The 72,089-nt window shown below is 42.3% G+C and overlaps 1 protein-coding gene and 1 pseudogene across 2 annotated transcripts; both read right to left on the bottom strand.

Annotated features, from left to right (window-relative positions):
• Window positions 1-24,078: 24,078 nt before the first annotated feature.
• EOMES (eomesodermin) lies at window positions 24,079-29,128 on the bottom strand. 2 transcript variants are annotated; one of them, XM_054594974.1, is made up of 6 exons: window positions 28,251-29,128; window positions 27,096-27,250; window positions 26,309-26,430; window positions 25,712-25,870; window positions 25,565-25,626; window positions 24,079-24,840 (listed from the first exon to the last, which is right to left on the bottom strand). In XM_054594974.1, the coding sequence occupies exons 1-6, from the start codon at window positions 29,126-29,128 to the stop codon at window positions 24,102-24,104; spliced, it is 2,115 nt and encodes a 704-aa protein (XP_054450949.1). In that variant the 3' UTR covers window positions 24,079-24,101. The 2 variants fall into 2 exon arrangements, with proteins under 2 accessions (XP_054450949.1, XP_054450950.1); XM_054594975.1 differs by having other exon boundaries at window positions 24,079-24,783.
• Window positions 29,129-67,461: 38,333 nt separating this feature from the next.
• Window positions 67,462-68,179, bottom strand: LOC129088036 (chloride intracellular channel protein 1-like; annotated as a pseudogene).
• Window positions 68,180-72,089: the final 3,910 nt, after the last annotated feature.

The raw sequence follows: 72,089 nt of genomic DNA, 5'->3' as shown, positions 1-72,089 counted from the left end.
TATCTTTGGAGACCAGACAGTGAAAGAGAGCCTTTTACAGGGCAAAATATCAACCAAAGCTCATTAGAACTGGCAAGGCTCGTTAAAGAGAGTTTCAGACAGGGCAGTGAGTCATGGAAGGCAGCTCAAGTGTGGTCCAGAGTAGCATGTCCTCCCTGAGGCTGCAACTGCCAACGAGATGGTGGGTGAGCTGGCTGTCAGTGTCTTCAAAGGCCCCTGGAGCAAAGCCAAGGTGTTCCAGCCAGGTGTGCGCAGAAAGTGTTGTTCTGATCCATGGCCAGAACATAATGTAGGCCTCAAAGATAACCGCGACTAGCAAGTTAACCAATGTAAACAGTGGGTGAGTACAGTCATCTCCCCAGATAATCAAGGGCTGTACCACTAATATCTATTCTAGTTTAATTCTACTAATTAGCAAAACATAAAAGAAATAGAGGAAAAGGTCTAGAAGACAGACTACCTGAGCCTACATCCAAACTATGTCAACTATGACTTTTATAGTCTTGGGATCCTTCCTTGTTCTGGGCCTTCATTTCCTCATCTGTAAAATCAGGATTTCACAGGAGTCTTGTGAGGATTAAATAGATAATAGGTGCAAAGAATTTAGCATAATGCTTCTTAGTCGACAGAAACTATTATCATTAGAGTAATAAGTCATATCTATGTAAGAGCAAAACTAAGGCAGAAAAGTAAAATCAATATACAAGGGATGTGTGTGTAGGGGTGTGGATAGTGATGGTGATAGTATATTAGCTCTAATTAGGCATATACAGTTACCTTGGACATTTTATTAAGATCTGAGCTTCCTAGAATCTAAGGGGAAAAAGGAGTCATTAAGGCCAAGTTATTCTTTTTTACTTTAGTAAATACAAAAGTGATATGTAATTCATCCTCAGTAAACTTGTGTGCATGCAGGGGTAACACTAATGCTTCCTCTGCCCCACGTTGCTTCTCTCCTTTCCCATCTCCTCAGAAAATTAGTTTCATTTACCTAATTGAGGAGTGTCACCACCTGAAGCTCTGCGTCTAGGGGACCCGACCTAAGACACCTCTGTAGCAAGGAGCCTGTGTTTCACTCTATGCCCACCTCACCAGGACTGGTTAAGCCTGAATAATTGTTTTGCCACAATTTTTTGAGGTCCCTTATGAATGAAGATTAGATGGGTTTTTGTAGAAACACTTAGCACCACTGTTTAGAATAATGCCAATAAATCATAATTTGAGGTCTAGAGAAGAGATCTGAATTTTCAATTTTTATTTTCTCAGGCTACATTGCATTGGTTTCATGTGTATCTTCAGTAAATTCCCTGACAGCACAGACACTCTCATATATTTTCCTTCCATCTTATTGTGTGTGTTTACACAAAGAGTAGCTTGACGATCTGAATTGTAAGTACTGCAATTATATGGTAGATTTGGGGGCAGAAGCAAAACATTTTAAAGACTGGTTGTCGTGGGAGATATTTCTAGTTCCTTTCTCTGCCCTCAGTTTGTAACGATCACCTGGACCACTGTGGGTCCTGTGATGTCTCCTTACTCCTGCAAGTCTCTTGTTTGGGGAATAACAAAGGTCTAAGTAGCTAAGTGAGAGATGAAATTAAGAGGCACTTTCAAATGAAGATAATTATGTAACACTACCATTACACTCAGAAGAAAGGGAGTTACTAGCCTTTCAAAGGTAATTGATTTTTTAGCATTTGCATGATCAAAGACATATTGGGGGGGGATTTTGCCCACTGGCCTAAAAGAGAAATTTTATGATGCCAAATGAGTATGTGACTCCATATTCATCACATCTTTATTCTTCAAGTCTTTATTGAAGGTTCTCACACATTGCTAGCATGAATAGAAATTGGTAGAATCTTATGGAGAATAATTTGGAAAAGACTATTAAAATTACACAATTTGATATGCATAATGACCCCAGAAATTCCAGTTCTAAGAGTGTATTCTGTAGGTCACTTAACATACGCACACATGTATTCTATGTAAGATTGGCTATAATAGGAAACAATAGGAAATGACCTAAATGTTCATCAGTAAGAAACTGATTAAATATATCTATTCACACAAATTTAGTACAGCTGCAAAAAAGATGAAAAAGTTTTGAATGAACTAATACAGACAAATTTTTAAGACAAATTTTAAAAAATCAAGGTACAGAACAGTATGCAGAGCCAGCTACAATTCCTAGGGGGAAAAAGGAACAAAGAATGTATACTTATTTGCATGTACATGGATCAAAAATCTCTGGAAATAAGAAACTACCCCTGGCTGGTGTGTCTCAGTGATTGAGTGTCAGCCTGTGAACCAAAAGGTCACTTGTTCGATTCTTCATCAAAGCACATACCTGGGTTGCGGGGCCAGGTCCCAGTTGGGGGCGTGCAAGAGGCAATCAAACGATGTTCCTCTCCTTCTCTTTCTCCCCCCTCCCCTCTCTCTAAAAATAAATAAATAAAATATTAAGAAATATATATATATGGAAACTAATAACAGCCATTTCCTTATTTCAGTGTATGGATAGAATTGGGCAGATGGGCTCTGTGGTGGAATAGAGGTTTTTCTCAGCAATACTTTTTATACATTTCATTTTTGAACCACGTTTAAATGTATTTCCATCTAAAGACAAATACTTAAGTTAAAATAATCTTTAGAAAATGCTTATCACGTATAGAGAGCTTTGGTCAACACACAGCTCTGCTTCCTAGGAGTCTTTAACCCAGCTAATGAGATAAAAGGCCACCAGTAAGCATAACACAGTGGTAAAAATGCCATCTCACCAATACATCATGCTTCGTCACATCTAACACACTGTTAATTTCAAGTCATAGGGTGACACAATATGCCACAAGGAAAAGAAAGAATGTGGAAAATTAAACTATGGCACAACGCTTCCTTCTTATTTGGAATTTTCATTTTATACTTAATGAGAGGTCTCTCTTAGATACTCATTTATACCTTGATTTTAAAAAAATCATATATCACTTTTATATGATAGATGGTATGAAACAAGAAAAATGAAAGTGAGATAAAGAGTTCTTTAAAACTTTTTATTACAGTCTGACTCTTTTGAACCTTTTTCACATACTGCTATCAAAAGCATTAGTGATGCAGCATTTTTTGAAGAGTGTTTCACGAATATTTTCAGAATTTCCTTTCAAGATGGTGAAAACTTATCGGCAAATTACGGTGCCCACACTCCAGCAAACACGACTTCGTCATGACTGCTACGTGGCCCCTCTGACTGTAACATGAATCCGAATTCCAGCACATTCAAATGTGAAAAAAATGTGTTTCTTATAATAGCTTCAACATGGGAGACGAGCAGTCTTAAGACAACAGAGATCTCTGGGGTCTGTAGAAGACTTTAGATGAGGCAGATTAGGCCAGACTTCCAAGAGTGAGAGGGATTTTCAAAACACAAATGAACAAGATGAATGAGTCATGTAAGACAAATAACCTAGCAAGAAAGCAGGAGTTGTATTTGGTGGACAGAAAGAAGATCATTTGGCTTGGAGGGACAGGCTGGTGACAGGAAGAATGGGGGTGAGTATAGACAGGGCAGATGGGGACCGCCCTGTAGTCTCCTGAATGGTAGGCAGGCGAAGGGACTCAGACCCTGTCATCTGGGTGAATGAGGAGGCAGTGTACGCTGAACATGGGACACGAGCATTTGGGGAAGCCATCAAATCCGGTAACGGGGAAGCACTCTTTGGGAGCAGATGATACCAGCCAGGAATAAGTCTGGAACAGACAAACAAACATAGTATCAAAATAAAATAGAAAAAACCAGAAAAACAGAAAATCTTGGGCCATAGAAATGTAGTGCCTGGAGGACTATTAAAAATCTAGTTCATGTTTTCCGTTTTACAGATAGAGAAAGAGAACTTCAGAGAGCGTATGCTATAGCTTGCAGGTAACACAGCCGGGAGTAAACACTCATGTCATGACTTCCTGAGCGGAGCTCTTCCCAGCAGAGCATCCTAGTCAACAGGAGAGGAAATCGTCTGAAGGAGGCGCCAAGGCAGTCAATAAAGTCAAATGACAGAGAACGATGGAGAAGAGTAACCCTAAGGAGGCCACTGACTGGGTGTTGCAGATCTTTGATGACCTCCAATTGCCTGCTTTAGGGAGTGGTCTGGGCAAAAAGGAGATTGTGGACAATGAAGGAAAGGAGGTGTGTTTGCAATGAGAGGCACCAGCAGGAAAAAGCTTACTATTTTTAAACATTTCCTTCAGAAGGGCTCAGTAGCCTTCACAAAGGCCTCTAGATTCAATATTAATTATTTCCTTCAAAATAATGAGACACTATCTGTTGAGAAAGATAAAAAAAAATCATTGACAGGTGGCAGTCACACAGGTTTTCAAATCTTGCCTTTTTTTAACTTTTCTTTCTGTAAAGAAAACCACTGTTTTCTACAAATAGAAATGGACTAAAAAAGACATTAACCAGTGAGTCTTACCTATGGGTTTCCATGCTGCATCTCTATGGAACTTGACTCTCTGCATAGGTAAGTACCAGATACTGTTTCCTCATACATCTGCAATACTATAAAGTATATTAGGTGCTTGAAGTGGATTTTTCTTAGGTGAACAAGAAATCACACCTACCGCAGGAATGTTATCTTGCTGACTTGGCCACTACAAGCAGCACAGTGACATCTTAATATCTTGGGGTAACGATTTTATCTTAAGAACAACCTCAGTAGCAGTTGAGGAAATTTGAATTAAAGTAATGAGATGGCATTTAACATTGGCAAATAGGTATTTGACTGGCAAAAATGTACTGGCAAAAAATGGATAATACTAATATTATCCAAAGAGTTGGGACTCTGACAGTGATGTATTACAGGTACTTCATCTGGCAGTTAACTAGTGTCTATTACAACTGCAACTGCACACGCCCTGGGATTCAGCAGTTCTACCTCTCACTATCTACCTGCAGAATAATTTACACACAAACACAAGGAGGCCTGATCAAGGACATTTGCAATGGCTTTGACTGTAATAGTAAAAAATCAAAAACAACCTCTATATCTGTAAATTGGGGACAAGCTAGATATAGATGATATAAATACAGGGGCCAGCACAAATAATGCCCCTTTTTATTACACAATCATAAGTATGTAATTCTGTAATGTAACAATAGTACATTCAAGCATACCATATGACATTTGAGGTGAAATGTTCAAATTAAAACTATAAATTATTACACCTATATTATTACCCGACCAACCATGCACAAGCAGGTGTTACTTCTGCTGGACCCTGTATATTCACAGACCTATAAGATATATTACTAAGTTTTTGAAAGCAAGTTGTAGATACATATGTTTAGTATAATGCCACTTATGTAAATAGTACTCTAAAGTTTCTATGCCTGTATGTGTGTGTGCATGTCTACATACATATGGGAGGACACACTCCAAAACTGATAGCAGAGTTTACCTGGGAAGAGCTGGGGTCAAGCACCAGGGTTGGGAGTTAGTGGTAGGGGAGGAAGGAGATAAATTTTAGGTTTATCTATAATGGTTGATTTTTTAAAAAATGAGTATATATAGCGTATGAAATTTAAATTTCTTATTTGGAAAAGAATAGCTTATTAAATACTGGCATAATCCCTGATTCATTTAGGAAATTACAAATTTGGTAGCTTTATGAAAAAGGTATGGTCTTGGATTACAATGAACATGAATAACTTCTTTTTTGCCCTGGCTGGTGTGGCTCAGTGGATTGAGTGCCTGCCTGTGACCTGAAAGGTCACCAGTTTGATTCCCAGTCAGGGCACATGCCTGGGTTGTGGGTCAGGTCCCCAGTTGGGGGTACAAGAGAAGCAACCGATCAATGTTTCTCTCACACATCGATGTTTCTCTCCCTCTCTTTCTCTCTCTCTTTCCCTCTGTCTAAAATAAACAAACAAACAAACAAACAAATAAATAAATAAATTAAAATAAACTCTTCCTGCCTTTCAAAAAAAGCATTTAAAAAAACACTTTTTCTACATTTGTATGTACATGACACTATCTCTGTCACTGGGTCTGGTTGAAATGATAAAGACTTTTAAAATAATTTTATTTTTAAAATAAAAATGGAAAAATAAAAATAAATGCAAAACAAACATATTTTCTTTCAACCCTGACATATTTTTGAGTCTATGTAAGATACATATTACTTCAAGTAAAGGCTTGAGTATGAATGTCTAGAGGAACAAATTGTCTTATAGTTTAAAACAATGAACTAGTGCATTTGCATAGTTTTCAGGACCCTAATGATACAGATGCTGGCTGAGCATAGCTTTGGGCATCTTTCATCAATGCCAAGCCTTCAGAATGAAAAAGAACATGGCTTGTGGCCCAATACATCTTCCACGTCCCAATTTGCAAGCACAATTCAGCTCATTTGAGCTTCTGTCTTGATCCTGAGTGTTGCTCTATTAAGAAATAATAGAGAAACAATATTGTTTCTTGGTTGGAGAAAGCTATAACTTTGATTGCTGTTATCCATAGGGACAAAAATATCCTGAAATATATTTAAATTCCCAATTCCTATTGGATTGGGTGGACCTCTCCGGAGGTTCATTCTGAAAGACAGCATTTTCTCTCTGGGATGAGTCATGAATGCCAAAGTATTATTCTATCTCAATAATTTGGTCAAATAAGCATTTGACCAAAATAGCTATGAGGAAATAGTGCAGTTCTAATTTCATGAATGAGAATTTTCTAGTGATCATTTCCCTGAGGGCTTAAATTAATCAACTAAAAGATTGCTTATCAATAAAAAGTAGAATAGACTGCTGAGATTTAGAGTCAAATTTAGAGAGTACATTGTGTTCAGGAATCTCTGATATTCATATAAAAGAATTCAGAAACTCGGGAAAGGAGTTGATATGAACCATCGCCAACAGATTGCTAATGGATGAGTTGACAGAGGACATTTGTTGCTTTTGTCTGCCCAGGCTCCCTTCCTTTTTTTGGTAGCAGGATTCTGATTTCCTTTGGGGAAACACTCATCTCCCGCTCACAGATCATGAGGTTCTAGTTGGACTGTTCCCATCCCCTAGCTCTAGGAATGGCACATGATTCAGATCTGGTCATCAGAGAATTCCATGCCACTGGTGTGGTGAGTGATTCGTAGATGGGCACTTGGCCCAACCAGGCTAATGAGAATTCAGGAATTTTTGCTGGCACTTCTGGGGAAAAGCTGCATATATTGGGTCAGTAGAATGAAATTCCGGAGCTCTAGGTAGCTCTGTCTACACAGAGTGCCTCCCTGATTATAGAGCCAACGCTTAAAAGATCAAGGCTAAGGGATAGTGTGACAGTGTCCGGATGGCCTTTTTAAGAACTGAAATCAGCACTATGCCTGAACTTCTCATCTCGATTTTGTCTGTAACTTGAGTGGAGTTTTGGTCACTGGCAACCAAAGGGATTTTGACTGATAACACCAATAGTGCAGTGTATTTAGTATATTGTTAAGCAAGCCTGTCCAGAGGCTGCCCTTTGTTTCTCTGAGTCCCCATTTTTTTCAAAGTCCAGTTAAAATATCATTTATCCTTACATTCTTCTAGAATCCATCAGAACTTAGTGAATCCTTCCTCATTTGAGTTCCTGAAGCATTGGTTATCAGTTGTCAATTATTATCTCTGCTTGTTTGTTTCTGACACACATATATTCACATATACTCCTTTCCCATATTGAACAATAATCTCAAGATTAGGAACCACATGTAATACACCTGTTTACTCCATTACTTTGCATAGATTAGGATTTTAATACATGTTTATTAGTGATATGTGTAAAGGGCTACAGCATCTATGATCCAATTTTTTTTTGCATCTTTTTTTAAAGATTTTATTTATTTATTTTTAGAGAACGAGAGGGAGAGGGAAAGAGAGGGAGAGAAACATCCACATGTGGTTGCATCTCACATGCCACTGGGGACCTGGCCTGCAACCCAGGCATGTGCCCTACATTGGGAATTGAACCAGCGACCCTTTGGTTCACAGACCAGCGTTCAATCCACTGAGCCACTCCAGCTAGTGCTATGATCTAATTTTGTTATTCCATCTCAGCTACCCCAAGCACATAACTTCCACCAAACACATATATACCATGTACACCTCCCCAATCAAACATGGGCACATCATATACATATATGCCCAATACATGCATGTATATACCATGTGCACATACCCCCAATAAAATGTGTACCCACATACATATACCCAATACATACATACATACATACGGAACCCATTGAGGTGAAGTGAGCTCTTTGTTGTATATTGGCCATGAAGTCCCTATTTGGGAGAGGGCAATTCCAGCAGCAGAGATCCTTAGAATTTATAATGGCTTATGTACCCGCAGAGAACTGCTTGGTTCTTCCATCCCACCCCCACTGAAATGAAAAGGAGGGATAAGGGAGAGAGCCCTGTGGATAAGAAAAGAAAGTTTAAGTGAGTAATACCCAACCAAAACAAGGGGCTGTGTGGTTAGGCAGCTCCAGAGTAAGAGCAATGAAATGAATTTTTGCAGCATCACAAGCACATGTTTGAGCCGACACACAGTTGCACCTGGGCACAGGCCCTGAAATAAGCTGTGTCGGGCTTGCAAGCAACAGGATCTGGGCGGGTAAGAATTTCAATAGCATTGCAAAATATGACTCAGGCCTCGGCTCTCCCCCGCAGGCATTTCTAACTCTCTGACCTTGGTTTCATCATCGCTCTCATGCCGGGGAGCTTGGGAAAGGCCTCCAAGAAGCTAGGCGTATTTTCCTTCCCTTTCCTCCAGCCTCTCCGTGTGAGTGGGGTGAAAAGCTATGTCTACCAAAGAAAAGGTGGGTTTTAACTAGAGTTTTACAGACAACAGTCAACAGGTGGGAATGCTCAGGGTCCAGAAGTCGCTGGGAGGACAGTGTTTTAGTAGATACTATCATTGCAATGAGTATCAAAGGGACCCTTTCTTGTAGAATTTCAGTCATAGAACCGCTAACCTCTACTGAGTGTTTACAATGTGCAAGGGCCACACTAAGCACTTGAACATGTCCCTTCACTCAACCTTTTCCTCACCTGGATTCAGTTGTATCAAAGTTGTAAGAAGTGATTTTACAGATGGGGACACTGAGGCTTACAGAGGGCAAGGAGCTGTTCTTAGGCTGAAACAATTCTAGGACTCTTCTTACGCCATCCTTTCACCCTCTCCATGACATTTACTTTCCACCAAATGACGGTACCCAGAGAAACAGCTTTTCTCTTTTCTTGGCAGGAAACTTTAGGGAAGACATGATGAAATCACAAAAGTCAAAGTGCCTCCTAGTTTCTACGGACCTCAAGTGTCCAGCATGGAAATAAAGGCTTTGAGTGACGTGTGCAGAGCCGCCGCAATTCCTGGCTCCCAGGGCGTGGCCACCTTGGCCTCCCTGTTCTCTGCGTGGACCCTGCTCCGAGTAGCCTTTTTCCACTGGTAACTTTCCTATTAAAACAGATGGGTCTGTGGGGCAGGCCATCAGACAGAATCAGAGCTGAGCTCTGAGTGGCAAGGGACTTGGAAGAAATAGAACCCAAAGAAGGTCACATACATTCAAATGGCAGGGGTGAACCTGAGGTCCATGGACCCAAATAGGCTGCAAACAGTCTTTGCCTGAGCGTAGCGCCAAACAAGGGGGACCCATTCCTTCAACCTAGATTTACAGGCGTTTAGTTCCCAAGGTTTAGGTTTTGCCTTCAGTTTTGTTTTTCTTAAATGATCTCTACTCCCAGTTCTGGAGAATGATGCCTTTCCTTCACCCCAGCTGCCCTTCGAAGCCTGGTGATCCAGTTCAGCTGTAAGCCACTTAGAAAAGGCTGTAGCCACTAGAAGCTCAAGGCTTCTGGTGTCCTCAGAGAGGCAGCTCCTGTAGTCAGAGTCGTCTCTCTCCTCCTCCCTTTCCCTCACCCAGTCCAAGTAGCTCCTAATAGGGCTGACTAGATTGACAATGACACAGAATTGGGCGCTTGCCTCGCCCTGTTGGGGCTAGTCAGGGAACACTGGCTGCTTGTTTGTTCAGCAAACCAGACCACGGATGATTGTCCCACAGCTCTGCCCTGAAACTGGACTACAAGCAGGTCGCACTTGAAAGCACTTGAACACCGTGAAACAATTACAGCAGCACGTTGCCTCATTATTCCCCGGGGCAAGCTTGAGAACTCCAAGCCACCAGAACTCATCCTATTCCCAAGCTTTTGTGAGCGTCTCCCGACGTCCGTGTCTCCTGGTCGTTATACCTAAGTGGCGGCTGGGGATCTCAGAAAGAGTAAAGAAAAAGCAAACAGCTATTCCTGAATCACCATTTCCTTTATTTTTCTGCAGAAATGAGGAAGCGATCACAAGAAATGAGGTGCTCTAGGGCACACATGAGGTGTTTTACGACCTTCTATCTAATCACTTGCCTGCAAAGGAGATAGGACTGTCCACATTTTCATCTGCAACGAAATCAGCTTGTGGTTCTTCCTTCTGGACCGGGCAACCTCATTTTTCCTCTCTGAGCAGGAAGTAGTGACACACATCTGCCCTCTGGTGGTCAATGAGAAGAATTAAGCGTGAGAAAAGAAGTGCCCGCCCAGAGAAATGGGATGAAATGAGAAAGGGGACTTGACTGTAGTTCCCAAAAGTGACCCGCTGATTGAGATTTTGCTAATAGTGCCCAGACTGAATGTGTAGACCATGTCTGCCAAAATTTAACTTACTTGTCGTTCCATAAAATGTAATGGCGTCTCCATGAAGAAGTGACTTCGGAATGGAGAGATCATTGGGTTAGGAATCAGCTGTGCGTGGCGATGAGTCATCTTGTGATTTTAGGTGGCTCAGTGCTCACCTGTCTCATATACCAAACTGGGATAATAGTACCTCTATCACGGGAGTGCGGTGGGAATCAAGGGCATTTTGGAACGCGTTATTTGTGCTACGACTGCACTTCATGGACTCAGACACATGGCGCAGTGTTTAAGCACTTAGATTCAGCGGAAGCCTGACTTGCCTGGGTTGAAATTCAGCTCTGTCATTTACTAGATATGTGACCAGAGGTGTGTTTTCTGACTCTCTCTGTGCCTCGGTTTCCTCCCCTGTTATGAGAGGATAACCTACCTGCCTTCTCGGGTTATTTTGAGCAATAAGTGAATCCATGTTTGCAAAGTGGTTGGAATGTTATCTAACACATTGCAAATATTTGTTAAAAAGTCATCGTATTCTACAGTCAGATGGAAAAGTCTGTATTAAGCACCTATTACATGCACAGCACAGGTGGAAGCACAAAACTGTTTTTAGTCTAGCCAGGGAATAATAGTAAAAATAGCTAAGATTTATTAAGCACTTGCAAATTGCCAGGCTTAGAAGCACTTTCTACATACCTTCATGTTTCCCTGTTTAATATCATTATTAAACAGCAGCTAGATAGAAAAGCACACACTACATGATATATTGATGTGAAACTTTAGAAAGACTAATATGTAATTTAATGTGATAGACACAAATTAATGGATGACTTAGGAAGGGGTTTGGGGATTGGGATTTGACTGCTGAAAGACACAAAGAAAACTTCTCAGGTTATTGAATGTTCTACATCTTGATTGTTGATGTGTATCTGTTAAGACTCATTGAACAACATACTTAAAATGTGTTCATTTCATTTGTGTACATTTTATTTCAATAAAGTTGCTTTAAAAAAGAAACTTGAGAAACATTGATCAATTGAAACGTATGGAATTTAGCTGGCTCTAGGTTAGAACAAACATTGTTAAATATTTAAGATAATTGAATATTAACAAGAAAATTGTAAGCTGTAATGCTTTCATCAGTAAAAATTAAGAAGGGAAAATGAATGAACTAAGTAAGCATAAGACTATAAAAAGAATAATATAAACCCTCAATTAGAACATTTTAATAAAAATAACATTAGAACTAATTAAACAGAGAAAACCCAAAGAGAGATAAGAAAGAAACATTACAGCTGTAAATCTCTGAAAATCCTAGGAAAATACACATTAGAAATGATAAAAATATATTAAATTATATAAAAGCTACAAACACTGGTATATCTGAATACGACATGACTATAAGAGAACACTAAAAGAAATGCATGATTTTTAGTAAAATATTTCTAGAATTAAACCAAAGAGAAGTAGACATTTTGAAGCAATTGTTAAAAGAATAATATGTTAACATGATAGGTGGTAAATAGCCAGTGCCTCCCGCACGCCCTAGGTGCCACTTCCTCCCCTCAGGGACCCCGTGGAACTCCCCTCCCCAGCCACACACACAATCCATTGATCGAAAGGTAATGCCCAACCCAGCGGGGAACCACCGGCTCTATAGCTACTGTCCACCTGACTGGTCAGCGCCTACCGTATTGTATCATACGACCTGCAGGAGCCACCCTCTTTACAACAGTCTCAGCCTAGAGCCTAATTCCATTTTACATATAAACACAAAAATAACATGGTTTTAATAATTACCGAGTTTTTAGAAATGCAGGTACCATTTAAATAAACAGAAGATTCTATTTTGTTTGGATCAAAGCAACTGGGAGTTGTTTTCCATTTCAGCCTCATGGTAGTTGGATCACCAGCCCGTACGCGCATATCAGTCTACATTTTTTTATAGTCATATTCATATTTCCATTCCTAGTCAAATATTTGACTACTCATGTTTTCCAGTAAGGTGTTCCTAAGCACTTTCTTATCACAAATTTTCATAGTATTTTATTATGTATTACTTTTTCAAATGTCTCCTTTATATTCCGATTGATCATATTCCCTTTATAAAATTGTGAATATAGGCAGTTATAGTATCTATGAATTACCTTTCAGAGTAATAAAAGGGTGCTGTGAACTGAATTGTGTTTCCCGGCTCCCCACCCACCTTGTATACTGAGGGCAACCCCTAATGTGATGGTATTTGGAGATAGGGTCTTCATGAGGTCATTAGGGTTAAATGAGGTCATGAGGCTGGTGCCCTCTTCTAAGCAGAGACACCAGAGATACCAGTCAGGCACCAAGAAAAGGGCATGTGAGCACACAGCAAGGTGGTGGCCACTACGAGCCATGAGAAGAGGCCTCAGAGTGAAACCCATCTTGCTGGCACCTTAGTCTTAGATGTCCCAGCCCCCATAACTGTGAGAAAATAAATTTCCTTTGTTTAAGCCACCCAGTCCGTGGTATTTCGTTATGGTAGCACAAGCAGACCCAAACAGGGGGGTGCTATGAAATATTTTTACAAAAGGGGAGCTGGGATTAGGACTAATAGGACTGATTTCACACCAAAGTTCTTCCCCTAAGACACCAATTCAAAAAGAAGTTGTTCACATGTGGAAACCTCTGTACAGCATCCATACTACCTCAGGTGCATCATCTCGCCTTTCCTGTATTGCATCTGGATGACTTGAACTCTTATTGGGAAGCTGAAGAAGAGCTAATCCTCTCCTTGTTCAAATATTGCCAAGTGCGGGCAGGAGACCTAAATTCAGCCAGTTGTAATTTCCCTTCCACAATTTTTAAATCCTGCAAACACTGCTGTATAAGTGGAAGGAAATGTTACATGGTATCTTAGTGCCAAGACTGGCTCTTCATTCTTTGTCAACACCTTTCCAATAAATTCTCCCTGTGGTTTAAGAAGACATTGTTTTAGAGATCCTAACCAAAGTAATAAAAACAGAAAACAGCCCGGGCGGGTATGCCTCAGTGGGTTGAGCTCCAGCCTGAGAACCAAAAGGTCGCTGGTTCGATTCCCAGTCAGGGCACATGCCTGGTTTGTGGGCCAGGTCCCCAGTTGGGGGCATCTGAGAATCTCTCTCACGTTAACGTTTCTCTCCCTCTCTTTCTCCCTCCCTTCCCCTCTGTTTAAGAATGAATTAAAAAAAAGAAAAAAGAAAACAAGAGTTACTTGTAGAAGAAATAAAGACACAAGATATTATGTGTTTTGATGGCATGATGGACTTTATTTTTATCTTTTGATGGCATGATGGACTCTTGAAATCCTAAGAAACTTTATTAAAATTCCAGTATAAACCAGAGAATTTGGTAAGAGCTGAGTATAAGTTATAAAATGAAAAGTCAGCCCTGGATGGTGTGGCTCAGTTGGTTGGGCGTTGTTCTGGAAAGAAAAAGGTTGCTGGCCTGATCCCTGATCAGGGCACATGGCTGACATGCAGGCCAGGTCCCTGGTTGGGGACAGGCAAGAGGAAACCGATTCATGTTTCTCTTGCACATTGATGTTTCTCTCGCTCTCTTTCTCCTTCTCCCCTCTCTCTCAAAATAGATAAATAAAATCTTTTTAAAAAATGAAAAAAATCAATAGCTCTTAAAACATCAGTGATGAATATAAAAATGAAAATCACAAAACCTACTCATTCATAAAAACCCGTGTAGTATATAAGAATAAATTTAGCAACAACAGATTAGGGCATAGAGAAAAGAAGCATAAAATATTAACAGATATAAAATAAGACTCCAGTAAGTGGGCATACCACTCTGGATGTTAAGGGTTAAAATTGTGAAAAGATAAATAAATAAAAATCACAGCCTGTTTTTGTTTTTGTTGTTTTGTTTTGTTTTGTTTTTCTTCTGAGGTGAAGTAAGGAGAACAGTATCCATAGTGTCTGTGCCACTTTAGCCTTTTTTTCTGTTAGTGTTTCATTTTGTAGTTTCTATCGCTCTGCCTTTAAGCGCACTAGTGTTTTCTTATGTGATGCATACTATTCCATTCACCTCATTCAGTATATTTTTCATTTCAGACATTATAGTTTTTAACTCTAGAAGTTCAAGCTGGTCCTTTTAAAATATCGTCTCTATCTTACCACGCTCGAGCTTTTTTTCTAGCTTCTTGAACATATGAAACATAGTTATAATAATTGTTTATAATTATTTTATTCTATCCCATCACCATTTAGCCCCCCACACCTCTTCTACCTCCACCCCCCAACTGCCACCACACTGTTGTCCATATCCATGAGTTTGTTCTTCCTTTCCTTCCTTCCTTCCTTCCTTCCTTCCTTCCTTCCTTCCTTCCTTCCTTCTTTCTTTCTTTTTCTTCTTCTCTTCTTTCTTTCTTTCTTTCTTTCTTTCTTTCTTTCTTTTTCTTTCTTTCTTTCTTTCTTTCTTTCCTTTCTTTCTTTCCTCAATCTCCCTACTCCCTACTCCCCAAGTGCTCTCAGCCTGCTCTCTATCTAGGAGTCTGTCTCTACCCGGCTTGTTAGTTCAATTTGTTTATTCGATTCCACATATGAGGGAAATCATGTGGTATTTACTTTTTTTTGACAATTTGTTATTATGCTTATCTACAAATTCTATCATTTTTATCATTTGGGTTTGGTTTTGATGGGTTTTTTTTTCTTTTTGTTGTGAGTTATCTTTCCCTGCTTCTCTGCGTGTCTGGAATTTTGGATTGGATACCATAAATTTTTTCTTGTTATCTGTTGGTTGTTATTTTTATTACTATAAATGTAGTTGGGCTTTCTTCTGGGATGTAGTTAAATTTCCGTTTTTTGCTTTTAAGCTTTCTGAGGTGCGTCTGGAGCAGCATTTAGTCCAGGGCTACTTTAGTCCACTACTGTGCATAGACAAGACCCTTCTGAGTACTCTTCCCAATACCCCAAGTTTTCTACGCTGGCTAGTAGAAAGGGAACTCACCCCAATGGGTGCAAACACTGGATATTAATCCCACTTAGCCAGCAGTTCTCAGCTGGGGGCAATTTTACCCCACAAAGTACATTTGGTCATGTCTAGAGACATTTTTGGTTTTCACAGCTCTGAGTGAGGGTGGGGTGTTGCTACTGACATCTAGTTGGCAGAAGCCAGGATGCTTTTAAACATCTTACAATGCAGCCTCCAACATAAAGAATTTTGTCGATCCCTAAAGGTCAATAGTGCTGAGGTTCAGAAACGGTGCCTAATCCCTTTGGGTGGCTTCCCTCTGGGCTTTGGGAAGTTTCTTCATAGACATGTGCTGATCAGCACTCAAATAAGAGGGTGTTATTTTGAGAAACCCATATACAGATTAAGAATTAATTGTATTCCTAGAGACTCCTCTGTTTATGTCCTGTCTTTCAGAAAAGCATTTCGTCAACATGGTTAGAATCACCTCTCTCAGTCTAGTCTATTTACACAATTTGTTTTGACAGCTCTGAGCAGAAGGGTCCCTAAAGGAAATATTAGATACCCACCCTATCACTTTATACAAATCGTATTTTGCACTCTGTGATCTCAGCTTAATGATATTCAGCTCTGGAGCACAAATACACCCCCTCCCACATACAAGCATGTATATGCATTTTTGCACACTAATTCAACCCATGTGTTTTTGATGCTTTTCTGTAACAGCTATATAGTTTTTATATGAAGCCTTCTAGTCTAATTAGTTGATTAATTATATCAGCAATCACCTTTTGAGCACAGCAAAAAACTGGAATCATGGAAGAAGTAAAATGTCAAAGAACGTTCTTGGATTTTAGAATTGTAAGATAAAGATAAAACCTGCCTTTCAAGATTAAGAAAACCAGCAAATATGTAGACTGGAAGACATATATTCTGTGGATTCACTACCTCAGGGCTGAGTATAGGTCAAAGTACAAGAACAAACAGATGCCTCTATATGACAGGCTTAGATTTTAGGAAAAAAAGTAAAAAAGAATAATTAATCATTGAACCAATTAGACCTCAAGTCTTGCTCATCCCCTCAAAAACAACAAAACAATAATAAAAACCATGCTTTAGAATTTTAGGTTTTCATGATCGTTTTTTCAGCCCTCTGAAATGTTTATTTAAAGAATAAACTTATACTTTATATTTAAGGTGTGCGGCAGCACCCACGGTACGTTGCAGAACTAAGGGGCTCCTCGGGGCACGGCCCCGTGTAAGCACCGTAAGCACCGCGGCCCTCAGACCTGCCTCTGCCTGGCGGGAGGGGCAGAACTAGGTCAGCCCCCGTGGTGCCTTCCAGCATTCTGATTCAGTGACCGAAGGACTGAGAACTGGTTTGGGGAGTTAGGAAGCGGTCTAATCAACAGAAGGTCATGTTCCCAGGGGCATATTACAAGAAAAATGGTAACACAGTCGGGCTGTTGCAGCAAATATTCTGACTGCCTGGTGCCTGTGGAATAGGCTACCATTTGGTGTCTGGGATGGGGAAGGAGTGGGGAATCAGAGCAATGGCATGTGCCTGTTAAAATCTATCCCTGCTATTAGAATGACCATGATATTCTCCGTCACCAAATCCATCCCAGTTCCAGAAGTTTGGGTTGTGAATTGTGGACAACAATGTGGCAATCCTACAGACTCTCCCTCTTCAAACCTGCCTTTTACGCCAAACTAAGTGGTCAGAAACCACTTTCTTTGTTTGTCAGGGATGAAACTTCCACCTCCCCATAACAGCCATCAAATCATGTGATAGACCTTTTTATCACTTACGGCTTTCATGTGATCCTACTAATCAACTTTCAAAATACATTTTTAAGAAGATTAAGAGATTGATAATTTGCCCTGGGAGTTGGAAAAGCAAATAGAAACAGACTTTATCACTTGGTTATGCACTGGTTTCATATGATTTCTTAGCAATTTGTGTGAAGCAAACTGTTTCAATAAATGCGTATCATCTGCTAAATCTTACCATTTAATGTGCTTTGTGCATTTTTGCACTGGATTTTCTATGGCCCATGTTCCTCAGAGGGCTACAGTTGTTTTCTAGGGATGATATGCGAAAAGCAGAGACCCTGACTTTTTTGTGTACTCAGTTCAATGTCCCATTCAAAGTGTCACTGAGACTCACTGTCTCAAAGAGGTGTCTGCACCCCCATGTTTAGTGCAGCATTATTCACAATAGCCGAAACATGGAAATGACCTAACTGTACATCAGCAAATGAATTAATAAGGGAAAATTGGCATATATATCTATATATCTTACAGAATACTGTGTCAATAAAGCTGAAAAGAAAATGTTAAAAGTGTCATTGAGTTAAACTTTCCCGTGTATATATTGTTGATAATAATAGCTGTACTGAAATTTGCCCTTTGTCAAACCTTTATTGAAATAATGGCTCTAGTTGACAATTATCAGTGGACAATGGCATGATCAAAGGAGAGACAATCCAGGCATGATAAGCCTCCTGACGGAGTTTTGCCAACAGTGTACAAATATTGTTGCCAAAAACATAGAACCTGAATCAGATCTTCATGACGAATTGCAATGTTGTTGGAAATGCAAGAGTCAGAGAATGATGTTATCACTATGGGAATGCAATCAGCAAAATCCAGCACCTGGAGCACTCGACAGAATAAATGCTCAGACTTCTTCAATAAATTGCCAGGAAAAATAAAACAGGGGAGCGTCAGGAAGACGTCTGGATTCAGAGCATTAAGTGACACGTCAACCAGATGTGTGGGACTTGTTTGGGCCCTGATTCAAACAAACCAACCATAACACAAACAAATAAGAAAAACAACAAAAACTTTATGTATATTTTATATAGAGAAATATTTTAAAATATATATCACTGTATGTATTTTTAGAGAATCCTTTTCTTTTAGAGATATGTATAGAAATAGCTGGATTAGATGACAGGAATTTCTGCAATTTGTGGTGGGAAAGAATGGGGTGGGATTATAGGATGAAACAAGAGCAGCCATGAGTTTGATGGTGGTTGTAGCTGGAAGACAGCTACATGGGGGTCCATTGCTCTCTACTTTCCTGTTTGTTTGGAATTTTCTGTCATTATTTTTGAATTAATTAAAAAAAATCTTTCTTTTGCTAATGCAGCACAACTCATGTTATAAAGTTGGTAATTAATGATGCCTACCAACACTTGGAGCTACTCGACAGTTCACAACGCAGTTTATAATCTCCTTTCTTCCTCCTCGATACTACTTGGCAAGGCAGGTGTTCCAATCAATACAACACAGATCAAAGAAACCAAGAGGAATTGCAGCTAGTATGCCCCGGTCTACGACTGGAAGTTTAAGTCTTAAAATTCCAAATCCAGCCTCCTCCCCACACAGAGAAGCTTTAAAAAAGAACAATGGGAGTCGGATCTGGACAGACTTGTCACAGCAGCCTCAGGACCTGCCGAGAGTAGAACGCCTGGGGAGATCCTTACTCGCCGCGGCCACCAGATGGCGAAGGCCGCCCGCCTCCCGGACGAGAACCCCGGCCGCAGCCCAGCCCGGAGACTGCGGAGAGACCCCGAAGACCAAGGGCAAGACGCTGGGCCTTCTTTCCCGCCAACAGTGAAGGGAATCGAACCTAAAATTACAAAAGTTACTGTTCGAGCCTTGTTGCCGCCGCAAGAGCTTGTAGAAGGAGGTTTCCGGATTTTTAAAGAGCAAAGAAGGGGCGCAGGTGTTAAAGTTAGGGGTACACGCCCCGCTGCCGAAAATAAGCGGTGACCCTGCGCTTTGCGGGCGGTCTGGGCCCCAACGAGCCGGGGATGTCCCGGTACCATCGCCAAGGGCCTGCTTGCTCCGCGTCTGGCGCAGCTGCATTCTGCCGCTGGTGAGACCGACGCGCGTCCTCCGCGGCGCGCAGAGGACATTTCGGGCCAATGGAGAAAGGGTGAGAGGGCTGTATGGATGGCCAGAAGTTTACTTTTTTTTTTTTTAAGCCGTAATGAGAAATTCGGTGGTCACCAAGGTCAGAGTCCCTGTCTTGTTGTTTTGTTTTTTTTTAAAGTTTAACTTCAGGCTGCCACGGACCTCTCAACTTAGGAGCGGCGGAGGAACTCCAGCTCGTGCCGTGTTGGCGGGGCAGGAACCCCCGAGAACCCAATCTTCTGGGCTGGGCCCAGGTCTCTGCGAGTCGTAGGAGGGAATCCAACCCTCGACGGAGACAGGTGTAGGTGAACTGATTCCGCGGGTTCGAATCCCCACGGGCTGGACCTGTGGAGCTCGCGGGCTAGAAAGCCTAAACTGGGGTGATGAGGGATTGAAGGGTGGGGGTTCCTCGAATGGGACTCAATAGGACTCACCAACATAGTTTCGTAAACTGCCTTTTGAAAGAACCTCCAGATGTTGCCGAAATCTCCTCAAGGTGAAAGCCAAACTTTTGGAGTCAGTGTGCAGCTGGGTGGAGGGGCATTTCGGCGCCAGCGGGGAAAGAGGAAGGACGCAAGGTCCACGCGAGTGGAAAATGCGTGATTTCAATTTTTGTCTCTACTGGAGTCTCAATTTCGATTAAAATCCAGAGACAGGGAGGAATGTTTTTATTCCGAGCATTTCCATGACACCTGCATAATTCTAAAATAACCTGCATCACCCCTCCCCTCTTCCCACGTTTTTGGCTCAGAAAGGAGGGACTGCAGACGGAAGAGAACCCAGGGAGTCTGCCCCTCCACCCAAGTTTAAAATAAATGCGTGGTGGCTGGAAAGGAAGGACGCCTGGACCGAAAGCTGATTTGGTGCTTCCACGCTCTCCACTGCGGAGCTGGGAGGTGCGTTGCCGCAGATTCTCAGCGGGCTCCAAACTCAGGCCCTGGTGCTCAGACTGAGACTTGGGAGCGTGGAATGCAGCTGTCCCTCCTCCCGATTTATTTTCTGACTGTTCCTGCCTTTCCCAGGGGGAGGCTCCCCGCCCCACACCCAGGATAACTCCCCTACAACCCAGCAATTCTCAGCTGCAGCTCAGAGGAGGGCAGAAATCCCGGCCCCTCGGGGGTGAACTCGTGACGGGGCGGGGTGGGGGTATGGAGGAAGGTCCTGGTCCCGCTCAGAGGACTCCCCAAGGCAGAAAAGACTTCCAGGGGATACAGGCGTGCCGCTTTTTAGCTTGTTTTCCTTTAAAAAAAAAAAACACCAAAAAACCCTAACAACCAAAAATGGCAATATAAAGGACACACGTGGAAAATGGCAAACAGTGTTTCCTACTCAGAGTCGGATCCTTCTGGCATTTCGTTTTCCTCTTCCGTATCGGTTTACTTACTTGTTTTAGTGTATTTTTGTTTGGGGCAGGAACGGGCTTGAAGCGAACCCCGGCAAGTCAGCCAACTCCCAAGCGGGTGTCTGCACGCTGCGCGGGAACGCCGCTGTCGCGGGCGCAAACTCCGGTTCCCTGGCGGAGAATGTAAACAAACCCGACGCCGAGCCCTTGATCTTTATTTAAATAGAGGCTTGTTTATCAGTGTCATCCTAGGAGGATTAATTAGATACATCTCTTCACAATTTGGTGTCTGACACTCCATCTTAGGAATGCCTTATCACAAGGTGTTAATTGGGGCCACTCAGCCACTAACGTTTCTATTAAACACTGTGAGGGACTTTTCACAAGTACCAGGTTCTTTTTACTGTACGGTGCAAAAATATACAGGACTCGAAATAGACTGGGGCCAGAGTCGGCTTTCTCCCGGCCGTGATGAGCAATTTCGGGCTTTCTAGAGGGTAGAACAGGAGAGCACCCTTTTGAAATTCCAGAGCATCTCCCAACACGCTTTGGCTCCTTGGCGATGGGAGGGGAGCGCGCTGAACAGGTTAGGGGGCCTCCTCCCGGAGTGTGACTGTCATCAAGAAGACAAACGTGAATCAGTTACCTAAGTTAACTGTTATTCAGTTAGCTATTTTTCCAAATCTTTGAGACCACTTTCATTTTGGTGATAGATGGATGCGTGTGGTTGAAGTGGTGGCAAAAGTGTAATGCGAAATGCCCTTTGTAATGAGAGCACAATAAATAGCCTCGTTTGTCAAATAAAAATGCATAAACCGAATTCCAAAGCTTTCGCTTCCAGCTCAGGTAAAACTCTGGGAGGCTTTGGCAAAACGTTTTCTGAACCTGCCCGATCGGAGACTTGGCGCTAGAGGCCGAGCTCTCAAGGTCACCGGCTACGCGGGAAGAGCTCGGGCCCCCAAAGGGTAGAGGGAATGGGAACCAAGAGAGGCGAGGTCCAGGCTCCGAGAGGCCTTAATTGGACGCGGAAGGGGAGGAGGTCCCGGCTGATCGCTCGCCTCCCAGCAGCTAATCCTCTTAGCAGCTGCATTTCCGTACCACAGTTAGAAGAATGACCCTCCCGGCCAGACCTTTACCCCGGGAGGGTCAGGAGGGGGCTGGAAAGGTTTGCAAGCTGGGCCTGAAGCCGTCTGCTGATAAACCTGGCGGGACGTCTGGCAGCGGGACAAAGGGTCCTCCGCCCCATCCCTGGTTTAACTCTTCGGCGGGCCCAGGGTTCAGCCGGGGGATGGGGTGGCCTCCGCCCTCTTGGGGGGCATGAGCCAAATAAACGGAGCTAAGCGCGAGGCGAACGTCTCCCGGATCGCTGTTTGCAGTGGCGGGACGCCTGGAATCCTCGCGCCGCAGCCCGTGTGCCGGGGCGAGGTCGGCTGGCCGCAGGGCGCCCGGGCCAGCAGCTACAGAGGCGCGCGGCCTCAGGGCTCCGCGCAGAAGCCGCAGGTGGGAGCAGAAACTGAGCTGTGGGCGGCAGCTCCCCGCCGCTCGGCACGTACCCGGAACTCGTGGGCGCTCAAAGGGCCGCGGGGGTTCCCAGGGAGCCCACAAGGGTCAGGGAGGGGTGGTCCCACGTAAGCCTAGGAAAGAGCCCAATACACTGTGGCCAGGGTCCTCGGCAGCGCTGGGAAGCCAAGGAGATGAAGTTTTCCAGGCTTGAATTTGTCTGATGTAGGCAATCTTGCATCGCGGCAGCCTCCACCCTCCATTCCCAATACCCATTGCCCCGACTTCCCAGTGGGGTGAGGAAATAGCCCCACTCATGTTCGAGGAAAAAAGACAAAAAGCATCCCCAACTCCTCCTCATGACTACAGAGTCCACATAGAGATTCCAGAGCCTTCCATGGCAGGGAGAGGGTTTGGTGGGAGAGCGTTCATGCAGGAGAAGGGGGGAAGAAGCAGCAAAATAAGATCTTCAGGTTAAAACCCATAGTACAGAAGACAGAGCTATGCCTGTTCCCTTAATGAACACATTTATTTTAAAAAATGACTAAGACTGTACATAAAAATCCAAGATCTCTAAAAAGTCTATAGGAGCTGTGGCATCAGGTTTTCGTTTATTCACATTACCGAGTTGGGTGGTAGTGGGGATGGCGGAGGAAGAGGATGAAATAGGAGTTTTCCTTAGACACGGTTCAAGTTAAGTACAGAGTAGCTGAATACATTCTTAACTATCTAAAAAGTAAACAGAATATTCCCAAATATGGTGGGGATGAGGAGACAAACTATCTCCCTGCTCCCGCAGCTGTTGTTAGGTGATCTGCAAATTCTTTACAAAGCCAAAGCACCAATTTCACATCATCTCAGACACCTATGTAGACTATTTGTACAATATATTCCACATTATTCTACAGTGTATCTAACCACACATGACTGTACACTTTAAATTTTCTTTCTCTTTCTTTCTTTCTTTCTTTCTTTCTTTCTTTCTTTCTTTCTTTCTTTCTTTCTTTCTTTTTTGGGGGTGACTCCCTCTTTTGTCCTCTCCTGAGCCTTATGAGCCCCCCAGGCACAGAGCAGAGGCCTAGCGAGTGAGGCGACCCTAAACCAGGGCCAACATGGCTTGTTCCGGAAGCTTGGGGGGACTCCAAGTCAGGTAAAACCAGCACCTTCACAAAAGTTTTTCTTGCCTCCCAGGCCTAACATCTTTTGTCCCTAGCAGAAGGTAAGAACAAAAAGTCCCCTGCGGAAGCTTAAAAACCAGCTCTTCTTTTCCAGAAGCAAAATACCTTACCAATTCAGGGCTTCTATATGCTTATAGATTTAAAAATACTGTAGAAATAAGAACCAAAGCTTTCAACTCATTTGATAGCGCTCAGCACTCACTCCATTTCCATAGCCCCTTTCTTTGAACATTTAGTGTTTCCAATAAATAAATCTAAAACCTTGAATAATCTTCAAATTTTAAAACACTTCAAGTCCTCCATGAACTTTATTTTAGAAAAAAAAATAAAATGCTAGGCTTTTTTTTTTCCCCAGTTACCTGCAGCAATCAAAAAGCTTTGGCACCTTCTTTTAGAGAATTGCACAGAACAGGATGCATCAAGGTGGAAGGCAAACGTCTTTTTGGCAACCTAGGCAAAGAAGACAACAAAAAAACACCACCGAGTCCATCTGCAAAAAGTTAGCTCATTTTTATGAGGTTAAAATAACTCTTTAGGGAGTTGTGTAAAAAGCATAATACCCTCCCATGCCTTTGGAGGTGTCTTTACTGTACTCTTCAGCATTAATGTCCTCACACTTTATGGAGGGAGAATTTTCATTACTAGAGGTGCTGGGGGACGGCCGCCTCCGCTTACAAGCGCTGGTGTACACCCCCGAATCATTGGAATCCAAAGACTTGATGGAAGGGGGTGTCTCTATCCAAGAAGAGCTAATTTCTTCTTTGACTTTCTCCTTGGAGAGTTGGTTTTCAGAGAACACAGGGGGGCTTGTTCTGGAGGTCCATGGGAGTCCAGCTGCCATCTTCCTCTGATAAGAACCTCGACCTCCCCACCCTGCCATGGCAGGGAAGGCTGGGTCAGGGTAATACCCCAGGGCATGGGATGTCTGGAGGGGCAAGGATTTAATACCATATGGGAGCAAGGTGCTGGAAGTATATTCAGACTCATAGGAACCGATGTCTAGTTTGTTGGTCCCAGGTTGCTGGACAGGAGTGACAAGCCACCGCTGGGGAGGGTTGGCCACCTCTTCGTTCTGTTGGGGCGAAAGGAGGCCGTTGGTCTGTGGCACGGTTCTCTCGCCATTATAATATCGGGCTTGAGGTAAAGTGTTGACAAAGGGCTCCGGGAAGAAGGACTGAACTCCGTACCGACCTCCAGGGACAATCTGATGGGATCTAGGAGAATCCGTGGGAGATGGAGTTAACCTGTCATTTTCTGAAGCCGTGTACATGCTACAATATAAAGAGAAACACTTAAAAAAAAAAAAAACCCTAACATCATCCCCAAACAAACCAAATTCCCAGAAATGAAAAAGCCTCGCGTACTGGACTCTGTGCTGGGAGCGCTGGTCTGTCGGTGTGGAGAGATGGAGGTAGCAGATGCCCTGGCCCATTTGAATGGGACTGTTGGCTCATGGGGAAAAATTTCCCACCACATAGGAAATAGTTCCCTCCCATGCATTAAGTATTTAAATATAGAAAATCCACCTTTGCAAGTCTTAGGATTTGGGGGACTCAAGGCAACTCTCCCTGTCAGTGTGGTGGAAGGAATGCTGGCTGTGGTATGAGGAATCCCAGCTTTAAAAGGCATTTGCAGAGCCTTGCTGTTGATGTGAAAATTACATCCTCTTAGTTTCAGGTTTTTCTTATGTTAAAAAAAAAAAGAGGGGGAGTGATCATACTTGCTTCTGAGAGGGTAAAATAGTTGGATTAAATGGGAAGGTATGTAAATGCAGATTATGAAAATTCCAAACCTCCACTTAAATGTTAAAAAGAAGCTCCTCATTTTTAAGCCCTCAACATTTCTTTAGAAACTAAGAAGAACCCTTCTGAGAAAATTCTAAAGCAATATTCATCAAGGCCCCCCCCCCAAAAAAAAAGTAAAAATAAAAGCAGGTAAAAATTGCAAACCCCTTTTCAAAGGTGACATGCAAGTATTAATGAAAGTAGCACTTACGAATCATAGTTGTCCCTGAAGCCTTTTGCAAAGGGGTTATGATCAATCTTTAGCTGGGTTATCTGGATGGGGGAGAAAAATAGTTGTTGAGTGCTTTATCCCACTGAACCTAGCTTTTTCGAGCCTGGGGACATTTGGGAAACTCACATCTGTGTTTTGGTAGGCAGTGACGGCAATGAACTGCGTTTCCGAGAAGGTAAATGTCTGAGTCTTCGAGGGCTCATTCAAGTCCTCCACGCCATCCTCTGTAACTTCAACAATGTGCAGTTGTGGCTGGTACTTGTGTAAAGACTGTAGGACTATCATCTGGAAATGGGACCAGGAATAGAGTGTCTCTCTTAAAGGCTCAACTGAAGTAGATGATTTGAACCAACTGCATATTTTGGTATGGGACTTCTGCTTGCTTCCCACCAAGAGCTATCTTTTTCTATTGCCATTTTTAAGGTCTTATCGTTGCCATTTTTGAAAGTTAGAACATGGTTGAGCATGCGTGTTTCAGAAACACTTTTTCCTCTTGGTTTCCTAAGTCCTCAAAAGATTTCAGCCTTTCTGTTTCTAATAGTCAACTCACTTACTGATGTCAAGTAAGAAAGTGAAAATGAGAAAGGTCAAAAGAAAAAAAAAAAACAGAAATAGGCGAGGAAACAGGTAACACTGCAAATATAAATACAGTGAAGAGTATGGAACTTGTTAAAAGAGAGATCTATAGCCAGAAGACACCCACCCGCTCCTCTGTCACTCTACCTGAGTGTTGTTGTTGTTGGCGCCTTTGTTATTGGTGAGTTTTAACTTCCCAAAGGAAATCTCCTGTCTCATCCAGTGGGAACCAGTATTAGGAGATTCTGGGTGGACATACATTTTGTTGCCTAGGAGAAAATGAAACAAAACACAAAACCCAAGCATAGAGGGCTGTTTACAAATGGTCGGTAGGGGGAGGGATGTCTTGCTACCTATGGTCAAGGTTTACGAGCAGGACTTACAGCACAAGTCTCCCCAGCACTAGCTGCTTAAGAAGGCCAGTGGAGACCAACTAGACACAACTGATAACCCCACCCCACCCCCTGCAGGGCTAACAACTTCCACAGCTTTCCTTGGACAAGGTGCTCATCTTAACACTATCTCAAAATATAAAAATAGAGCCAACCGAAGGTGCCTCTTGTCATTCAAGTAAAGCTGAAAGGACAACATCTGAGAGAAATGATTGCATTTTTATGCGTGGGACTCAACCTTGGGGTGGAGTGGGGGAACTTTTCAAGTGAAGATTAGAACGAACGCCATCCAGAGTTTATGAGAATTCAAGAGAATTCTTTTCTGAAAACGTAGGGAGTGGAGGGCCTGCACTAGGGCTACGGTTAAAGTTCTGTCTCTATATTGCTCAGCAAGAACTCTGACTTAGCAGTTCTCTCCCTTAGTCAAACAATCGAGACAAAGAAACTCATGCTGACACCTCTAGGTTCCAGGTGGGAGGGAAAATGCTTGTGTCGAGGGTTCCCCATCCAGCCCTCCCTGCCCGGGCCTCCTCACTCCTCACCCTGCATGTTATTGTCGGCTTTGCCGCAGGTCACCCACTTGCCCCCCTGGAAGCGCCAGTGGTTGGGGTCCGCCAGCACCACCTCTACGAACACGTTGTAGTGGGCGGCAGGATTGAGTCCGTTTATGTTGAAGCTCAAGAAAGGAAACATGCGCCTGTGCAAGGAAATAGAGCCCGGAGAAGAGACTTAATCACCCCGAGAGCAGGCCCGTACTCGGCCAGATTCGAGGACACCTGGGGTAGGGGCGGAGGACGACAGTGAGCGGTCTACGGAGTGACCAGAATACCGATGAAGTGGCCCTTACTGTGTAAAATATTTTTTAAGTTAGCAATTCCTGACCATCCCTTCTCCAAAATAATATACCCCAAAGTCAGTATTTTCCAAAGTCACGTGCTTCTACGCCATCTCCACACTCTAGGTCTCGACTTTTTAAGATGCTTATTCATTTGTCTTCCATAATGTAAAAAAATCATTAACTTTTATACGCACAAGTATCAGAGAACAACATTAAGTTGTTCTTATTTAAAAATTGGTTATTTTTTTTTTTTTCAATTTTACTGGCAAGGCTAAAAGTCCTTTTGAAAGCCCCTCTCTTTCCTCAGAGGTAACCACTGTTAGCAGTGGGATGTGGATCAGAACTTTCTCAGCCCCCCGAACTCCAGCCAGGTCTGGCTCCAGGGCCTGTCTAACCAGCTACCCGGGTCCAGCCTCCGATGCCGGGGCTCTGGCCCTCACGCCCATCCTCCGGAGGCGTCCCATGGAGACCCTGGCGCCTAAAACTGCGGGAGCTCATCTACAGCGCTCAGGGGGCCAACCCTTGCGCCTCCCCCTACCCCCCGTTTCTCGCGAGCAAGCAGGGAGCAGCGTACTGCCGATCGGGCGATCTAATAAATCCAGCCATGTGGATAAGCCTCAGTTTCCATTTCCGCGCCTCCTCGTCAGTCCAGGTAAGGGTAACCGGAGGGAGGAAGCAGCCGTTAACATTAGCACCCAGCACGAAGCCACTCGTGAACGTAAAGGAAGGGCACCGAATTCTGTGCCTCCTCTTACTACTCGCGGAAAAACACTCTCCAAAGTGCATGCCCGGCCTTCCTCAGGGCCACGCTTTCACGGTCCACCCCTCGCGCCCCGGGTCCCCTCCGCGCTGCGCTCACCTGCCCTGTTTCGTAATGATCATCTCGGTTTGGTGGCGGTGGAATTTGAGCCACAGAGGCCGGTTGCATAGGTAGACGTGGGCACGTAAACTGGAACCAGAAACCTCCAAGCTCCCCCATCCTCCGCACGAACCCGCAGCTGCTGCCCCGGGGTACGGCCCATAGAGCGGAGCCCCCTGACTGTACTGATAGGCTCCCGGGCCGCCTCCCCCGCCGCCGCTGGCCCCCGCGCCGCTGCTCGCGCCGACTCCCGGGCCGAACTGCGCCCTCCCGGGTGGGCATACAGTCGCCGGGAAGCCGCCGGAGGGCAGCATGGAGCCATAGGGGTAGCGCGCCCCGTTGGGAGTCGGGTACACAGATCCGTGGGGCGCCCCGGCTGCAGCCTGGTACGGAAAGAGCGAGCAGGGTGCGGCCAGCTCGGACCCCTGAGGCCCCGGGGGGGACTGGAGATAGTAGCGCTCCGAGCTCAGGCTGTCCATGGAGTAGCGCGCGGTGGCGGCGGCCGCGGCAGTAGCAGCAGCAGTCGCGGCTGATGGCAGTTCTTCTTCCCCGCAGGGGGAGCCCTTGCGGCCGTCCGGGGGCCCTTGCTTGGCCACTGCCGCTGTGCTGGCAAAGGTGTCCCCGGCGTCGGCGTCACTGAGCATGACCGCGGGGGCCCCCGCGCCGGCAGCTGCGGATTCCCCGCTCCCTGCCTCGCACGAGAGGCTGCCCGAGAACTTCTTGGGCGCTTTGTCTAAGTCCAGCCTCTGAGGCGAGGGGGTCGCGCCGGGGAGGTGGCCAGCGGTCCCGCCACCGCCGCCTCGCGCGCTCTCCAGTGGGTAGAAGTGCGCTCCGGGCAGGTTCACAGAGCTCACCAAGAGCTGCTCTCCTAACTGCATGCTTTACAAAGCGCAGACGGCAGTATTTCCTCTCCTCCCCGCGGCCTTATTATAAAGGCAGGATGGGGGAGCCAGCGCCCTCTTCCGAGGGGAAGGTAACTTCCCCTTCCTCCGGTGCCGGGGCTACCCACCTGGCGACAAGCGGGCAGCTATGGCGCACTCGCGCGTACTGAACCCAGCGTCCTTTCCGCAAGGAAAGCGCACAGAGTTTGAAGAGTTTGAAAGGCAGAATGTGGAAATGGATCGAGGAGCACTCTCCTTTTCTCAGCCGTCCTTCTAGCCCCTCTGGACCCCCACCTTCCTCCCACACTCACACCCAGGAAGAGGAGGACTTGGATCTCTGTTCCCATCCACCCACCAGTGCTAGCCTTTCTGCCCTTCTTGACTGCCAAGTTGTCGGTCAAGTTGACCACTTGGAAACTTGCAGGCTGTCATTGGCTGCTTTATATATGTGCTGCCAGGGAGGGGCTTCGCGGCCTCACAGTCCCGGGACCCTCCTATTGGCTGATGGAGGTGACACTAATTCAATTAGACATGTACTAATTGGATCAAGTCGCCTGCGACTTTATTTTCCTTTTCCTTTACTCTGATTTTTTTTTAATTTTTTTTTATTTAAGACTCTGTCCTGCTGTGAGAATCAATTCTGGTGTCTCTTTCCCCAGAGTTTAGGGGAACCGCGTTTGGGCTCTCCGTAGCCCGGTCCACGCTTGGCACAGACATCACCTCCGCGCTCTAAGAGAAAAACGTGGGGGCGGGAGCAGGTTTCAGAGGCCCAGAGGGAGAAAGGCTCTGCAAGTTGGCTTGTGGGGTGGCCTGGTCCCTGAGGTGGGATCTGGGGCGCGTTGGAGAAAGGCCCACGAGAACTCTCTTTCAGGGGCTGTAACTTCAGGCACACTTTCCTCCTGATGGGAGATCACTCCTTGGCCTTCAACACACACGAACCACTTTTACTCGGTCTCATCCTTTTACCCAGTGGGAAGGATCTGTGGGAGGATCCTCGCGCTCGGCTGTTGCGATCCGGGGACCGAATCCTTGAGGACCGAAGCCCTCAGCTTATGAATCAGAAGCTCCGGTGGGGCTGGATCCTAGGGACACCCACATCCCCAGGCCAACGTGCCTGCTTTCAGGAGGCAATCAGTTTTACTCCCCACAATTTAAAACCCATACCGCTCAGTTTCCCTGAATCCCAGATCCTCCCCCCACCCCATCATCAGCTGCGCTTGACACCGCGAAACAAAGGTTCCCCTGCAGCCTCGCGGTTAAGATTCCCTGCGCCTCTCCTCCGCGGCGCGACACAGAAGGTAGAATAATTAGTGAAATAATCAGTTTGATATTGAATGAAGCCCTTTTGCCCCAGCTGCCCGTTTCTCCCCTGCGTTTCCGCAGACAGTAGAGTCAAGAGTGGTGCCGTCATATTTTATTGTTTTATTATTACAGGAGACGGGGCAAGTTTCCTTGCTGATCAGGAGAAGCCTGAATATTCGCTGTTAATAAGCAATTACAGACGCCGCTTGTAATCGCGCCGGGAGCGCATTTTCCGGCTGAGATGTCGGGACTCTGCTTCCCCAACCGAACACGATCACACAGGAAACTGGGCCCACAACAGATGAGGCGGCCACGGGATTTGTTGAGCTTTCGCACGCTGGTGCAGAACGGCTCGAAGTTGTCGCAACTAGGTTCAAACCACAGCGGCACCAACACTGGCACATGTGGGTTAGAGAGAGAAAGACGGTCGATCCTAATGCAACTCAGACGCTTCTCTCCTCTCACCACCGTTTTTCGCGGTGGTGAAAGGAGAGAATGCGCGAAGGTTTCCAGTGTTAAGGCAAAGCCAGGGGGGAGGGAGCAAGGTAAGTGAGTGGGTCGAAGCGAGTGGGCCCCTTGGTGCCTGGCCCGAGCGGCCCCGGGAGCTGACCCCGGGAGAGCTGGTCCCGAGGGCGCTGAGTCCTGCGCTCCTTGCATCGTGTCCCACCAGTTTATTGCGGGTTTGGCGTGGCTCTGCTCTGGTCGCCCACCGTCCACTTCCACTCCTCCGGCTTTTGTTATATTTTGACCCAAGGAAGGCTTGAAGAAATAAACTTTGCAAGTCCTTTGTGCTTTTGTAGACTTCATGATTTTCAAAGTGGAGATTCCGTGAAGGGGATTCGAGAGCAAGCAAAGGAGGGGGCCGAGCGGCTGGAGTGGCTTGGCGACGTAGCTCCGGGCCAGGGGATCCTGGTGACCACTCGTTGGCTCCTCCACATTACCCTGGAGCTTCTGGGTGTTTGCTGAAAAAGTAGGGGTGAGATCCAATCTCACATTATTTGGAGACAGGGTGGTGGTGCGGGGTGGGGGTGGGGGCTTAGATAACAGTTTTGTGTTTTATCGCAGCAGCGAGAAAGTGGGCCTTGGTGTCCCTTCAAATTGCTTTCGAGGCGACCAGGGAAGCGCTGCGCGTGGCAAAGTGCCATCGCAGGCAACAGGCATCGTTCCGACCTACTCTGGCGCAAATAACACGGGCCAGCTGTCCCCCGCGCCGCATCAGAAAGGGCTGATTTTATTCCAGCCCCAGAGCAAGCCCTTGAAATGCGTGGGTCCATTCCGAGTGCTACCTAGTTATTAAATACGTACACGGTATGTATAATCAGGACTAGTGTTGATTCCTGGGGCAAGAAACTGCAGCTTTTCTCTCCCCACCCTGCCAATATAGCTATTATTTCACCCAAACTTTAACCCATTTTACAGATGGAGAAACAAAAGAGAAAGAATCAAAATTCTGGCTCTACAAAACTGTCCTGGGACTCAGGATTTTTAGAACATGAAAAATATATCCATAATTTAGATCACATTTGATAAACATATATTACAAATGCCTTTTTTAAATAGAAAGAAAAAGTGCGGTTTTTAGGTAAAGATGACACTTTTTTCCCCCCTGACTGCATAGAGATAAAGAAATCTCATTTAATGGATCTCCTGTATTAATTAACTAATTGCTTTTTTAAATATTACATATAGAATATACTAGTCTCAATGCCTGAAGAGTTATAGATAAGCAAATCTATGATTTCTTACTTGGAGTGGACTCTCCTTTTGCAGGCTCAATTTTACTTATAACCAGGGAAAGAGACATGAACATTACTTTCACATGTCCCAGCCACCTTTAAAAAATCCAAGGCTCCTTTTCCAGAAATAGGAACAGAAAAGAAATCTAAGGCAGTGGCTTCAGGGAACATGTCAGGCAGCACCCTTCTTAGATTGGGTGGGCAAATAACAGAGCCTTCCAGCCTGTTTGCTGTTTGATTTCAATTACACCCCAAGCTTCATGAAATCCAAATGAGACATTTATTGAAAGGTGCCTGGTTTTATGTGGCTCAACTGACAGTGTATTGGAATACATTGAACAAAAACATCAACATTGGGGAGGAAACGCGGAGACCCCTTGGAACCCCAGACCCAAATGCTGACTGGATTAACTCAAATCTTGCACCTTTCAGCCTGAGATGGGGTTAGCAGGACCCTTTGATGGCTACAGTGAAACCAAGGCCGAGCCTGAGTGTGAGCCCGTTAAGGATCTGCCCTGTTGTCTCAAGCAATAATACCAACTTCATGCCACTGTCTCACCCTGACAACACCAAGTGTTTGCCAGCCTGGCCAGGTGAACCCTTTACCCCTTCCTTCCGTTTAATGGTAATCGCTATGGGCCTTCATCTTTTAAAAGCAAAACTGAGAACCATTTGGCTGTTACAGGACTATTACACATCAAATACATATACACATGTATGGATGAATTACAGTGGTGAGTTATAGATGAGTGCAATGATATATAGTTTACCTCCTCCCCATCCCCCCTACACAACCAAGGGGGCCTATATAAATGTCCCAATAAATTCTATTATTTTCACCCCCACTAAAAATGTGTTATCAAAACACTGTCCGTGTTATTCAAACACTTTGTAAATTCTGAGCAGACTTGCTGCCGGTTCTCCTTTTAACCCTAGGAAAACATTCCAACATTAACCGGTCACCAGCGCTTCGCCTGGACTCTGGGAAAACGTCAATGGGTTTTTTGTGGTGAGTTGGTCCTTTTACTATTTATCTATGGCCTTTTCTTTGTTGACGTTACATTTTATTTCACCATCTCGGTTTCACTCTTTGGCCCTTTGTTCTCCGATGGCCAGATCTGCCACCTCCACTGTGCTTTCCGAGGGGGGAGGGAGCTTTCATCACCGTAAGGTTGTTCATGTTTCACTTTTCTTTTTCTTGAAAAAAAGAAAATGTCCTGTAAGATAAAACATTTTTGACAAGGACAAGTAGTGTTGATTCTGCTGACAACAGCAAGATTCTCCCACCAACACAGTTTCACTTTTATAAGCATTTATATTTCACCGTGACACTAAAATAGACTGATCACTTGCTTTAAAAAAAAATCACCAGGTCCATAATTGTGTGAGGTAAAAGGTTATAATTAAATCCACTGCATTATTTTTCAAAGAAAAATGACCAGTTTCAACTATTATCTTAACTGTCAATTCATCTGTTTAGATTGCTGAATGCAACTGTTCATATTTTAAATATGAGGAGGTGGGGGAATCCTGTAATAAAAGCTAATAAACATACCAAAAGTTGCTTAGTACCAAAAAATGATCTTTTCTTAATATGGAATCAAGAATTTTTTATGAAAGTAGTTTTTAAACTACAAATGAATTCCTGGCTTTATCTGCTGTTTTATGGTTATTCTCATCATCATCATATTGATGAAGTACATAGATTCACATAAATAACAAGAAAAGCCACCTGAAAGTAAGTAACAAAGTAAATTATCTCAGAAGTAAATTGTGGGAATGGTTGGCTAATCGTTGCTGCATTAAAATATGAAAGAATTAGATGCTGCTCCACCTGTCTTGCTCAATTTGTACCTTGAGAGGCCTGCCACTTAAGTGCTCATCTGTTCATTGAAAAAAAGGTTAATCAGTTTGTGAACAAGAACAGATAAAATGACTCAGGGGCAGTGTGAGGTCTCACACTTTATAACCATGAAGACTAAAGTGAAAATGCTTTTTTCCTTTTTCCTAAAAGAAAAAGGAAACATAGATCTTCGTAAATTAATGGAACAGCATCTTGATCATTTCTAGACTTTTTAAGATTTTTAAAATGTTTTTTTTCAACCTTTCCTTACCCAGAGTTCTTACAATATGGCATGCCTGTTCCTGTGCCTGTCAGCGCTGACATTTTTTCCAGGGGAAAAATACCAAACTTAGTGCAGGAATTGCAGTGTTAATGGAAGGGACCACCATGTAGTCAAGGGGAAATGTCATCCTGAACGTGTATCACTAGCACATAACTAACAAAGCTTGCTTTTGGAAATTAATGTTTCACCAGAAGGCACCCTTAGGATACAGGTGCGGCAGGATGTCTACTCAACAGGTGGGCAGAACCCAACTCTGTCGAAGAGCGCTTCAAAGTGACTGGGGGCTGGAATCTCAGATACAGACTCTAAGTGAGAAATGAGGAAAGGGGGAGCCTGGGTTGAGGACTTACTCAGCGGAAAGAATTAAGTCCGTAAGATAACCAAGAAAGAGAAAGAACTGAGAGGGAAGGAAGAAGGAAGGTCAATAGGATAGAGACCAAAGAGATCATTCCTTAAGCTCCCTTCTCAGACCTCAAAGGGAAAAGCAGAAGTTGTAGGCAGACCTGTAGGTATTTGTGGCTCTTTCACTAGCTTTGTGGGTCTGGGCAAGCTCCTTAACTTCCCTGTCCCCAGTGCCCAATGTAACAGCATACAGAATATCAAACAATTAGAACAGCACCTGGCACAGAGGAAGATCTAAAGTCTTTCCTATTACTACCATAACTCTTACATAGAGCTCTTTTTTTTTTTTTTCCTTACTAGGTACTGGGACTAAATGAGGAATCCAGATATTCCTAGTCTGATGTGGAGTCAAAGGCAACAAGAAGCAGAGTTAGGAAGCGGGAGTGAGTCAGTTGGAACATGAGAGGAGAGTTTAGTGTTCCATCAGCTTCTTTCTACTTCTCCAGGAGGGAAGGAAATCCAGTGCCCTCCCCTTGAGCGCGACTGGAAAGGCGCATTTCAAAGGGAGGCGGCTGGGTGCCCCAACCCGGAGCGCCTTCCGCCCTCTCCAGGCAGCCATTAGCATTCTGTTTTTCCCAGGCCTCCCCGCCCTCCCGCCCCCCGCCGGGATTTTGCCTTTCCGGCGGGTTACTAGTCGAAGAAAGAAAATAGGGTATTTAGCTCAGGTCTTGTTCTTCTCCTACTAGGCTGAACGCAGGACGTCGACAAAGTTAAGAGCGTGGTCAGAAGCCTCCCTCAGGGCTCTCGCTCCGGGAGAAGGCATCCTGACCCGGAGTCCCGGAAAGACGCCACCTGGATCCTAAGTGGCGTCTGCAAATTGGCAGGACAAGGGCAGCTCAACGTCAGCCAGAGAGGGCTGTGGTTCAGGGAGGTCTGGAGGAGGCCCCCAAGCCCAGGCCTTCCTGGGCTGTTGAACCGCTCCTCAGGGGCCGGGAAGAGCCTCTTCCTCCCACAGATTAGGAGGGGCGCACAGGAAAGGAGTCTCTATGGGGAGCAAAGAGCAGCTGGGACCATTTCTCCATCCATTTGGGTTTTTTGTTTTTGTTTTTTCTTTCAACAATAGAGTTTATTTTGGAATCCACAGCCAAAGGAGACCCACTAGACTATAGGCCAGACCCTTTGCTTTACCTGTACGACCTTATCCAATCAGCACCCTAAAACGTTAACATCTCATTTCACAGAAGAGTTAAGTGATGCCTGGAGAAGTGAAGGCCCTTGCCCAAGGGCACAGACTAAACCTGGTAGCCTGGGAATTTGAATGCTGGCGGTGTGAGCTTCGGGGCTCTGGGTGGAAGGGTTAAGTATGTGTGAATGGGGCGGGGTGTATGGTTTTCTTTGTGGCAAAGGCTCCCAGGCAGGCGTTGGAATGGAGACCCCGTATGATGGCGTTCGATGCCCATCTGCAACCGCTGTCACTCTACGATGAGTCTCTCTGGAGGACGCAGGACCGCCAAATTTCAGTCCTCAGTTAGAGCTGGTCATTCTTGCTTGGGATAACCATGACGGAGGGAAGGAGACCTCCTTCTACAAACTAGAGCTGGGCCGAGGCCTAGGCACAAAATGTATCTCACCTAAACTCTCATTACCACCTCACAGAGATAGGTACGTTTACCACTCCCATTTTACAGATAAGTAAACCGAGGCTGGCAGACGTAAACTTGCTGGAGGGCATACGATTTGAAAGTAGCGGGTCCCAGCGGGCCCGGGAGCTGGGAAGGCAGCGACCTCTACCTGGAACTTTAGCAGAAAACTGGGGTCTCTCAGCCCTGAGCTTTTATCAAGGGGCGTTGGGCTCTCCACCCACTGCCCGCGGAGTTTCCTTTGCTCTTCTTATCTTCCCGTCCCGTCCCGTCCCTGCTCTACAGGGGTGGGTTTTGGGGACCTTGGAGATATTTTTGGCCTCCCTGGCAGGTGCTGGAAGCCCTTGAATTGCGAACGCGGGGAGGAGGGTGGGGGACGGGACACGAGACTGTTTCCAGGATCTCTCCCTCCTATGTGCTCGGGGACTCTGCGACCACATCCCCAGGACCGCGCACTCGCCAACAGAGAAGCCCCCCACTCACCATCAAAGACGCCAAGTCATCCTCTACGGAGTCTGGTAGGGCTCTGAGGGCGCAGCGAATGTCCCCATCGTGACGCATACTCATCCCACCCATACCCTCGTAGGAGGCCTGAGCAACAAGGTGCTAATGGCAGGTAGAGCTTGGAACCAAGGCGCCTGCACCCGAGCCCGAAGTGTCTCCCCGGGCGTGGGTTCCCGGCCTCGCCCCGCCGCTGGATTAGAACTCCGAAGGCACTCAGGATCGCACTTGTGCAGTCCAGCGGCTCAGTTTCCCTCGGTCCCTTTCCCACCAACCGCTCTGTTGTCTTCGGTGAAAAGATATGGGGAGGCGGTTGCGTATATTTTCTCTGGTGCTACCCCTTCGCTTTTTCACGCCGCGAGTCTTTCTTTCTGTGCTTTAGGTCAGTCTCGAAGGTAAAGGCTAATTTATACTTCGACTCCATCAGCCAGAGATATTATATGTACTAAAATATATATTGCATGGTGTTACATATAATAATATATAACATGTACCTTTCACTATAGAATATATCATATGTAACACCATGCAATATAAATTGTAATATAAAATCATATACACTTAAAAACATACTTGCATATGCTTTAAAAACTCAAAAAGCGACCAGGTTGTAACGGCTGGCGCCTCAATCTGATAGCAACCACGATAAATTTCTCGTATTTCCGGCGCTTTAATATCTTGTGTTTGCACCGGCAAGCAAGTATATGCACCTGCGTATCTCCTTCTCTGTCTTCCCCTCATTGCACAGCGTTCAACACACGGCTCAACCCCTTGCTTTTTTTCACTTAAAATACATCTTGAAGTTAGTTCATGGAAACTTCGGAGTTTTTGCTGGCTTAGCACATCCGGAGGTGGGGGCACAATCGGCAGGAAAAGTTTAAACAGAGTATATTGGCGCTTTGGGGGCTTTCCTTGCAGCAACTAGGTCCTCTCCGAGGCTGGCAGCCAGCTGTTCGGCACCCGCAGGCGCGCAGCGGGAGGAGAGGTTGGCGCCGCGAAAGGTGCAGCGCCCCCTTGCTTCACTTGCGCGGAACCCCTCCTGCGTCTCACTGTGGGAGTTTTCCTTTCTTTGAGACTCCCCCATTGTTTATCCTCAGCGACCCCAGAAGCGTGTAAACAAGCTCTCAGACCCAGCCCGGTGCTCCTGGGACTCGTGGGCGGGGGAGCGATCTGCTAGACAGTCCCGATGCCGATCAAAGCAGAGGACCCGGTGGGGACAGTCATCTCCATTAACATCCCACTAGGATTCGAAGCCGGGGGCGGGGATGAAGGTGGGCAAGCAGAGCCAGGAATCGCGTGCTGCAAAAGGCCCAAGGAAGGACCCTACCTGAAATACGTCCTGAATTCCCTTCAGGCCCAATGGCAATTCTTGAACAAGTCGAAGCTACCTCCTCTTCTTCTTAGAAGTTGTGCTTACTATGAGCCTCAGTTCTTTAGCCGGGTGCGGGGTACCGGGATACAGGACCCACGATGTTAACAAGGATAAAACGCCATGTCTTCGGGAGATAATGACAGATACAGACAACAATTCAAGTAATCGATTAAGAGAAAATCAGAATATAATCAGAGTAATGCACTGGTTCCCAATCTGGGCTCCAGGTTGGAATCTCTTGGGGAATTCTTAAAAATGCCGATGCCCAGGTAGCGCCTCGGAACAACTGAATCAGAATTTCTGAGCACGAGACCCAGGCATCAGTATTACTTAAAGATTTCCAGATGATTCCAATACGTAGTAAAGTTGGGAAACCATTGAGCTTATGAGTTTGGGGGATGATGGAGGTCTTTCTGAAGAATTGACATTTGAGCTCAGACGGGAATGGGGAGGTGGCAGACAGGAGAAGACCTGAAGGAACACCCTTTGCCCAGGTTCTGTGTTTGCTGGTGCTCTGGGGTTGGCAGTGGAGGAGGAGAAAGAGCATTTTATGAGCAGAAGGAAGCAGGTGATAGCTGAGCATCTGGTCACAGTGCAATGCATCCCTGGGAAGTCTTTCAATTGCCCAATTCCTAGGGAGGCTTTAAAGATCACTGGAAAATACCTAGTTTAAAATGATAGATTTTAAAAACCAAATAGTGCATGGGAATATTTTTCAAATACAATGATGCTGGAAAGCTCCTAACAGCAACTTAATGAGGTATTTCATAAGGACATTTCATCAACTCAAGGAAGCTATCCTTTAACATGTCCACTAAGGGGGGGAAAAACACCCTGCCTTCTAAATGTTTAATTTTGTGCTTATTGAAAGAACTGCTTATTCAGACAAATTATGTTCATATTTTACTCATACACACATAAAGAGAATAAAAGCTGTAAGCACAAGCAGCGACAACTACATCACAATTGCCACCCAAGGAACAGTGATTATAAGACATCATTGATTGCAGAACGCAACTGAATTTCAGAAATTAAAAGGTGAATTCTAGAATTAATGCATGTGTCATCCAAAGAGCTCTCCACTCTCAAAGGCGTACATGTTTTAGCTCATTTAATCCTCACAACAACTCTGTGAGGTAGGAGCCATCGTTTGTTAACAACACATTACAGATGAGAAAACTGAGGCACAGAAAGGTAAGTTACCTTAAGTCAGGGCACTAACCAAGTTGCAGAGACAGGATATAAACCTTCTGTGGGCTTAATCCCCACACCAAGCTGAGAAAAATGTCCAACTGAGTCAGCATACTCAAAAGGGTAAAAAGACAGGGGTGGGGGTGGGGTTATTAGGGTGAGAGGTGAGAGAAAGGATTTGAGAGCTCAATTAATGGGAGGTTGAGGTCTCCTTTCAAACTGAGTTAGACCTCAGTGTTTGTAACTGGGGGTAGAAAAGGATGAGGTGGCAAAACAACATTATAAAGCCAAGAGCATTCATCCATTGAAAGGACTTATGAAAAAATGATATCTGTATATTTCAGGCCATATATATATATATTTTAAGTAAACCTTTTTAAGGAATAAAGTATGATACACACAGAAAAGCACACATATCCTACATGTGCAGCTTGATAAGTTTCCCCAAACTGAGCACACACATATAACCAGCATTTGTGTTAAAAAATCCAGTATTCCTTAAACCCCGGGAGTCCTCAGTCCCTCTTCTGGTCACTGCCCCCTATGGGAGATCACAGTTTTGACTTCTATCGACACCAATTAGCTTTCCTGATTTTTGAATTTTATATAAATGAAAGCTTACAGTGTGTACTTTGTGTCTGGCTTCTTTCATTCATCTTGTTTGGGATATTCACTCATGTTGCTGTGCGTAATTGTATTTGTGTTTTCCTTGCTGTGTAATGTCCTGTTGTGTGGCTATATAATTTACTAATTCTACTGCTAGAGACATTTGGGTTGTTCTCAGGTTTAGGTTATTACGAATACTGCTGGTATGAAAATTCCTGAATGTGTTCTTTGGTGCACACCTGTACTGTATTTCTGGCAGGCCTACACACACAGGGGTGGGACATCTGGGTTACAGAAGTCAGACTATTTTTAAACAAGATTAGTAATATTTTAGAATTAGGGGCTATTTCAGCAGTATTACTTTGAAAGAATTTTTTTTTTCCTGAGCAGTAGGTCTCAATGGTGAGCTTAAAATATTCAGTAAAAATGTTGTAAACAGACGTGCTATCACCAGGCTTTGTTGTTCTATTTATAGAGGACAGCAGAGTAGATTTAACATAATTCTTAAGGGACCTATGAGTTTTGGAATAGTTAAATAACCACTGGCCTCAACCCAAAGTCACCAGCTGTATCAGCCCCTAACAAGAGTCAGCCTGGCCTTTGGAGCTTTGAAACCAGGTATCGACTTCTCCTCTCAAGCTACAGAAGTCTTACATGGTATATGTTTCCAATAGAAGATCAATAGAAGATCTGTTGTTTAGTGTAGCCACCATCATTATCTTAGACCTTCTAGATAACTTGCTGCAGCTTCTACATCAGCACTTGCTGCTTCACCTTGTACTTTTATGGTATTGAAACGACTTCTTTCCTTAAACTTCACAACCCAATAGCTAGCTGCTAGCTTCAAACTTTTCTTTTGCGGCTTCCTCACCTCTCTCAAACTTCATAGAGCTGAAGAGTGTTACAGCCTTGTCCAGGTTGAGGCTTTGTCTTAGGGACTGCTGTGGCTGGCTTGATCTTCTATCCAGACCACTGAAACTCTCTTCACCTCAGCAATGAGGCTGTTCATTTTCTTATCATTGATAAGCACTGGAGTAGCACTTTTTCATTAAAGATTGTATTTATTTATTTTTAGAGAGAGGGGAAATGGAGGGAGAAAGAGAGGGAGAAACACATCAACGTGTGGTTGCCTCTTGCACGCCCCCAACTGGGGACCTGGTCCACAACCCAGGCCCATGTCCTGACTGGGAATTGAACCAGCAGCCTTTTGGTTCACAGGCCAGCACTCAGTCCACTGAGCCACACCAGCCAGGGCTGGAGTAGCACTTTTAATTTCCTTTAAAAACTTTTCCTTTGGACTCACAACTTAGCTAATTGTGTGGTGCAAGAGGCCAAGCTTTTTGACATATGTTGATTTTGACACGCCTTCCTCACTAAGCTTAATCATTTCCAACTGTTGATTTAAAGTGAGAGATGTGCAATTCTTCATTCACTTGAACACTTAGAGGCCATTGTAGGCTTATAATTTGGCCTAATTTCAATGTTTTTGTGTCTCAGGGAAAGGGAAGACCTAAGGAAAGGGAGAGAGATGGGGGAAGGGCCAGTGGGTGGAGTAGTTAGAACATACACAACAGTTATCAATTAAGTCTGCTGTCTTACATGGTCATGGTATGTAGTTCTCCAAACAATTAAAATAGTACCATCAAAAATCACGGATCACAGATCAATACAACAAAAACAATAATAATGAAATAATTTGAAATATTGTGAGAATTACCAAAATGTGACACAGAGAGAGGAAGTAAGCAAAGACTGTTGGAAAAATGGTGCCTAGGGACTTGCTCCATGCAGGGTTGCCACAAACCCTGAATTTATAAGAAACACAGTATCTACAAAGCACAGTAAAGCAATCCGCAATGAAATGAGGTATGCCTGCATACATTTCCCTATTTAATCAATCATTATGGGACATTCCAAGAGATGCTCTAATATTCAACACTCGTATGTTCCTGTAGTAAACTGGCTATGATCATATTTTATATTCACAATGCATTACTTGACTCTCCATGGAAGCCTATTATTTGGTTATTTTCAGGGGTGTCCCACCTGCAGCCCACGGGCTGCATGTGGCTCAGGGTGGCTATGAATGCAGTTCAACACAAAATCATAAATTTACTTAAAATAGCATGAGATTTTTTTTTGTAATTATGTATCAGAATGTATTTAATGTGTGGCCCAAGACAACTCTTCTTTTTCTAGTGTGGTCCAGAGACACCAAAAGGTTGGGGATCCCTGTTTTACATCAATATTTACAAAGGAAATTGGTCTGTATTGCCTTTGCTAGGCTTTGATTGCAGTCATATGCTAACTTTGTAAATTTGTTTTATGCTCTATGAAACAACTTATATCAGTTTAATAAGAATTTCTCCCTGATACTTATCCCAATAATTTATCCTTGAAAATACTCATTACAAGATTTTTCACATTTCTTCTATTTTTATTGCTTTATTTAATCCCTAAATTTCAAATGTTATAGCTGAGAATTAGACCAAATAATAGAGTTATACAATGTAGCAATCTATTTTATGTAGTAGTAATAATAGTCATGTATTACATTTGTTCTTGATTCTGCCATCTTATGATTTTACTTCTTTTTTGTTGCCTTTTAGTTTTCTTTTTTTGTATGTGTGCATGATATAGTGTATATTTTTTTGTCTCCCATTTCCCTCCCCATATTTTATTAGTGTTTTGGAAAATACACTGCCATTAGAGATTATTTTTATGGCATTAAACAATATCCTTATGCTTCCCTTCCCACCCAACCTAAAAAACAAAATAGCTTCTATGGACTATTACTGGAATGGAAATATCAGGACAGAGTGATACCTGCCACTTTCACTCACTGCTATACCCTCAGTGCCCAGCACAGGGCCTCAGGCACAGCAGAGGTCGGATACATAGAAATGGACTGGGTGAATGAATTAGTACAGTCACTAATTGTTGACACAGGCTGTGAGATTTAGGTAACTAGTCTATTCTACCTAGATTATACATATTCTCATAAATTCGACATTATGTTCTTTCCCTTCAAAATGCAAGAACATTTGACATTCATTTGATAACTGCAATTGCTGTAATGATTTGCCATCATTTATAATTAAATGCATTCTGAACTCACTACCAGTCCTCTTATAGGCTGACCTCTGCGTTTCCAATCTCTTTTGCATGACTGGATTGTGTTGTTATACAGATTTTTCTTTTCCAGGAAAACTCTGCAGGCGCTATTTTCCCATGATCTGAACTTCTTCCCTATTTCTAACCCTAACCCTTTTCTCTCTTTCTACTTTTCTAGGACATTTATATATTTTTAGAATAAGTAATATACTTATATAGGTCAAAACAATAAAAAAGGGAAATCTTTATTCCTCTTCTTTTCCAGACACTGAATTCCTCTTCCCAGACACAACCAATATTATCAGTTTCTTATGGATGTTTCTGGAGATATTTTATTCAAGTGGAGACATACTTAGAATTTTTTTTTCTAATGGTGGCATATAATAGCACTGTTCTGCATCATGCTTTTTTTTCTTTTCACAATGTATGTTGGAAATTATTTTATAGATGACAGAAATTAATTACAGGTAACTAAATTTAAAAAATAAGAAACACTTGAATATTTATCACATCTTTGGAGAGTACTTAATGTTCTAATTTTAGAAAAGATGTTTTTATGATTTCTAAGGGAGAGACAAATTTGATGGTAAAAACCTACTACAATTCAAAAAGGACCAAATCAAAATAAAATAGAATAGTAGGAATACTCATTACAAATATCACATGTCAAATAAGGGAATAATGATGATAGGTGATGAACAAAGTTATTTATAAAAGAAAAGTGCATCTATAAAACAAAGATACAACTTCCTAGTAACTAAAACAATGCAAAACAACAAGAAGAACAAACCAGTGAGTCCTTTTTCTGCTTCACAGCAGTGAATATTTTTAAAACAATAAAATCCAATGTTACTGCAAGTACCAGCTGCGGTGATTGGTATAAATGGATTTAATCCTTTGGGAACCAAATTTATCCACGAGAATCAAGGACCACACACCAGTCACAGCACAGACTGGGTGGGGTTTGCCTCAATAACCCTTTCAGCCAGGGCAAGGGAAGTTGGGCAAGGGAAGTTTCAGCACCCCTCATCAGGAGGGTGAGGGAGAGGAATGCAGATGGAGGGCAAGAAAGAGAGCCAACTCATGCCCCTTTCAGTAGCTTCCTGTCTTTGGAATCCCCCAAAATTAGAAAGAGAGAATGTTTAATTTAAAATCATGTTCAAAGTTATGATTGTTACATGGGACTATAAACACTGAATTACTAAACTCAGACAAGTTTTCCTCCTTAAAATGACTGCAAGCCATTCATTCATTCATTCATTCATTCATTCATTCATTCATTCTCTCACTCATGCATGCTTACATTCCTGTGTTATTAGCAAAATCATGGGACTGCTGAATGTCTGAGTTTTCATCCGGGGACAGAAGGAAAAGTTTCCATGTTGGATTCCTTTTAACAGGAGAGTAGGGGACCTAAATCAAGATGTGTTCTGATTACATGCCATAACGTCTCTTTCTTCAATACACTGGCTACTTTTTATGCCACATTTAGTTGGGGTTCTATGGCTTGTAGCTAAAAGCATCCTAACTGATAGATTTGTTTTCCTCTATGTTTACACTGTAAAGAAAGAAACCATATTGCGATCCACACTATTGTTTTTTGGCCTCTAACATTTAATTACTATTTGATGAGAACTGAGTCATGTGTTAAGAAAACAAGTTATAAAGTTATCAAAGCATTATAATCTTAATAAGCCCCAAAAGGAAGTAGCAGGCTACATAGGAAAGTATACAGTTTTTCAATGTCATTAAGAAAGAAGGATAATGAACTAAGAGAAGACACCTCTTGTTAATAGGATTACACACATAAAATATATCAACCACGTTTTTCACTATGTATATTATTCTGGGGTCACTACTAGTTTTGAAGGCTTTGTATTTGACAGATGGTACCTAAGGCAGCTTCTTCCCCCTCACCTATTGTGAAGAGGAAACCATTGCCAAGATTTCACAATATGAAAATTGCTCCTGTTTCCTAAAGGGCAAAAATGAATCACTTTCTTTTTGGACTAAGAACAAGTTGGGACGGCTCAGGAATACACTGACACAGTTTACTTGCCAGAGTGCTGACATTCAACGTTGTATATATTTTTGGGAGAAGATTTCTTGTTTCCCTAGAATAGCCAGTGATCAATGTTTAAAGGGTTAAAGTTGGAGTCAAGGCATTTTACATGGTGCAGATCTTCTTACATGGAGTTACAAAAATTAAAAGCATTTTTAAAAATAAAGAATGTGACAAAGCATGCCTTTCATTGCTCTTCCATTCCCAATCTAATCATCACTAAGCAGTTTTTAGTTCATTCTCTGGCAGATGGAGAAAGTAATAACTTGTTTTGAAATAGGAGCTCAAAACATAAATTCAGTTTATTCTTATCTAAATTCTAGTTATCTTTTAAGATTGATACAAAGTACTACTTCCTCCAGAGGGCTTTCTTGCAATTTTCATTTTTAGTAACACATATTCTTTTGGTATTTGACTTTTATTTTCTTTCCAATTTATTTTGCTCTCTATTAGTGTACTTTATATAGCATTGCCTTCTCAACACGTTTATGAGATATCTATGTCTAAATTATGATACACATCCTCATAAACTATTACCGTATCATAACAGGAATAATATAAGGCCTCAATGAGCCTGATTATGAGAGTAATCCACTGTCTCTGTAGTTAGCCTTAATAAAAAAATAACTTATTAATGAAATAATTAGACAACAAAATAGTCTATAAAATAGGCATGAGCTACTATTGTTTTCCTTAACTTCTGCTAAAGGCTCCTGATTCTCAGTGTTGCCTTTTCCAGTTCATCCACTGTACTGTTTTAAGACAGTTCTTCCTAAACCACAGTCTTCTTTAAGCCACTCTTTGATTCAAGTTCTCCAATGGCTTCCCACAATAAGAGTCAAAGCATTTGGTTGGCCCTCAAGGCTCTCTGTGGTCTGACTATCTAGTTCTCTCCTTATTTCCTTCTGCTTTTTCCAACATACCCTTTCTCCCACCTCAGTCCTCTCTAAGTGACTGCACAGGCATTCACTTGGCCTTGCTGGCCCTTCTCTCTCTGTTATATGTTGAATTGTGTTCCCTTTCCCAGTCCCAATACATCTATTTAAGCCCTAACCCCAGTATCTCAGAATATGATCTTGTTTGGAAATAGGTTCACTGCAGATATAATTAACTAAGATGAGATCTTGTTAGAGTATGATGGGCCACTAATCCAATATGACTAGTGTCCATATATAAAGAGAAAATTTGGACACAGACATGCACAAATGCAGAATGTCATGTGAAGATTGGAGTGATGCTGCCACAAGCCAAAGAACTCCCAGAAGCCAGGAGACAGGCCTGGAACAGATCCTTCCCTACTACTTTTAGAGGGAGTCTGGCCCTGCCGACACCTTGCTCTCAAGCTTCTAGCCTCCAGAGCTGTGAGACAGAGACTTCTGGTCAAGATGGAGGTGCAGGTAAATACAGCTCACCTTCTCACAGAGTCACAGGAAAAATTGCAACTAGACTATAAAACAAATATCACATAGGATAGTTAAATATTGAGCTGTATGAAAGTCTGAAAACCAAGGAATTAAAGAAGTCACATTCATCCAGATGGCTAGGAGGGGTGGAGACATGGAACAGTCTGTCCCATACCCAGATGTGGTAGATAAAAATCAGGAGGAATACCTTGGGAGTGAGGGATCCCAGTCCTATACCAGACCACCCAGGCTAGGGTTCCAGCACCAGGAAGATAAGTCCTCATAACTTCTGGAAGGGAAACAGTAGGGGTTGGGGTAGTGGAAGAAACTGTGGAATTCTCAGGAGTCTCCTCTTAAAGGGCCTGCAACAGACTTAGGACCTAGGCAGACTCACTCCCTCTGGGCTCCAGCACTGGGGCAGCAGTTGGCAGAGCACCAGTTGCATATGGGGAGAAATTGAAGTGTCTGGCATTAGGGTGAGTGCTGGGGGGGCAGCTTCCTCTGGACAAAACTCCAGAGGCCAGGCAGCAGCCATTGTCTCCTTTTGGAGCCCTTCCCCACACAGAGCCAGAGAGTGGTGAGACCATTATCTGAGACTCCATTAACCTTAGGTAATTGCCAGGGCAGTTGCTCTTCCCTGGCAATTATCTAAGGCTCTGCCCCAACCAACTAACCAGTATACTTTTCTACAATAGACCAAGCTACTAAGACAGGGAGTCAAAGCTACTTTACCTAATGCATAGAAACAAACACAGAGAGGCTGCCAAAATGAAGAGACAAAGAAATACGGCCCAAATGAAAGAATAGAATAAAACTACAGGAAAAGAACTAAACAAAAGGGAGGTCAGCAATCTATCAGATGTGGAGTTCAAAACACTGGTTATTAGGTTGCACAAGGAAATTCACTGGGTACTTCAACAGCATAAAAAAGACCCAGGCATAAATGAAGGTTACACTAAGTGAAACAAAGAAAAATTTACAGGGAACCAACAGTGGAGTGGATGAAGCCAAAAATAAAAACAATGATTTGGAACATAAGGAAGAAAAAAACATTCAATCAGAGCAGCAAGAAGAAAAAAGAATATAAAAAAAGACAACCGAAGAATAGGCTAAGGAGCCTCTGGGACAACTTCAAATGTACCAACATTCGAATCATAGGCTGCCATAAGGAGAAGAGAAAGGGCAAGAAATTGGAAATTTATTTGAAAAAATGATGAAGGAAAACTTCCCTAATTTGGTGAAGGAAATAGACATACAAGCCCAAGCAGCACAGAAAGTCCCAAACAAGATGGACCCAAAGAGGACCATATGAAGACATGTCATAATTAAAATGCCAAAGGTTAAAGAGAGAATCTTAAAAGCAGCAAGAGAAAAGCAGAAAGTTACCTGCAAAGGAATTCCTATAAGACTGTCAGATGATTTCTCAAAAGAAACTTGGCAGGCTAGGAGGGGCTGCCAAGAAGTATTTAAAGTGATGAAAAGCAAGGACCTACAACATAGATTACTCTATCCAGCACAGCTATCATTTAGAATGGAAGGGCAGATAAAGTGCTTGCCAGACATGGTAAAGGAGTTCATTATCACCAAGCCATTATAATATGAAATGTTAAAGGGATTTATATATGAGAAAAAAGGAGATCTAAACTATGAACATTAAAGTGGCAATAAATTCACAACTATCAGAAATTGAATCTAAAAAACAAACTTAGCAGACACCCAGAAACCAAACAGAATCATAGATATAAAGATCATTTGGAGGGTTATCAGCTGGAAGAAGGAAGGGGGAGAATGGGGAAAAAGGTGCAGCAATTAAGAAGTACAAATTGGTAGGTACTGAATAGATAGGGTAATATTAAGAACATTATAGAAAATGGAGTAGCCAAAGACTTTACATGCATGACCCATGGACATGAACTAAGGGGGGGACTGCTGGAGGGAATGGGGGTTACTGGGTGCAAGGGGGAAAATGGGAAAAATTGGGACAACTGTAATAATGTAATCAATAAAATATTTAAAAAAATAAGATAATAAAGGGCTTCCTCATTTTTTTTTTAAGAAAAATAACTGTCAGACAATGTATCCCTATTGTTGGAAGCCACCCTGTCTGTGGTACTTTGCTATGGCAGCCCTGAAGAGCTAATACACCTTCTTCTCAAATACTGGGCTTCAATATGTGCACACTTTTTTTGAAAGCTTTTTTTCTGACATCCCCCGCCCTCTCCCAGCTGAATTAGTAGGAGATGCTCTGTTTCTCACATCTTTTGCATTTTAACCATTGATTTCTTTGCTTGTATCTCATTGTGATCTGTCTTGTCATCTCTTTATTACAGCTCCTGGCATAAATGTCTTAATACGTGTTATTGAACCAACGGGTTTTACCTTCGGTGACTTCAGCAGCATCTCTATGGAGAAATATTGGTCTCATAGGAATATGGTGACATTCATTTTATAGAGGGAAATCCAAAGATATAAAAAGCTGGAGGCAAAGTAACTTAATCAAGGTCACCCAGCCTGTCTCTGGCACAGCCAAGATCAACCTTCCACACTTGGCACTTCGTATCAAAGCATTTTGGAGACTTTCAGAACCTCCTTTTGCAGATGAAGAAACTGAGATTTATTTTGTGGGATGGAAGTGGCTTCTCACCTGCACAGAAGAATCCAGAAAAGAAAGGAGTCCATTCCTTTGCCTTTTTCTACAGCTATTAATAAAGTTAGGAAATTCTTTTTGAGAAATTTAAATGATGATTCAAAATTAGGCCTCCTTTTTTTTTTTTAAAGATTTTATTTATTTACTTTTTAGACAGAGGGGAAGGAAGGGAGAAAGAAGATGAGAATCAGCAATGTGTGGTTGCCTGTCACGCGCCCAACCAGGGACCTGGCCGCAACCCAGACATGTGCCCTGACCGGGAATCGAACTGGTGACCTTTTGGTTCACAGGCTGGCACTCAATCCACTAAGCTACACCAGCCAGGGCTAGACTTCTTTTTTAGTGTAAAATCTTTTCATCTCTTCCCAAGAAACCCGTAACAATGTTTAAACTTCACTTAGAATGCATGTGAGTATGCTTTGGTTCCAGCTCTCAATAGTTATAATTTAGTCACCAAATTTTCTACATAGCAGCAGAAAACTCACTTTAAAGAAGTAACTCGATTTTAAGAATCTTAAGCTCTAATTCAAGGTTCTATTGATAATCATCTGAATCACAGTTCTAGTGTTGTCTGTTAATACTAAAGATTCGTGGCTAGCCCTGGCTGGATACTAAGAATTTTCTGCTGTTGGTCTGTTGGCCTCGGGAAATTCACTGTGGACTTAGTTGAAAAACAAAATGGAAAAGAATGGAAGGATCACATTTGTGTCATTGCAAATCCTTTATAAACCATCAAGAGATTGCTAGATGGCCACAAAGAGATTTTGCCAAGGGTTTTATACAACTAAAATCAATGCATCCACTTTATCCGTTTTGAACATACCAGGGATGCAACTGGAGATGTCACTAAGAGTTAGAGCTGCTCGGAAACCTTTAAGGTGTCAATTGACCATATTTTTAGGTGCAGAAATGTTACATGGACAACACCACAGATTCACCAGTGATTTACTTTTTAAAATCTGCAACAAATGGACCCAGGAATCTACAAGGGAATAAAAAATACCATGAGAGCAAAGCTGAGTTGAAGCAGGGTAACTCAAAATCAATATTTTGCTTTTAAACTCTTAAGGAGAGACCCAGGAGGGCTGCACTCATTTTGTCCTTCTTACTTATTATCCTCAGAGGATGGGGTAAAAAGTGGCAGGCCTGCTCCTTACTTCAGCCAGGACATTCTTCACTGACAAGCCACTTGTTAGAATTCTTAGTTTCAGTTTCCTGTTGAGTAGCTTTTTAATAGCTCTGCTATCAGATGATGGTTAACAAAACCAAACTTACTTTCCATATTATAGAAGTGAGACTGCATTTTTGGGAACCAGGGAAAGAACAGTCAATGCCAAACCCGATGGAGGAATATTGATGCTATGCCTCTGCAATAAAGGGAGCTGACACACCTCCCACTGCATGCAGCTTGGCTGTCTTTTGCTATGAATTAGAATTCCTTGTTATTAAGTCAAACTCTTTTTAGTCCTTGTACATCGTCAGGTAAAAACTTTATTTTCATTACTTGGTTGGTGTCTTCAATAGTTGCAAAGAGTCAGTTGAGGAGTAGGTGGGAATTTTTCTTAAGGAGTAGCCTGGGAATAGGTCTTATTCCGAGTGGATGATATCATTTACATTCTCTTTAAAGAATTTACTTTTTTATTTAAAAAATATTTATTTTTTATCTTATATAGAAAGGAGAAGGGAAGGAGAAAGAGGGAGAGAAACGTCATTATATGAGAGAAACATGGATCTGTTGTCTCTTGCACGCCCCCAAACGAGGACCTGACCCACAAGCCGGGCATGTGCCCTGACCGGGAATTGAACTGGTGACCTTTTGGTTTGCAGTCCGGTGCTCAACTCACTGAACCACACCAGCCAGGACAGGAGTTTTCTTTGAAAACAAAACCAGAATTATGTTTGATGATTTCTGGTATTGGAATTATTTAGAAATTAAGGACACAGATCTTGGTTCATTGTAAAATGCCTTCCTAACACTTGCTCTGTAAACATTACTGGCTTGAACAATTTCCTTCATAAAAAAGACAGGAAGAGATGGACTTGGTGGCTCAAATTTTCCTTTTGTCATGAAAGACTGGGAGAAAGGTGGGGCAAAATGAGTAAAGGAGCGACTAAGCTCAATTCACTCATACACACAAATACTTCTTGGTGTAGTATTTAGGGTACACACAAGAAAACAGAAATCGCAGTGGTATGTTAACAGAGAATCTGATATGGGGGGCTTAGTTTCCTAGATTTCTAGGACTGAGAAACTGGAAAGCAGTTGTTAAGATAACCCAGAGATGGCGACTCCTGGAAGAAACCGTGACCTCTAGGTGGGGGGTGGGGGGGAGGGGGGGCAGGACAAAGAGATGAGGTTAGGGTTATTTGCACAGAGAAACGTGGAAGAAGCGCCTTGTAAGGTAGAAACTCAGATTTTTGTGGGCTGGGGCTGAGAGATTGGGCAGGGTGGGGGCAGGGAAGGAGGTGTTGCCTGGGTGGTGCCGGTGGTTCTGGAGGGACTTCTGGGAGCTGGGACCCTGGGGAGGAGTGCGGCTTAGAGCTGTGTGCGTGTCTCCGAGGGCCCTGATACGGGGCTGGTCTTGGGAGTGCTGCACACAACAATCTGGAGCTCGGAACCACCTGCCACAGCTGGAGAGAGATGCTAACAGAAACAGTGAGCAAACGGAAAGGAGCAAAGCCCCTTACTTCCACCAGCGCCGCCGTCCTGTCTCCCAATATCCCTCCACAGTGGCACAGCCTAACGAGGAGCTAGCGGGAAAAGGAGACAGGAGATGTGCAGCATCTCCAGGCTCAGCATCACAAAACACAGAACAGAGGAGCTGATTTGAAGCAAAGAGCCAATCACGTAATAACTGGCCACTTGATTCACTGCATCCAATCCCACAGGGTTAGGCTAAGGGTGCTGCAATGAAAAACTCCCTTTGAAAAACTCCAAGAGATGGAGACAGCCCGAAACAATGAAGGCCCACTCCTCAGCAATTCTGCATGCTCACTGCAGGATGGCTGGGCCTCTGCTCAGTCTCCTCTTAGCCCCCAGGACACAGGCTGATGCAGCAGCCACGGCCTGGAGCATTGGTTGTCACCATGGCAGAGGGAAGGAGAGCTCTGGTGAGGTGTGCACTGTCTCTTAAAGCTTCTGCACGTTTGTTCGGCCATAGTCATAGCTGATTCCAACTCTGGGGAGAGGGAGTGCCATCTTACTACCTGGGAGAAGAATCAGAAATATTTGGTTGATATCAGGGAAAATGGATATTTAGTAGGTAAATTACAATAAAATTTTTAGAAATACTTTATTTTTAGAAAGTGGTGAAGGGAGGGAGAAAGAGGGAGAGAAACATCGATGCATGGCTGTGCATGAGATGTATCAATTGGTTGCCTCTCATATGCCCCCCACTGGGGACTTGGCCCACAACCCAGGCATGTGCCCTGACTGGGAATCAAACCGGCAACCTTTGCTTTGCAGGCCAGTACTCAATGCACTGAGCCACACCAGCCAGGGCTCAATAAAAATTTTTGCGTAGTTGACTTTTAAGTTTGGAAAAGCACGTCAATTAGTACTGTACTTCCTTTTCCATCTAAGGATCATTTAAAAGTACATTTTCGGCTGTGACAGCAACTAAAACTTGCAGTATAACTTCACTGCAAATGACTGGTCTGTTCATAGATTTTCTCTTTCTTCCTGGTTCAATCTTGGAAGGTTATATGCTTGTAGAAATTTATCCATTTCTTCTAGATTGCTTGATTTGTTGGCATATGATTGTTTGTAGCATTCTTTAATGATTCTTCGCATTTCTCTGGCAGAGGTTCTAAGTTAATTTTCCATTTATTGGGCTCTCTTTTTCTCTTGATGAGTTTGGCTGAAGGTTTGTCAATTTTGTTTATCTATTCAAAGAAACAGGTCTAAGTTTCATGGATCTTTTCCATTGTTTTTTAAATTTTTATGTGTTCATTTCCACTCTGATCTTAATTATTTCCTTCCTTCTGTTTACTCTGGGTTTTCTTTGTTCTTCTTTTTGTAGTTTCTTTAGGTGTGAAGTTAGGTTGTTTATTTGAGATTTTCTTGTTTCTGGAGGTAGCCCTGTGTAGCTATGAACTTCTTTTGCAGTTCTAGCTGTGTTGTCAAACAAGTATTGTGGTGAAATGAACAGCCTCAGTATCAGAAAACTACTGAACTACAAAGTGTTAAACCATGACTTATTTTTTAAAGGATATTAAATTATATTGCTTTCACCAAGTGCAAAACTTTTTTCTTTTCTTTCTTTCTTAAAATTTTTTTTAAAAAAATAAACTTAAACCTGTTAGCACATTATTGGGACTATGAATTCAAATATATTTATTGGTTTGAGAGTGAGATGAAGCTAATTTGGAGAGAGCAAATCTAGAGGGAAACATAAACAAGCAAACAGCGCCCTGCACTGTGAATTCTCTGAGGGCAGGAAACACCCCTTTTATTCACTCCTCTATGTCCAGCCTCTTCCACAGTGTCTGATACTGTACAGAGTAGACATTTATTACTATTTGCTCGATGGAGACAATGTTGTAAGTGCTCTGAGCATCAAAGTTGCAAGGTGTGAAGTCCATAGAAGAGGCACCCAAAGCTAATCTCTGTGGTTAGGGAAGACTCCCAGAGGGAGTAGGAAGAGAAGGAGGTAACTAGGTAAAGCCACCTGGATCTCCTTACAAAGTGCATTGGAAGGAGGCGAGGTAGTTGTCGGGATGGGGGGGAATTGCAGAAAGAAAGGATGCATTAGGCTGTGGTCAATGCTACCCTTAGGATTTTGACTGCTTTCCGAGTTCACTAGCAATTTATATTTTACTGGGGAATAGTTTATTTCACCGAGAAACTAATTAATATTTACTATATTGCACTGGTATGATGTGCATATATTTCAATATAAAGAAGTGCTGAGTGAAATATAACAGAAACAGAATAGTCAAGTGGGAATTTGGAAAAGGGTAAAAACGTCTTACCAACTATGCGATCAAATTGTATATGTAAGGCATATATACAATTTAAAGCAACTAATGCATTTGTTTACATTTTAAATTATATAAGTGAATTCATTTTTATAAAAAATGTAAACAGTACAAACAGAACTAAAGTGTTTTACTCTGTATCAAAATCCCACATTGAAATTCCCTATCTTAATATAACCCTGTTATGAATTTGATTTCTCTCTCTAGGTTTTTTTGTAAGCATTTATATGCATATATATGGTAGAAAAATAGTTATATAGATTTTTTAAAAACATAAGTTGTGTGCCCTGGCTGGTGTGGCTAGGTTCGCTGGAGTGTTGTCCCATATGCCAAAAGGTGTGGGTACTATTCCCAGGTGAGGGGGGGTGCCAGAGGCAGCTAATCAATGTTTCTCTCTCTCTGCCTTCCCCTCTCTCTAAAAATCAATAAAGTCTGTATTTTTCCCCAACTTGTTTTTTCCCCCATTTAACATTAACTTAATTGAGATTTTCGTCTGAGTGATCTATATCTAATTTAATTTTTTAAATTGTGGAATGATTTTCCAAATATGGGCATGATACAATTTATTCCATTTTCCTACTGATAGCATCCTAGGTTGTTTCTAATTTTTAGCTATTACAGACAATGTCACGATGAACAAAATTCTGCCCTTGTGGAATTTATTCCAGTTGGAAAAGAGACAATGGACACAATGAAATGTAAAATACTGAGGATATTAGAAAATGAAAAATTGTCAGTAAAATAATTAACAAGGATATAAAATGTCAGATGTAGGGGGAGTAGTTATATTTTATGTGAAGAAAGGCTTTGTTGAGAAGATGATTTCTGTTATGATCTGAAGCAAGTGGAGAAGTGATATACTGGTGTGTAAGTGATAGACTATGTGTCTTTGCTACCCAATTGGGAATCCTCAGAATTTCTGAAATCTCCTTAGCACACTAGAATTATTTGTAAGAGGTAAGTAAGGGCCAATTTAAGCATCTTTAATACAACTCTTCTGTAATAAGCATGACCTTAATCTTTGCCACATTGTATTTTTTATGACTTTATAGTTTTTCACTTTCTGCCTTTAATTCCCTTTTATCAGCTTACCTTATGTATTTACTTATTTGCTAAATACTCTTCCCCAATTTGCTGAGTACAATGAGCTTTTAGATTCCCAATTGAGACTTTACATCAAGTGCTTTCATTTCATAGCTTTTTTACCTATAGAAGGCTCACCAAACTAACTGAATTATTTTTACTGGCAGCATATATAGACTACCCCTTCCTCTGGGAAAGTAAGTCCTGATGTATGGGGTCACAGACTTCACTGAGAATCTGAGGAAAGCTATGGATTATTTCTCTGAAAAAATACATATATTTTTGCCTCCCCCGCCCCCGCCCCCAAGATTTTGTATCTCATCAAGATTTTGCATCTGATAGCAGTGGCTCTGAGATACCCAGAAATCCAACCCTCAATCAGGGTCTAGGGACCTTATGTTAAAAAACAAAACAAAACAAAAATCTTTCAGAAACTTTAAAATCTATCTCTAGTACAGAAAGGACCTTTAGAGAACGTTGTAGCTGAGTCATGTAACATGACACCTTTGAAGGAGTTCCTTATTTTACAGGTGCTTCAGCATTAGGCCAGAGCCCATAATGAGGCCTGAGACTTAAAACAAAACAAAAAACCCAGCCTTCTCTAGCTCATTACCATGTTTACTCTTCTGACATTTAACTCATTGTGTTTTGTTACTAGGGTCCATGGGAGAAAGGTCTTTGTCTAGACTTATATTCAGGAAAAAATTTTGTACTTCTCTTAACAACAGATATATTTTATTTTATAGCTTCCACTGTAAATCTTATAATCCTGGTGGCCACTAAATGGCTTAGAGTCTATGTAGGGCTTCCTTGAATATGTGAATTGGTACCTTAGAAGGTCCCGTTTACCAAGCACTGTTGGATAAACATTGTGATGAATATTTCATGAGATTTTTCTCATTTATTCATCATAACAGGACTATGAAATAAGTGCTCTTTCCAAACTCCATTTTATAGAGGAGGAAACTGAGTCTTAAGTGGACTTTCTTAAAGTCACAGAAGAATAACAGAGCTGGAACACAGACCCAGTTTTGTGTGACAGCAAAATGCTCTTAACCACACTGAAACACTTCCCCCCCAAAGACCAGTTTTGTGGATACTAAACTCCCCACTTTCTTTGTCTTGCTATCCTAGCTTTATTCTCAGTTTTTAAGATTTGTTTTAAATTTATTTTATCTTGATGTATTTTGTACCATCTTGTAAGTTGCCTTAAATTCTTTTTGGAAAAGGGAGAATATAAATCATTTGAGTGTGTATTTCTGGTACTGAGTAGGCTTAGATAAAAACTGACAGCCCCACCACTGTCCCTTTCCTAAGTAATTTTTCCTAGCTTCAGAGTACTGTTAACACTTACATGTTTCCAAAATCTTATCTAATTAAGACATTGAATATTTTATTTTGTTGGAAAAATTTCAGGGCCCAGTGTTTTCTTTCTTTTTTCTAAATGTAATTTTTTGCCCCTACTCTTCCTTTTAAGCCCTCAGACATTCTCTGTCAATTAGCAGAAGTTTTTCTGAGGTATTGAATCTTTTTCTTTTTTTTTTTTTTTTTTTAACAGAAAGATGGTCCTGTAGAAGGGCAATAGGTTGGAATTCAAAGTACTGGCTGCTTGGCCAAATTTCTTGGAAGTTCACAGATCTGTAGGGTGTATTTGCATTGAATTGCTTAATTTCTCAGGGCCCCAGCTTTGACGTCTAGAAAGCAATAGTAATGACATTCACTCCAGTTTTCTCACGGGGAAGCAGTAGTTGAAGATCAATGGGACTTTAGGCAGGCAGGAAGGGGTGATGGGCACCCGGGGCGTGGGGCTCGGTGCTGTCCCTGGGAGATCAAAGAGCTAGGCTATCTCCTCAAGCCTCTTCTTCCTCTGTTATTGCTCAAACCTGGATAGAGGCCATGGGTAGGGGGAGAAGGGACCATGGTGGAGGTAGGAGCGGGCAAGACAGTAGTTAATAAGTGTTTTCAAAGAGAAAGGATGTTGGGAAATGAAGAGCATATCAATGTGGTACCCTCTTGGCCATAGTCAGGAAGAATCTGAATTTGTTTATCTCCCTAAGAATGGTAAGAATTCCTTCTGAATGTATTTTTCTCCATGTTTCCCAAGAGCATAGAACTGATTCCTGCCCTTCTCCTAGTCTCCTCTTTTCTCTCTGCACCATGATATCCTCCACACTGGATGATGCTTATTTTTTTTTTTTTCTGTAGAACTTTCAACTTTTATCCCAAATCCACTCTGCAGATGTTCCCTGCAGCCTTCACTTGCTCTATCAACCTGCTCAAAGGATCTCATTGCATGTTTACATTTGCTACTGTCACTTTTCCCTTTTCCATCATTTGTGGCCTCTCCGGGCATTCCCCCCTGCCCTGCCCCCCTTGAGAGAGCTCGATCAGTTCCCTCTGTCTGTTCCTGCAGAAAACCTCCTCCTGGTCTTGTTTTGAACAGAAAGGCACAGCTTCTTAGCAAAACTTTACTTTGGGAAACACACATAATGAAGGCAAGTGAACATCTCTCTTTTCTTGCCTGGTTGTGAAGCTCAGAAGTAACTGCACAGCCCCCTTTTCTGGTCATCTTGCTGCCATCGGCTCCCGCCAACCCAGAACTTTTATCTTATTCAGGTCTCACACTAAACAGCAGTGCACCCTCTCTTGATGGCAGCTTCTTCAGCCAGGACCATGACATGAGTTTGATCCACATTACTTTGGTTTCTTTTCAATGACTTCAGTCCTGTTGCCCCTGGGAATCATCATTTACAGAGCGATCGGGGTTAGCGTCTTCTCCCTCATGGCGGTCACACTCCTCGTCCCATCCCTGTACTTAGTTTGCCAGTTTCTCTTCTCTACATGGTGAGGGGACTGTCCCAGCTCCCCTTCCACCTGCAGCTCTGCCGAGTGAGGCTGCTTCACGCGACTTCGAGAAGCAGATCAAGTAGAGGTTGTAGTAGAGATAGGAGAAGGCAGTGTGTGCAAGGAGGGCCCCAGACAAGTGCTCCCATTAGGGACTATGACTTCACAGGAGGCAATGAAAATATTAGCTGAGGACTTGAGTGGCCAGGGACAGGGTTTCTCAGAAAGTACATCTAGAGCATACAGGGGAGGCTAAGACGTGTATTAGCAGAAAAGGATAATACTGGCCAAAGCAGCCTGAAGTTCTAGGGGTTGAGTGCAGGATGATTTGGGGAGACAAGAAAAAGGCTAGAGAGGAGGTGGTTGATATGCCTGAGGATCGAGATTGGGTCCACATTATGGGCCCATTAATTACTTGTATATTGACCTTGTCCCAATAGTATTCTTAGACTATGGCTCCTTGCTTGGGGTTCTCCGAGGCCAAATCTCAATGCCCTGCCATATCTCCTGGGCATTCATGTCTACATATGTAAGTCTGTTCACTGCAAACACCGACAGCTTTCTGCCAATGGGCATTTTTTTTCCCCTCTTGGTCATTTGAGCATAGAGGAGAAAGGACTGCTGCAGAATGGAAGTGGCAACAGGGAGCCAGGATAAATGTATTATCTCCCGTCATTCATTGCTGTGCACAAATACATTCACCTAGCAAATATTTAATGCAGGAGACAGAAGCGGTGTAGTAGACTGATCGACAGTTTCTCCAAGCAGCATTATCCTCTGAAGCTGCCTGTGCAGAGGGCAGTAAACAATTGGAAGTCAGGTTGCTCAAAGGACAAGGAGAGGGACTGAGGTAGGGACTCAAATGAAACTGGGTTACACAAAAGTCAGGGCATAAGGATTGTTGCAGAAGCCAGAGAGGAAAGGGTCTGAGGTGGTTCCTGTGTTTCTCTATGGGCTGCGTAGGAGAGGTGGGTACCCACAAACTTTCAAATGGGTCTAATTTAAGGAGTTATGGTCAAGTCAGATAGGAAGTTCCAGCATTGCTGAGAAAGGAGAATGGTCTGTGAAGATGCTTAGTTGGTGTGTTGGTTGTAGGTGATGGTTTTGGAGGGTTGTGAGGGATCTGGCCATGTGCGATTAGTTCCTGGAGAGGGACTTGGCATTAGGAGAACTTGAGTTATCATGGATGTTTGCACACGGTTGAAGGTGAGACACATTTTGGAGTTATTAGGCCTTCCAGTTTCAGACAACCTCAGGAGACATCCCTGGTGGTTTGAGTGGCCCAAAGAGGATGTCAAGGTTCCGGGGTCCAGTGAGAACTCCGGTCAGCAGGCTCTAAGTCATAAGGATTGTCCCTGGTCCTGGGTGATTAGGGCACGTGAGTTGTGGTCTGGAGTGTGTGAGAGCCTGACCAAAGAGGTGGTTAGGCTGTGGGCTCTGTATTGGTTGGTTTGAATTTGAAACTTGCTTATGGGCAAGTTGTTAACTGTGTCTTGTAACTGGTTAACCCAGTGTAGCCCTGGCCTCCCTCCCACGGGGGTCAGCAAAGCCCTAGGTGTCAAAGCATCGGAATATAGGAAATAAAAGACATGGTAAAAATAGACTCTCACTTCACTTCTCCCATATCTGTGTTTTAACCTCCTCCCCATAAACTGTTCAAATTTGAATCCTTGTCTCAGGCTCTGCTTCTGGGATAATCCAAACTAATTCATGCAGATATGGTGACTCTTTTAATAACCCGGATTTATAGTGGTTAAACTAATTTTAGTGAGAATGCAAAGAAAGGGGTCCTTTAGAATGTACACAATTTCTCTTGGAGTCATGTTAATTGAATGGGAAAAAATACATATATATTTTTCCCAAAATGAATTTAAGCTCATGTGAAATTTAATCCCAATCATTATTATCAGCTGCTTGATTGGTATGTGGGAGTCAGCTTTTACCACCCCATGAGAACCGAATGCTAAATATTCAGAAAATTAGTGAGCTGTTTGTTAAAATGTGGGTAGCTTGATATTGATCATGATGGCAGTTTTTACACCACACAAATTGGCAAATGCTACAAATTGGGGCTCCTTCCCCAAGAGAGGCGCTTTACCAGCACACCGCTGCTGTGATGGGACGTCCACAAATAAAAGAATACAGTGTCATAGAGTTTTCATGTTGGGGCAGCAATTGGGAATCATCTAATCTGGCCTCTTACATTCAAATACAGGAAACAAGACTCAGAGAGAGTGAGGGAGGAAGTGGGCCAGGATGGGAGTTGCTAGTAATGCAGACTGACACAGTTTCTTGATAAAGTTTCTCACAAATTTCATAGCTGGGCTGGAATTTTGTAATCTTTATGCATATGAATAGACTGGCATTTTTTCTATTTCCAGAATATATTTAAAAAAGAGTGTGTGTGTTGAGGAGGGAAGGAGAGGTGGGGGAGAGTAAGAGAGAGACAGACAGACAGACAGACAGCAGGAGAGCCTTCCATAGTATTCCAGACTGACAGTTCAATTTAATGAAAGCTGGGAAAAAAAAAACATTACATTTTGTTAAAAGCTGGAAAAAATAAAGTTTTCCAAACATTCATTGACACTGTAAATATGGAAAGTCTGTTTTTGAACAGCAGTTAAGTAGATGCCAAGGGAGAACATTGTGACAAAATCTCAACCAAATATTGATATGAACATATTTTTGTTTGTGTGAAAATATGCTGCCTCCATATGGGAAAGGAAACTGTAAAGAGAGAAATACAAACAACACATTGAAGACATGTCGAGTGGGGAAGCTGTTCATCTGCCAGAGCAAACCACCCCTCTTCATTCTGTGAATTCTCCTGGAGAGGTTGTCGTGAAATTTACTTACACAAATGGGAAGCCAAATTTCTTCCATTCAAAGAAAATGACAGATTTTAAGGGCTGCTATATGGAAAGGTTGAAAGCGCTTACAATCTGGTTATGCTCTGAGCAGGTATTTTGATTGAATCATTGGCTTCTTTAAACCCCAGAGACAAGGCTAAGTTATTTCACTTTTAGGAAATTGTGTGTATTCATGTATTAACCTATAGAAATTTATATTTGGTATCATTATTCTTGTTCCCAAGAGTTTGACATGTTTTGAACTCAGTGGCGCCAATAGGGAATTCAATACACAGTTTTAGACATTTCAAGTCAGATTCCAGATTAAGAAAAATTAGGGTATTATCCTAGCAGCCTTCTTTTCCCCCCAAATATGAAACATATTATTGAGAATAATTAGAAGAGATCAAATCAGAAATAAAAAATAAAATGGCCCCCAAACATATTACTAAACATATTCTAAACTTGAGAAGTATATCAGACAAATCCTAACTGAGGAACATTCTACAGAGACCTGATGAATAATCCCCAAAGGTCATCAAAGACAAGGGAAAGCTGAGAAACTGTTACAACCGAGAGAAGTATAAGGAGACAAGAAAACTAATTGTATATGAGGCGACATGGATTCAATTCTGGAACAGAACAAAAGATATTAGGGAAGAAAATGAGAAAATTTCAGTAAAATATGGACTTCAGTTAATAATAACATACCAATGTTGATTTATTAATTATAATATCTGTACCTTACTAATGTAGGATGTTAATATTAGGGAAAACTTAGTGCAGGATGTACAGGAATTCTCTGTTATATCTTTGTCATAATTCTGCAAGTCTAAAAGTCTTCTAAAATTTTTAAATTTATTTCAAAATTAAATAAAAAACACTTTGGGGGAAAACAATGGTTAGGTTTAGCTTTTTTCTTTTACTCACTGTTTGCATACAGTCTCACACATTGCTCTCAGGAGAAGCAGCCAGGCGCTTGATGCAGGGAAAGGGAGGTACAAGAGGAGGTAAGGATTTCAAGGCAAAATCATCAAGGACAGTTGAGGGCTTTGCTGGTGACAGTATATAGGGTGTGGAAGATGAAATCTGGCTCTAACATTACTGAGTATCCCACCCGGTAGACCCCTCAAGTTCGGGAATCCTTTCATTCTTATTCTACAATGGAACGGTTATGTCTGTGGCAGAGAACGGGGAAAGAAGAAATCAAGCTTGCAAAGTTCAAATTTCTGTGAATAGGACAGTAAAAAAGAAGCCAACGGATAATTAAGATAGCTTTTTATGCCTATATTTATTTCCTGTGTATATCTGTTTTTGTGATAGTCGGTTACCAAGGATGGTTACCATTACTTTCTTCCCTGCTTGTATGTATGTGCTGGTGGAATCTAATTTCTCTCCCCTTGAATCTGAGTGACCTGCATCACCAATGAAATGAGAAGGAACTGTTATTATGGAACTCCTGAAACTAAGGCATGAAAACTTACGGCTTCTTCCTGGGCCTCTTGGAATGCTTGGTCATGGGACATGTCCTCTCAGGACTGTCCTTGGAGACTAGCCACCATGCTATAGAAAAGCTACATATAGGTTCTGTGGTTGATGGGCCCACCTGAACTTCCAGCCAGTGTTAACTGCCAGCTCTGTGAGTGAGCCATATCTGATGTTCAGACCAGTTAAACCATCATATGACTCCAGTGCCAGCCACCATCTGACTATAGCTGTATGGGATACCCCAAGCAGTAACAGCCCAAATGAGCTCAGTCCAACCACGGAACTGTGAGAGAAATAATAAATCATTGTTTTAAATCGCTAAGTTTTGGGGTGGCTCATTAAACAGATAACTGGAATTCTGTCAAAGAAGCAACCTATTGAGGACTTCTGGTCAAAATGGAGGCATAGCTAGACATGCTTCACCTCCTCACGCAGCTACAAAAAGAATTACAACTAATTCTCAAAAACAAATAACACCCAGAACTGTCAGAAAATTGAATTGTATGGAAGCCCAACAACCAAAGATTTAAAGAAGCCACAATAATCCACAGGGGTAGGATGGGCAGAGATGCAGAGATGAAGTGGAGAGGTGAGGAGACAAGGTGCGGTGCAGAGAGGTAGCCGTGGTGGTGGAATGGGCATGGGCGGCCCCACATTCATGTGGTGGATAAAAATCAGGAGGGATACCTTGGGAGTGAGGGGTACCTTGGAAGCAAGTGATCCTTGTCCCAGGCCAGACCTCACAGCCCAGGGTTCCAGCGCCAGGAAGATAAATCCCCATAACTTCTTTGTTTCCAGCATTTTGGTACATTAAGTACCTACTGCATAGTAAGAGAAGCAGTTTAGCACCATCATGAAACCCTTGGGGTTTGGAGTCAGACAGACTGGGCTTTGTAACCCATGCCCACGGCCAACTGAGTATGTAACTTTCGATAAATTAACATGAGAACTAAATGAGATAATGTTGGTAGCGCGTCTGGTATACAGTGTGAGCTCCAAGGGTTGAAGCTGTGATGATGCTAATGTTGGTTCTGCTCCATCGCCTCTCATCCTTGTTCCAGTCCATAACCCTGATCTTGTAGGTAGAAACTGGCATGCTTGTGTCAATAGAGGTTTTCCGTCTCATTTTCCTTTTATTATGGAAAAATTTAAATACAGTCAATTCAACATTTTTAGTGTGCATTTTTGAGTTTTGCTGGATGCATGTAGCTGTGTAACCATGACAAGACATATAACATTTCCGTCATTCCCCAAAGTCTCATCTACTCCTTTATGTCAACTCTCATCCCAACATCCAGGCCTTGGCAACCACTGGTTTATTTTCTTTCCCTATCATTTTGTCTTTTCTAGAATGTTACATAAATGAAATCACATAGCAGGTACTCGTTGGAGTCTGGTTTCTTTCACTTAACATATGGCATTTGAGATTCATCGCAAATAGAGTTTTAGTTACTTTTACAAATATATACATTTCCCCCTCTCTACTGTGTCCTGCTGATGGTGACAGGTGAACCAATTACGGGTGTGAAATCTCAAGAGACGCTTACGCTCAGAGACTATTCCATTTTTGGTTCACTGAAGTGCCAGCAAAAGCCAACCCAAACTAAACTGAAACAAAACTTCAAAACTCTGTACTAACAGTTTCAACAAATTTAGAATAACATACCTTGAAAAGCAATATTCCCCCTTTTATGTTATGCACTATTTTAAAAAAAGAAAAGAAAAAAACCCCTCACTATTTTTACCCTCCCCTCAACCCGCAATTTACTCCTTAATTTTACAGGAATCCTTTCTTTAGTGACACACACATCTTCAGTGTCTCATTTTGACTTTAACATCCTTGGATGCAATTTTGAGCCATTTCTACTTTCTGTATTTAGCCATAATGTGATTTATACATCCATGCTGACTCCATACATACCAGCTGGCAATGGATTGAAATGAAACCTGCTGAGGTGAATCCGTTGACAGTTGGGACTCTGGAAGATCAGTGGGCTTAGAGAAAATGGATCATGGTCTTTTCCTTGCTTTTTCCCTTTTTAACTGTTAGAGACGCCAAAATCTTGGCTTCTCAGCACTTACTGCCAAGTAAACAAGGAGGTAGAGCAGAAAAGGACATATGAGATTGTGTTTTCTTTCCCTTGAATTGAAGTGGGCAATAGGAAGGAAAGGTCAGAGATAATTAAAAGGGAATGAATATAGCAAAGTTGGGGGGAATGAAAGCTATTAAACCTTTTTATTGATTTACTGTAATGATTTCTCTGATCCACAATTCTAAACTTCAAATGTATTGTCATTTCTAAGTCTTAAGTTGTCACTTTGATGCTTTTCTAAAACAGAAACTGTAGTTGTTTCCCACTATTCATTATGATGGTAATGCAGTAGCCCAGTGGTAGGACTGCTCATTGAATGAATAATTGTGGGTGCCCATTAGGTATTGTTCTAGATGTAGAAAATTCAATGGTAGTCAAAACAGCCAGATCTGTCCTCATGGGATGTACAAGCTAGTGGGATTTTGTGAATATCTTATAAACTCATGGTAACTTTCCAAGACCCTAAAGGTGCCATGATGTCAGTGTACAATATAAACATTCTCCAAAATATGACTCAGTTTTTTAGAATTAAATTTATTGGGGTAACATGGTTAATAACGTTATATAAGTTTCAAATAAACAATCATATAATACATCATCCATATAGTGCATTGTGTGCTCACCACCCAAAGTCCGATCTCCTTCCATCACCATGTCTTAGACCCCTTTTACCTTCTTCTTTCTCCCTCTGCCTTCCTTCCCCTCAGGCAACCACCATACTGTTATCTGTATCTATCAGTTTCTTCTGCTTGTTTGCTTGTTTGTTGCTTTCTGTTTTATATCACATATGTGAGTAAAATCATATGGTTTTTGTCCTTTTCCCTCTTATTTATTTTGCTTAGGATGATATTCTCAAGATTTATACATGTTGTCACAAATGGCAATATTTTATCTTTTTGATGGTTAAGTAATATTCCATTGTATATATGTACCATATCTTCTTTATCTAGTCATCCATTGAAGGACAAAAGTTTTTTCTGTGTCTTGGTTACTGTGAAGAATGCAGCAATGAACATATATCTTCATGAATAAATGTTTTCAAATTTTTTCAGTAGACACCCAGAAGAGGGATTGTTGGATCACATGGTAGTTCTAGCCTTAATTTTTGAAGGAACCTCCATACTGTTTTCCACAGTGGCTGTGCCACTTTTAAAATCCCACCCGTAGTGAATGAGGGTTTCTTTTTCTCTACATTCCCTTAGACACTTGCTACTTCTTTTGTTATCAATAATAGCCATTCCTAGAGGTGTGAGGTGATGTCTTTTTGTGGTTTTTGATTTGCATTTCTCTTATAGATAATGAAGCTGATAATCTTTTCATATATCTGTCAGCCATTTGTATGTATTCTTGGGAAAAGTGTCTGTTCAGGATTATACTCAATTTGATAGGAGGAGAAAAATATATGAAGTGTTGCATCTGGATTGAAAAATGAAAGAAGAAAACTTCATAGATTTTGATGCTTTGATATATTTTATTATTACTTTTGCAGTCTATGTTTTATTTTATTTTCAGCTTTACTGAGGTATAATTGACAAATAAAATTATAAGATGTTTAAAGTGTACAACATGATTTGATATAAGTATACATTGTGAAAGTGTTCCACCCTTTGAGTTAATTAACACATCTATCACCTCATATATTTACTTTATTTTTTTTGTCTGTGAGAATATTTAAGTTTCACTCCTTTAGAAAATTTCAATTATATAGTGTTAGGAGCTCTAGGCACCATGTTATACATTAGATCCTCAGGTCTAATTTATCATATGACTGAGAGTCTGTATCTTTTTACGAACTTCTTTTTATTTTTCCCAACCCCCATTCTCTGGCAACCATTTTCCTACTCTCTGTTTCTATGAGTCAGACTTATTTATTTATTTATTTTTAAAAAGATTTCACTTGTAGTGCCCTGGCTGGTGTGGCTTTGTGGGTTGAGCACCGGCTTGCAAACTGAAAGGTTGCTGGTTCGATTCCCTGTTGGGGCGTATGCCTGGGTTGCACTTGTGCGAGATGTAACCAATCGACGTTTCACTCCCTCTCTTTCTCCCTCCCTTCCCCTCTTTCTAAAAAATAAATTAAGTCTTAAAAAAAAGATTTTGCCTATAAGTGATGCCACGTGGTATTTGTCTTTCTCTGGCTTCTTTCACTTAGCATAATACCATTAGGTTTATTCGTGTTGTTCCAAATAAAATGATTTCTTATTTTTAAAAGGCTAAATACTATTTCTTTTGTGTGTGTATATTACATTTTTTTTAACCGTTCATTTATTGATGGATGCAAGTTGCTTCTATTTCTTGGCTCTTGTGGACAATGCTGCAATGAACATTGTACAGATAGCTCTTTGAGATACTGATTTTGTTTCCATTGGATATATCCATAGAAACGGAATTGCTTAATCATAGGATGGTTCTATTTTTAATCTCTTGAGGAACCTCCATACTTTTCCAAAGTGGCTATTCCAATTTATATTCCAACAACAGCATAAAAGGCTTGGTTCTTCTTTATATCTTTGCCAGCAATTGTTATCTCTTGTCTTTTTGATAATAGACATTTTAATCGGTGTAAAGTGATATCTCAACATGGTTTTGATTTACATTTCCCTGATGATTAGGGATGCCGAGCACCTTTTTATATACCTCTTGACCATTCTTTTGGAAAAATGTCTGTTTAGGTCCCTTGCCCATTTTCTAGTTATGTTATTTGGAGTTTTTTTAAATTCTGTATTTTATTACTGAAATACATTCTCCTACTTATTTCACCCCACCCACAATAAAAACCTCACCCAGATCCCCTGTTCCTTCCCCCCATCCCTTGGTGATCCTGCACAAGTGCTCTAGAATTCACTTCCCACTGGACATTTTGGAGTGTGTGTCTACTGGGTAGCCAAGTGTAAACCACCGGGGGGCCCTTGTGGAGAAAAATGGAAGGGGTGTGAGGGAGCCCCAGGAGGAGCTTACTCAAGGGCCTTGACCACTTTCTCATAGGCCAGCTCGATCTCCTCATCACCTGGACAGGGGGAGGTGAACGCTTCCCTCACATAGGCCTTGTGCAAGTACCGATGCGCCCCTGGAACACCTCAGGGATGGAGAATCCACAGTACTTCTTACACACCACCTGTACCTTGTGGAGCTTTGGCAACAGGTTGCAGTCAGCCAGAATGAGCTCATTTCCATCCAGAAACTTCCTCTGAGAGATGCCCTCATCCTCAGCCCTTGTCTCATTCACTTCTTCTGGGAGGGAGGTGTCAAGTGTCTAAAACTTTCAGGGCTTTCAGGAGCCCCTTCTCCAGATTATCACTGAGTGCTGGGTTTGAATTCTTGATGCAGGCAGAAAGTTTGGCAACTGTGTCCAGGCCACCTGTGTTTGATTCAGGGTTCAGAGCTGCCAGCTTGGAGTACCTGGCAGGGCACAGCTCTGCCTCCAGACATTCCTCGATCTTGTTGGTGTCTATGGGCACTTCAAAGCCATACAAGGGAAAAGGGAGCTGTCTTCCTGGGCACAGCTTCTGCACTGTCTTGGTTTGGATCTTGGTGTCAATGATGGTGACGTTTAAAGTGATTCCCTTGAGCTAGAGCACCATGAATAGTCTCTGGGAGAAGGGACAGTTCCCAGTCTTCTCTCTCACTGCCAGCTGTCATGAACAATTAAACCTGCGGTTGTTCTTCAGCCATGGTTGCAATGGGGACCAGTGGAGGGTTTTTTTTTGTTTTTGTTTTTTCTTTTCCTTCCTTCTTTCCTTTCTTTCTTTCTTTCTTTCTTTCTTTCTTTCTTTCTTTCTTTCTTTCTTTCTTTCTCTCTCTCTCTCTCTCTCTCTCTCTCTCTCTCTCTCTCTCTGCCATTGACTTATGTGAGTGTTGTATATTTTGGATATTAACCCCTTATTGGACATGTGGTTTGTAACTATATTTTCTCCTATTCCATAGGCTTTCTTTTTATTTTGTTGATGGTTTCCTTTGCTGTGCTGAAGGTTTTTACTTTGATGTAGTCCCAGTTGCCTATTGTTGCTTTTGGCATCAAATCCAAAAAAGTTGCGACCAATGTGAAGACCAATGTCAAGGAGCTTTTTTCCTATGTTTTCTTTTAGGATTCTTATGGTTTTGGGTCTTACCCTTAAGTCTTTAATCCATTTTGAGTTGATTTTTGTGTATGGTATAAGATAGGTGTCCAGTTTCATTCTTTTGTGTGGGGGTATTCAGTTTTCCCAACACCATTTATTGAAGAGGCTTTCCTTTTTTCTCATTGTATATTCTCCCTTCTTATAAATCAATTGAATATATTTGCATGGACTTATTTCTGGGCTTTCTATGTTGTTCCATTGATCTGTATGCCTGTATGTCAACGGCATACGTTTTTACTACCAGCGCTTTGTAATATAGTTTGAAATCAGGAAGTGTGATGCTTCCAGCTTTGTTATTATTTTTCAGTATTGTTTTGGCTATTTGGGGCTTTTGTGATTTCATATAAATTTTATAATTTTTTCTACTTCTGTTAAAAATGACATTGGAACTTTCCATTGAATCTGTAGATTGTTTCAGGAAGTATGGATATTTTAACAATATTAATTCTCCCAATTCATGAACATGGAGTTAACTTTCCATTTAATTGTGTCTTCTTCAATTTCTTTCATCAATGTCTAAAACTTCAAAATTGCCCATTAAAGAACTGGTGTGGCTCAAGGGGTTGGGTGTCCTGCAAACTGAAAGATCATTGGTTTGACTCCCGGGCATGGCACATGCCTGGGTTTCAGGCAGATCCCCAGTGGGGGGCATGCAAGAGGCAGCTGATAATGTTTCTCTCACACATCGATGCTTCTCTCCCTCTCTTTCTTCCTCCCTTCCTCTCTCTAAAAATAAATAAATAAATAACATCTTTTCTTAAAAAAAGAGAAATTCCTGGATGTACAGAAGATGTAAAACCTATTTTATGTCACTGTATCTCATTCTTTTCTTATAGTGGCTTATTCCCAAAAAGATTTGTGGTGAGTCATGAATACAAGAATGTACAACAAGATAAGCACACACACAACAACAACAAAGCAAGATAAAGGTGGTTTCTCAATAGCACTAATGGAGAATCAGAGTAAGTAAACTAAAATATTGGAGTAAAGTTAAAGCAAAGTAAGATTTACAAAGTTAGAATCCCAAAGGCATATCATAAAAATTGTATTTTATACAGATGCATGGTCACATGTTTAGATTTTCTATGATTAATAATAGGGTACAAGATTTGTCGTATGATTTACAACACAAGTACTGTAAAAGCAGAAGAGCTGTTTGGAAGAAGCAAAATTGTTCTGAGACTTAGGAGAAATTTCACCCACGAGTTCCTTAAGAAAAATAATAAAGTTGGTTTTTAATAAAAATAAAATATACAAATAAATATCCATCTCTATTGTCAGACTTATCACCTACAGTGACTCAAACACAGGAGGTCTGTAAGGAGGACATTCATGAATACCCTTGTTTTCCATTGTTCTTTGATAATGTCATGGGTTCCCACATGGCAGATTTATCTGGGTAGATAACCTGTAAGGATGAAAGATGTGGCTCCCGGAAAGAACCAGAAGACAAACAGAGAGCTTCCCAATGTCCAGCCTAGCCCCAGGAGCTCTGGCTGTAGGAGACATCTCTGAACAGTGCTCGTCCTGCCAAGCCCTGGGGATAGAGACAGCTGGTGACAGTACCGCAGGTGACCTAAGTTGTCCTGGCCAGTAAACTGCTGCAGATCTCTTCTGCTCAGGGAACCTCCTCTCCTTCTGTCTCTTGCTCCTGAGATTCTGTTTAGGCTTTGGTTTCCATGAGACCATTCATTCTCATGGTCCCTAAATCTCTCTTTTGGCTTCCACCTCATGTCATTTGTTGACTCATAGTTACTGACTTGTTACTTAGCATAAGTATGTCCCATGAGTCATGGGAAAAAGGTTTTCCTGCCTTCCATGCTAAGTTCTGAAGTAAAGCCAGACACACAGGATTCTGATCTTTCCTGAAGACTTACTGATGCACTTTCTCACTAGCTTAATAGTTTAGGCTATGAAGTCCCCTTCTCAGGAACTTGCCCCAACTTCCCTCAGCACTCATCTAGAACCCAATTTCGATGCAAAAGGGACTGTCCTGCATGTAAACTATTCCTCTCCCTAAAGCTCAGACAAAACTATTATATGAAACTTATTAGCCCTGACTGCTTCTTCTTTGGGACAATGAAGCTAGCCATGGTTTTCCTTCTGTCTCTGCGGAGGTCTCATTCCTACAGCTTCTACCGTCGTTTCTAACTAATTCAGTTATTTCATATCTAAGGAGGCTCATCAAGCCTGCATGTCAATAAAACCATAGTTAGCCCACCATATATGCCTACCCAAGTAGGCCAGAACATGTTAAAATTCAACCAATTCGGCAGTCGGTAAGTATTTCTTGAGTGTCTTCCATATACCTACATAATGGCAATAAACTGACTTAGTGCCTTCCTTAGAGATTACACGTGAGTAAAACTTCCAGTGGGTAAACATATCAGACTCTCTCTAGGATCTCACTAGATGTAGAATTTCAGGATGGAAACGTTTCCCATTGTTTCTTTGGTCTCTGGTTGAGGCAGGTTCACACGGCTGGTTGTATTTAGATAGGAGTATATAATATCTTTTTAAATATTGGAACAAAAATGTCATAGCTTCAATACAGTAGCATTTTTCACTACTTCTTCACTCTAATGGGTGGTGATTTTTTCCATCCAACTCATATCCCTTTCTCATTCCTGATGCCTGTTTCCTTTCCATCTGGCTGTGTGAATCAGGATAACAACTCAGTGTCCTTTATAGAGAGCAGTAGTTCAGAGTATGTGTACATTGTAGCCAGGATTAGAATCCTGGCGCTGGTAATGACCTTGGAAGTTTATGCATCCTTACTAGACTCTGGGTCTTCACGTGTACAACAGGTGAAAGTAATTATACCTTTTTCTTCTGTGAGATAAAAGCAGTCAATACATGGTATCCATTATTATTACTTAATAGCAGTCATAGTATTCTAAAACTGAAATGAAACTTAGAAATACTTATACATATACATAGTAGTATACATAAGTATACTACTTATACATAGTTGATAGCATCTTTTGACACAAATTTTCCTTCAAACTGAACAAGAGGCTTACAACTGTACTTTGCATCTAGACCTGACTGCAGAAACTGCCTTAAATATTTCAGGTTGAAGAATATTGGAGACTGGAGTAGTTTAAAAAACAAGCTTGGATTTTACACCTATAAAAATAATGTTTCCTGACAAGGCTCTAATGAAAATAAAAATAGCTATAAAAGAGTCATTTACACCAAGCTCATTCATATCTTAGTTAAAAGTGATCACAATGTTTATGCCAGTCATTAACCTGGTTTCTATTTCATCAGGAAATGGCTTGAATAAATAATAATCTCATCCATCTCTCTTCTACTTGGCATTGCCTACGGCGCTCCAAGGCTGGGCTGGGACTGGGCCAGGGACCTCCCGGAGGGACAATGGGCTGGCATCTAATTCAGACGAGGACAACGGGGGCGGGGTGGGGATCAGTAGGAGCTCAACTGGTAGATACCGGAGACAA

Source organism: Pteronotus mesoamericanus, unplaced genomic scaffold (assembly GCF_021234165.1).
Source record: "Pteronotus mesoamericanus isolate MK-2021 breed Mesoamerican mustached bat unplaced genomic scaffold, CSHL_Meso_final scaffold_54, whole genome shotgun sequence".
Taxonomy (NCBI): Eukaryota; Metazoa; Chordata; class Mammalia; order Chiroptera; family Mormoopidae; genus Pteronotus; species Pteronotus mesoamericanus.
The sequence above is the reverse complement of the archived record's forward strand: the minus strand, read 5'-3'. Positions and strand labels throughout refer to the sequence as shown.

What these genes read in the sequence shown, in the direction of transcription:
- EOMES (XM_054594974.1), bottom strand. Translation starts at nt 29,128, where the DNA reads ATGCAGTTAGGAGAGCAGCTCTTGGTGAGCTCTGTGAACCTGCCCGGA. An exon ending in ATCATTACGAAACAGGGCAG is followed by an intron (nt 27,251 to 28,250) that starts GTGAGCGCAGCG and finishes TTCCTTGCACAG; the next exon opens with GCGCATGTTTCCTTTCTTGA. An exon ending in CTGCCTACCAAAACACAGAT is followed by an intron (nt 25,627 to 25,711) that starts GTGAGTTTCCCA and finishes TCCCCCATCCAG; the next exon opens with ATAACCCAGCTAAAGATTGA.